Here is a 60,948-nt window from a genome sequence, read left to right as displayed (position 1 = left end):
AACAGCACACATATATATTACTTCTTTTTGGGGGTTCTTTCCCCATATGGGTGATTATAGAATATTGAGCAGGGTTACTTGTGCTTTTGAGCTTTAATTCTTCAGACAGTCTTCAGGAGGGCTTCTGCATGGTTCCTGCTCCCAGAAATGGAGGCCAGGTGCAGCTGATGGCAGTGATGCTGCTAGCCTGCGTACTGGGATGAACTCAAGAAGTGTCTACTTACCCATAATCACCCTGGAATGTCACAAGAAGAAGAAAGAAATTTCCATGTTGACATTTTGATGTGGATAGTTCTTTGTTGTGAAGGTTGTCCTATGTCTTGTAGGATGTTTTGTAGCATCCTTGGCTGCAATTGCAAGATGCCTACAGCACCATCACCTCTCCTATTTGTGGCACACAAAAATGTCTCCATTCTTTGCAAATGTGGGGAAAATTGTCCCCAGTTGAAAATCGCTCATTGTTAGACTGGCTAGTTTAGAAATTGCTGCCTGTACGAGGGACAATGCCTTAATATAACTCATGAATGAGAGCATTCATCTAGGGGTCAGGTAAAGGAAAGTGAGTAAAACAACATGGAGGGCTGGAAGGTGGTGACCATTTTTCTCCTGTGGCAATTGGTAAAACCACTGCTCGTGGTACGGAGCAGACTGAACACGTTCTTACAAAGCCTAAAAGCATAGGGAAAGCGTTTAGTAAGAAGCAGAATGTCCGCATGTTTTGGCTGTTACATGCAGTTTTAAGCAAACAATGAGCACAGTCAGGAAATATTGGACAATCTGCTTGCTGTCTGCAACCTAAATTGGCCAATAGACCAGGAAAGGAGAGGAAGGCCAAGAATATGAGAGCAGAGTTGAAAAAGCAAACTGTCTTAATATCACAAATAGCAAGAGAAAGAATGTCACTCGTAATTTTTCTCAAAATCTCCCATGTGGACTTTTCAGATAAAAATATGGGAAGGTCACAGGCAAATACGTGATTATAGGTATTCCCTCCCCCCATCACTACCTACATTTTTTAGGGGGCCACAAGTTAACCGCGCTTAAAATGAGGAAGAAGGAAATGGATCCAGCAAAGAAGCCAGTGAATTAAAAGCAGAAGTCAAAGGATTAAGAACTATAGCTAGAAGAGATTTTGGGGTAAGGTTCTTTTGACATGAGAGATAGATGGGCTTCTGGGCTGGACAGCTGGAGTTCATCAAATGAAATAAAACTGAAGCTTTGTTCTCACCCAGACACTCTGAGGACAAAGCTAGTGGCAGAAGCTGAGCTCTACTGCAATAAAGAGATAAGATGCCACACCTGGGGTTAAGGAAAACTTCCCTGTTTGCACAAATGCAGGAAGGCTCACTAGGGGTCAAAAAGGGAAGGGGGTGCCATTCCATGATAAATATGGATATACAGCCATAGACCTCTGCAGTGGGATCTGTCTTAGCAAAAAGTTGCTCATGCATTTTTGGGAGAGTCTTAGGACCAGTCAGCTGTGAAAAAAGAAACAATTGGTCAAAGGTAAACAAAAAAATAGAAGGACTGTCCTATGCAAGGGATTTAAATCTCCTTACTGCCCTCCTCCTTCAGGATGCCCACATTCCTCTCCAGGTGTGTATTTCTACCCTGCTTCTGACTTCAACTGTTACTCTGTGTGCTCTCCCAGTCCTGCTGTGTTTCCATTAACAAACTTTGTATCTGTTTTGCAGTTTTTGCCTCCTTGAAACATTTTTGCTTTCAAAGAGGGGTAAGAATCGGAATTTTGCTTCTAGCCTCTAGGCTGGTGGTCTACCTGGTGGACTGGAGGCCAGGTTCAGTTCCTGGAAAGTGAAATAAAATCCTGCTTCAAGACTATTCGTCCTTCCGAGAACACTTTCACAGGGAATTAAATAGATCAGAAACCTTGATTCTTGAGAAAGTTGAAAAATCACTAGGTCTGGTCTTCAAAAGCTTTTAACTGTGTGATTATATAAAGAATTTCTTGGTTTCTTAAACTTCACCAGCAAGGAGGATACTAGGAAAGCTGTACAGTGGCCTAAAGTGGCCAGTTTCCAATATCTGTTTCAAAAGATGTCATGGAAGATTAGAAAACAAAAGAAAATTTCCAGGATAATGAAACCTGGGGCCAAAAATAGATAATGAAGTAACTTCCTTCCAAAGAAGAAAATCAGAGTTTGATCAAGGAAATTCTCCTACTGTCAGGCCAAGGAGTTCTTGAAATTTCTATCCAGCAAGGTTTATTTCATAAACGTAATAAACCAATGAATTTTTTAAATGAAGATTTTTGTTGCACTTATTCCATTTCTTTTCCACTTTTGAATTATCAGGTGGGTATGTATGGAGAGGGGCTTTGGACAGGTAAGAAAACGAAATGACTATACTTTTTAAACTCACCAGACTCTTGGACTTCCCAATGGATCACATAGAAAAGGTTGTGTATCACCCAGGGATACCCAGTTTTGAGTGGAATGCAGTAACTGAATAAGACAGTTGATTGTGCCTCTTGAAGAAGGTATGTTTTCTACACGTAGGAAGGGGGATACATGGATACTCATACATAGATACTTGGGTGGCCAGAGTACCAGTTCATCAGAAACCATTACTTTTACCCCAGTATTTATTCCTATCCCTACTTCCTTTTAGTAACAGAACCTACTTCCTTTCAGTAACAGAATCTACTTCCTTTCAGTAACAGATTTTTAGTAGAATACAAGTTGCTTGACTGGAGAAAATACATTCTCAAGTTTCCCTTGCAGAAAAGGACTTATCACACAACTAACAGCCAAGAGAATAAGTGAAAAAAATATCTTGCAAGTTTTTGGTATTTAAAAGAAATACACTGTCTTGTACTAACTTTCCCTTTGGGCTGCCTATCAGGTAATAAAACTCAGAAGGACAGTTTAGGCAAGTGGAACTCCCTTATTTGGAGGAGCAAGTTTTTTCACAAGATGACCTCATGAAGAAGAGAGCACCTATTCCACCCAGACTTCTAGGCAAGAGAATAACATGCTATAATCTTGCTTCAAATACTGCAATGGTCAGTTTCTTCTATACGTGAGTCTATATCTTAACTCCTTCATATTCCCTAGAGGTACCGTGGCACTGTTAATATTGTCCTTAGAAATAAGGCAAAATTTCAGGTATATTAAGATTTAACTTTAAACTTAATTATTCAGAAAGTTGAATATATAGAATTGATCAGAGGCTATGGGACAAAGGCCATGACAGCTGGGATAAATTACTGTTCATTTTCACTCTTAATTTGTTAGCAGCATTGCCCTGGACTAGCTCTTGGTTCACAGAATTAAGCAAAATATTTTCTAATAAGTATTTTCATTTCTTGTACATTTCTTAGTATTTTATTATTCTATTTTCTAACATGGAAGTGCTTTCACATCTCTACATTTCCCCATAACCAAACTATACATGTGCACTACTTTTCCCCATAACTAAACTATATATATGCACATATTTTTATTTATCTCAAAAACCCAATTTTAAGATTTAACAGTTATCTATTTATTAAATAATACCCACTTTAAAAATAAAGCAATTACTTCTTTGTTTGAAATTGGATTTAATTTTTAGCTCCCATGTATGTGCACTCTTGTATATCTGCACACACAGCTATATTTCCTTCCTCGGGTTTCATTTTTTCCCTTTTAATTTCTCAGGCTTAATATGTATCTTTTAGTTCTCTTTCTTATTTAGTAAAAAATTTCCCCTTAGCAGAGCTTTAATGGTACCCACAAGTTCTTAAATATAATTACTTTTCTCAGTTTATTTGGGCTCTTTCATTGTTTAATATGTTTAAGAATTTGTCAGCTTCTATTCCACCCTTCCTCAGCAACCATTTTTGTCTTGTTTCCATGGGTCAAGTAGTGAAACAATAATAAAGTTGGTCTAAAATAAAGAGAGAGCGCTTCAGCTTATTCAACTCATTTTAATAAGTAACTTACTTTGTATGAATCACAACGGTAAAGTCCAAATGAGAACCTGAAGAGAGTAAGCAAGTGCACGGGATAACTAGAATGAGTGCATTGCTGGGCTGATGTTAAGAGTTTCTGATGGTCGGTCCATACTTTGGTCATATTGCCTGAGTTTTTATTTAAAGGTTCATTTTAACAAAAGTCGAGTTGAGATGTGAAAGTACTAAGTTGACTTAAAGGCTGTGGACAGAAAAGAGTAAGTAGGAAGGGACACTGTCAACTACAGGTTGCTGAGGGCATTCACTCCAGGAAGGACTTTACCCTCCAGAAGCTCTAGACTGGCACCTCCCCCAGTGCTCACGTGACTGACTTTATCTTCAGTGTTCCATTTGGCACAGCAAGTAGCAGTGTCTCCACCTCCTATAATGGTGATACAGCCCTTGGAAGTGGCTTTCACAACTTCATCCATGAGGGCTTTTGTTCCTTTAGCAAAAGCATCCCATTCAAATACCCCTACAGGTCCATTCCACACAATTAACTTGGCTCGCCCCACCACAGCTGCATACTTCTTAATGGTCTCAGGACCACAGTCCAAACCCATCCAGCCGGCAGGTATCCCTGATGCTACAGTGGCTTGGCCAACCTTAGCATTCTCCTCAAACTTGTCAGCAGTGACAAAGTCAACAGGAAAGGTAATGTTCACACCATTCTTTCCAGCTTTGGTCATAATTTCTTTGACAATCTTGGCTCCCTCTTCGTCGAACAAGGAAGCACCAATCTCCATGTTGTTCAAGACCTTAAGGAAGGTGTAAGCCATTCCCCCCCCAATGATCATCTCATTGACTTTGTCCAGCATGTTTTTGATGAGTTGGATCTTGTCTGCCACTTTGGCTCCACCAAGTATAGCCAAAAATGGTCTCTCTGGGTTTTCCAAGGCTTTGGCGAAGTAATCTAGCTCCTTCTTCATCAGGAATCCAGATGCCTTCTGGGGAAGATTCACTCCCACCATGGAACTGTGGGCCCGGTGAGCTGTCCCAAAAGCATCGTTGACATACACATCCCCTAGCTTGGAGAGGGATGCTCGGAAGGCTTCTATTTTATCTGGCTCAGCTTTAAGCTTATTTCCAGAAGGATCTTGGCCCTTGCCTTCTTCTTCCACATGAAAGCGCAGGTTCTCCAGCAAGATGACTGTACCGGTGGCTGGGTTGGCACACGCCTTCTCCACTTCCGGACCCACACAGTCCTTTAGGAACAGAACGTCCTTGCCCAACAAGGATTTGAGTTCAGCAGCAACAGGCTCTAAGGAGTATTTATCAGGCATTGGAACACCATCAGGTCTACCTAAATGACTCATAAGAACTACTGACTTGGCTCCATTGTCCAGACAGTACTTGATGCTTGGGAGAGAGGCCTTGATTCTTTGGTTGTTTGTAATCTGGTTCTTCTTCATGGGGACATTGAAGTCAACTCTCATGACGACTCGCTTCCCTTTCACATCCACTTTGTCCAAAGTTAACTTCTTAGAAAGAGACATCTTGACGATACAAAGGTTAATACATAGATTCCGGTGTTGAAGAGAACCACTTTACTGCTGGTGAGATGTTGGGTGGGTGGTGTTTTCTAACGCCTTTCCCCTTGGCCTGCCCCTTTCTTCCCAGCACTAGCTCTCCCACGAGGCCAGCCATGATTGGACCAGGGAAAGGAAACCGGCTTCGCGATTTGTCAATGGTCCTGTCAGTCTGAATTCAGAGTGTGCTGCGTCGTGCAGATTCTAACTGCCAACGCTGAAGGTGAACCCGGAACTGGCGGCTTGGGGGTGACTGTTGAAGAGGTGAAGAAATTGGAATTATACGCCTCCTGCTGGTTCTTTCCCACATCCCTTTTAACAATTTTAAAAATTCTTTTAAAAGAAAAAAAAAAAAAGCCCTCATTCGGTCAAATCCTGATTATATTGAGGGTAAAAACTTGTGCAGCACCCCATTAAAGGATTTGAAATAATGGGTCTCTGACACCTTGTTTGTTCAAGGCAATATAATATGCTTCTGTTTTATTCCTTATCCTGACAAATAACTCTGCTAAGAGCATGGTTTAGTGTTAGACTTTGGCTTCAGATAAATTCTCGGGTGTGGGGTGGGAATAGCATGTTCTTCCAGTCTCAGACTACTTGCTTCTTCCATTCTCAGACTACTTGCTTCTTCCATTCTCAGACTATTGTGAGGGAATGATGGTGACTTGTTCAAGAGAAGCTCCTAAGATCATAGCAGAGAGAGTGCCAGTAAAGCACTTAAGGTAGTGGTGACATTTCTTTCAGGCTACAAAATTATGATGAAGCTCTTTACCTTTTTCTCTCCTCTCTCTCTGTTTCACTATCAGCATAACTTTAAAATTCATCTGAAAAGAGCATGGTTTCATGAGGATGAAAACATCTATTTGAATTGAAAATGAGTGAGAGTTTTTATTTTGGGGGAAAGTATATGTGGCTTATTGGTTTAGGTATAAAAACTGTGTAACTTTCTGCTCAGTTCAGAGTGAGTTTGAAAATAACTCATCGAGAAGTTCCCTGGTAGTCTAGTGGTTAGTATTCTGGAATTTCACTGCCACAGCCTGGGTTCAGTCCCTGAGATCCCATAAGCTATAACTCAGGCAGTAACATTATCTATAGATTAGCCAATGAATACAATTGTTAAATGTATACATTGTAATAATTGGTTGATTTTGAGAACTCAGCATAAGAAAATGTTGTGGAAGGGTACATATCAACATATGGCCAGACATCTATAACTTCTGTACAAGATGCAGACGTTTGCCATAGATGCTGATTATCTGTCTCTTATCTAGTCCTGGAGATGCCAGTGTGATTAAGCAGATTTCCTTTAGCAGCTACCAACCTACAGAAGGCCTATGGGAACCTAAGATTATTGAGCTCTTGTGTTTCTTAAGGCAAGGGGTGTGGAAAGTGGGGCCAGAAAGGGAGAAAGAAAGGGAGAAGTCCAAAGCCCAAGAAGAGCTATTGGACTACTGTTGAGGATTTTTGTTGCACTGTTTCTCTCCCTTGTGTGCAGTTGTAGCAGGTGTGACCAGGAGAGAATGAACAGAAACAGCAGCAAGAGTGTGCATCTCCTGAGCTTTGATGAGTAAGTTCTGGGTTCCCAACTCAGAAAAAAAACAAAAACAAAAACAAAAACAAACGTCAAGTGAGAAAGAAACAGAAAAAAAGAGAGAAAGAAACCCCACACAAGAAGCATTAAACCAGCGCCTTGGAATTGGTTCTAATTCTCTCTTATTGTAGAAGAATGTGAGGATGGTGCTGGGGTTAGACTAAAGTGAGGAGTCAAGAACAGTTATACTTCAGTTTGGCAGGCTCTCCTTTCAACTGATGATATGAGGATAGAAGTTATTAAAGTGGATGAATTGTAATATTCCCTAGAGAACAGATAATACCCATAGTGGAAATAGGAATGAGGAAAAGGGAATCACTGCAATGTAAGAGCTGTTTTGTTTAATATTTTCTTCCAGTTTCAACACACACATACACACACAAATGAAATTAGCACCTGAGTTTGGTTCACCCTGCTGATGTTAGTAATCAAGGGAAAAAAAGTATTTATAGGGGATAAATTCAATATATCTGAGTGCTCCCACCCTAAAAGAGAAAGGCAATAAACAGCACAATATACTCAGAAGTCAAATTCATGAGAATTAGACACAAGATTAAAATAAATGGGAAAATAATCTTAAAGCAAAAAAGATAATGTAAGTAGGAAGGCTGATGAAGCAGCTAAAAAGCATGAACACTGGAACACATTGGACATAAAAGATGCTGAAACGTATAACTCAAAAGTGATAAGTTGCATAGTAAAATAGATAAAAAAGTAACTAAAGAATGAATTAGTGATCAGACAATTTGTGGAGGAATTGTTACATAATACATTTAAAAAGGACCAAGAGGAAGAGAGTAAGGACAAAGTCAAGGTGTGTGGGAACTAACAATTGTTTATACATCACAGAGATGTCATAAAGGGATAGAGAGAGCATGAAGGTGATAGAACAGTTGTAAAAAGTGATATCCTATAATTGAACAAACATGTTAGGTCTCAGTTTAAAAGAGACCATAACATAGTACAAACAGACTTGAAATAAACACACACTCTGGAAACACCATTTAGGAATATCTATATCAAGAAACAATTTTTTATAGTCCTATTATTTATTTGTATTTATATATAATTGACATCTAACATTATATTTGTTTCAGGTGTACCACATAATGATTCAATATATGGTTATATTGCAAAGTGATTGCCACAATGTCTAGTTAACACCCATCACCACACACTGTTACAAATGCTGTTTTCTTGTGATGAAAACTTTTGTGATTTATTCTCTTAACATCTTTCAAATAGAGAATGGGTAAAGGAGATGTGGTATATATGTACAATGGAATATTATTCAGACAAAAAAAAAGAAGGAAATTCTGTCATTTGCCACTACATGGATGATACCTGGGGGTTTTCATGCTAAGGGAATTAAGTCAGACAGGGAAAGAAAAAAAACATTTTTTGAAGTTTATAGAATGAAAAAGCAGATCACATGCAAGGAAAAAGCTTCAGATTGAGAGTCCACTTATCACAATAAGCAAAAGACATCTTTTTACCAAAACCTTTATATCTAGGCAACATATTTAAGTGAAGTTAAATAAAGTTATTTTAAGTTCTAAAAAATCAGAATGTTAATCTCACTGAGGCTGTCTTTTGTAAAAAAGTAAAGCAACTCAGGACAGTTTCTACCAGAATATTTAAATAAATTTGGGGAACTAAATAGTATTTCAATCTTAGTAAAACTTGTCTGAATAAGTAATGATCACAATTTCTAGAGTTTTTAATGTTATTACAAATGGTAACTTGATTTTTATATTATTCCATAGTTACTGCCAATATTGCAAAACATTGTTTATGTTGATAGGTTGATTTTATATTGGACTTCTTTACTGAAGTTTCTTAGTTTAAAGAGAAAACTCAAAAGAAGCAACAAACAAATGACTTAAGTGATCATTTAATCTCTAAATAATTAAACCAGTTTCTCTTTCGTTTTTGTTTTTAATCATGTCTTAATCAAATTGTTTTGACAGAAACTTTCAGTAATATTTTAAACACTTGTTATAATATCAGGCATATTTCAGATACTCTGCTTTTTTCACAATTTATCTTCTTTGAAATTAGGATGATCCTGGTATTGAAGACATTTCATGGTAATTTTTTTTTCTTTTTCCTCTTTACTGGCTTATACAATAATTATGTATTATGCAATTGATAACATCACCTACTAGATGAAAATACTAAAACACCAACATTTACCCCTAGTTGCCATGCTTTATTAGTCAATATACTGAAAAAAGTTGAATTCCTATTTTAATATTAGCAGAAGAAGTTGACAGTGCATGGCAACAAGTATATACTTTTTAGGGGCTAGCATGATGTTTAATGGGCTTCCCAGGTGGCTCAGTGGGTAAAGATCTGCCTGCAACACAAGAGATGCAAACAGCCAAGATTTCAATCTCTGCGTCAGGAAGATCCCCTGGAGGAAGGGGCAGCCCCCTCCAGTATTCTTGCCAGGAGAATCCAGTAGACAGAAGAGCCTGGTGGGCTACAGTCTGTGGAGTCGCAAAGAGTTGGACATGACTGAAGTGACTGAGTATGCACGCATGCACGCATGATGTTTAGTAGCTGTTGATACGAGAGAAAAGTGTAAACAGAGGAGGCCTCCTTGTCACTTTCACTGCTTTTATTCCCGTCATCTCATGTCTAGGTCAACCTGAAATGTGTGTTTTATTGTAGCAAATATTTACCTATGTTTACATAGGTGTGTAGACAATGCTATATCCTGCTGTTGCTCTGGCCCAGAAGTTTTCAGATTTTGTTTGTTGAGATATCTGATAGCTGCTTCTCCATCATATCTATTTTCCCCCCACAGTTTCTTCTCTCTCTCTTTCTCTCTTTTTTTTTAAATAAAACACTTTATTGGGATATGATTGACATATGGAAAGCTGTACATATTTGATGTATACAACTCGATGAGTTGGGAGATACACTCATGTAACCATCACCACAACGTAACACCATAAGCATGCCCATTATCTTCAAAGGTTTCTTCTACCCTATTCATTTATTATTTTTTATGTGATTAGAACACTTAATAAGGTATATCCTCTTAGAAAATTTTTGAGTACGCAACACAGTATTGTTAACCATAGGAACAATGGTGTATAGCTGGTCTCTAGGACTTATTTGGCATAACTGAAACTTTGTACTCATTGGTTAGTACCTCCCTGTTACCCTCCTCCCCCGGCCGCAGGCATCCTCCTCATAAATCCAGCTGGTCTTTTAGTGGCTCCTCAGCTGTTTTTATTTGTCAGTGGCTGTTCTTATATTTTGTAGATGTTGAAAACAAGACTTTGAAGTAAGTAATCAGATATGGATATAACCTATTATTCTGTTAATAAGTCATTTAACATATTTTGCTCATTTTAGTTTCATTTAACTTTTCTGTTGACAATATATGTGAAGTATACATTTCACTGTGAAACGTACAGAGTTCTGGGTACTGAGGTAAAAATCTGTATGAGTATAAGCTAACTGAATCACTTGTTTTATGACCAATATAGACTAATCTCTCAGTAAATATTAGGCTTACTTTTTATGAAGCAATCAATCTCTCTTTCAGAAATTCTAGTGAATTGCAAAGTTTAAAAGCCTTTTTTTTTTTTTTTTTGCATCCGAAACATTTTTAGTAAGCCCTGGGGACTGTTCTTAAAGACAAAGAAGGGGAAGTTATGTGCTTATAACACGTTAGTCACTGTAGAACTAGTTTCAAAAAGCTAAAAAGTTGTGCAATACATTGCAGTTATATGAGCAATACATACCTTTTAAAGTTTGTATTTTATCTGCCGATTATTTTATTGACTTCCTTATTTATTTGTCCTTTTCTACAACAGATAAACATGTGGCCAAAGTTAAATGGCTGAATTGCCCACGTCACAAACAGATACTCTTGTAGGACTTTTGCATGCAAATTACCAACCTCTGTTATCAGTTATTGATTAAGGGAAGCCCTGCATAAACCTAACCTATGACATAAGTCTTAGATAGGGACTTTAGTTTTACTAAAATGAAGTAAACAAGAATCATTAAAGGGGCTTTCCTGGTGGTTCAGTGGTGAGGAATCTGCCTGCCAGTGCAGGAGACACAAGTTCGATCCCTGAGCTGAGAAGATCCCACATGCTGCAGAGCAACTAATCCCACGTGCCATGACTATCGAACCTGTGCTCTAAAGCCTGGGAGCCGCAACTACTGAACCCGTGTGCCACAGCGACTGAAACCTGCATGTCCTAGAGCTCACGCTCCACAAGAGAAGCCACCGTAATAAGCCCACACACTGCCACTAGAGAGTAGCCCCCCACTCGTTGCAACTAAAGAAAAACCCATGTAGCAATGAAGACCCAGCACAGCCAAAACTAGATTACTTTTTAAGTTAAAAGAATCATTATAAATAAACAAGATAAACCATTTCTATGTCAAGCAAATCCTAGGAGAGGATTGATGTCTTGCTAAGGTTAGGTTGTGTTTTAATTTTTCCAAAGGAACCAAATTGTAGGCAGTCACCTTCTAAAGCAAACAAACAAAAAAAATGTGTTATAAAAACTGTTTGTTTCAAAATAATATTTCTGAAGTGATTCTTGCAGTTAAAATTGTAACCAAATACTGTGTAGAAGCCAGAGGGTCAAGCTCGTGAACAGATTTATTTTTCAAAAGATGCATTTACAACATTTAAGAAATTTTACTCTAAGAGTATTTTCATTGTAAGACTAAGGAATTTGTTAACTAAAAGTTGAAAACAACTCCACAAACCTGTGTAAGTGTCTTACAATTACACGCCATGGGCCAGGGATCCCAGACTCTCAGAGCTATTACGCTATAACATCAATGGCAAGGCAGACAGCTGTGTGGGACTTCAGATTTTTCTTCCATTTGTCAGGAAGTGACAGTTGTTTACAGGGAAGATGCCTTAGGTTATACATGGCATCAACAGGAAGAAGAGAGTGTAGACTGTGCTGGTGGCTAAGAGGACAATACAAGTGGCTTCCACTTGAGTTAGTCAACACACTTCCTGGCTTTATCAGGGAAACACCCTGCTTCCTGCCCACAGTGTAGGCACGTGCAACTGACTGGCTTCATAATAGCATCCTAAATCCCTGGTCAATAGGTGAGTCCATTGGGCAAGTGCCAGATGAAAACTGGGCCGTGAGTTTGTCTCCTGGGCACCTGTAAGGTGAGCATACATGAGCAACTGATGCTGGCATCTGAGGGTGTGTGGCTTTTTATTTTTTGCAGAGTTCACAACTTTAAGTAGGTAATCCAAGAATGTGACTAGGACAACCAACTACTGAGCATTCCTAAAATAAACTTTTTCATCATCCCAGGGCTGATGTTTACTCACAGTTGTGATATAGTCTCATAATAAAAATCATATATAATTTTTAGAATGATATAACATTTTATAATTAATATTTTATAGTTAAATAAGTATATTCAATGTCTTAAGAAATTTTGCAGTATAACATCACATGTGATTTCATATATGATAGCAAAGCAAACACAGAGTTCAGCCTCATTAATTGCAAGGTCAGCCAGTCCAGTTGCTCAGTCGTGTGTGACTGTTTGCAACCCCATGGACTGCAGCACGCCGGGCTTCCCTGTCCATCACCAACTCCTGGAGCTTGCTCAAACTCATGTTCATCGAGTTGGTGATGCCATCCAACCATCTCATCCCCTGTTGTCCACTTCTGCCTTCAATCTTTCCCAGTATCAGGGTCTTTTCCAGTGGGTCAGTCCTTCACATCAGGTGCCTAAAGTATTGGAGCTTCAGTTTCAGCATCAATCATTCCAATGAATATTCAGGACTGCTTTCCTTTAGGATGGACTTGTTTGATCTCCTTACAATTGAAAGGTAAATATTACTGAGTTGGAAGTGATTCCATATATTCATTATAATTTCTATACACACATGAAAACCAGAAATAAAAACATTGTATGCAGTTAATTTACAAATATTTGCCCAGTGCTGACTGTAAACAAAATGTAATTTTAAATGCATATGGTGTATTGTATAAATGCAGTGTGTACAAAGTTATATTAATTGAATGTAGTACTGGCACCAAAACACACACACAGATCAGTTGGACAGAGAGTTGAAAATAATTATGTTTAATTAATCTACAACAAAGGGGGAAAGAATATATAATGGAGAGAAGATGGTCTCTATAGTAAGTGGTTCTGGGATAACTGGACAGCTACATGTCAAAGAATGAAATGAGAACATTTTCTCACACTATATACAAAGTAAATTCAAATTGATTAAAGAATTAAATGGAAGACTGGAAACTATAAAACTCATAGAAGAAAACAGATGGAACACTCCATGACATAAATCATAGCAATATATTTTTGGATCTGCCACCTAAGACAAAGGATATCAAATAAAAAATAAGCAAATAGGACCTAATTAGCCTTAAAAGCTTTTGCACAGCAAAGGAAACCACCAACAAAACTAAAAGATAATCTATAGATATTTGCAAATGACCAATTAGTGGTTAATAGCTAATATACAAATAGCATAAATACACAAAATATACATAGCTCATACAACTCAATATAAAATATAGCTCAATATATGAATATATAACAATATACAAATAGCTCATACAACTCAATATCAAAAACACAAACAACCATATTAAAAGTGGAAAGAAGACCCAGAAAGACATTTTGACAAAGAAGATGTACACACGGCCAACAGGCACAGGAAAAAAATGCTCAACATTGCCAATCATCAGAGAAGCCAAAACCACAAGGAGATATCACCTCACACCTGTCAGAATGGTTATCATCAAAAGAGAACTTAATAACATTTGAGGATCTGGACAAAAGGGAACCCTTGTATCCTGTTAGTAGGAATTGTCAACTGAAAAAAGAATGCACTCACTGAGCTGTGAGTTCAGTTTTATTGGAGGCTTATTGAGAGCTATAGCCTGGGAGACAGCCTCTCAGGTAGCTCTGACAAACTGCTCCAAAGAGATGGTGTGGGGACATGAGTATATATATGTAATTTCGGCACATGTTTCAGTAGAAGATTGTTGTGAGTCTCAAGGAGCATATATAGGTCTTTGATAATGATTTTAAAGCTTTTCTAAATATGAGAAAATGCAAGAATTTGGGTCCATAAATTTTCTCCTGACAATATCTCACTATCTAGAGGCCTGTTCTGCCAGTTTCCCCAGATCACAGAGCGCCTCATTCCTGATCTCCACCCTGAACTCCTTTCAGTGTTGAAGGTCAGCAACTATAGTGGCTAATGACTCAATTCTTGCCAAACCAGATGACAAGCGACATTTTTTAGTTGTCAGAATATAAATTGGTGTAGCCATTGTGGAAAACAGTGTGGAATTTCCTCTAAAAATATAAGTATAATATGATCCAGTAATTCTGGGTGTATATCTGAAGAAAACACAAAAACAATAATTGGAAAGGATACCTGCATCCAAATATTCAAAGCAGAATTATTTACAGTAGCCAAGATATGGAAGCAACCTCAGAGTTCATTAACAGTTGAATGGATAAAAAGATGTAGTATATATGTACAATGGAATACTCAACCATAAAAAGAATAAAAGTTTGCCATTTGCAGCACCATGGATGGACTTGGAGAGTATTATGCTAAGTGAAATAAGGCAGAGAAATACAACTACTGTATGATATCACTTACATATAGAGTCTAAAAAATACAACAAACTAGTGAAGAAAACAAAAAAGAAACAGACTTACAGATATTGAGAATAAACTAATGTTTCCCAGTCAGGAGAGCAATGCGGGGAGGGACAAGATAGAGTAGGGTGTAAGAGGTACAAACTACTATGTGTAAAATAAGCTACAAGGATATATTATACAGCACAGGTAGTATTACTGATATTTTGTAATAACTATAAATGAAATGTAAACTTTTAAAATTGTGATTCACTATGTTGTACACTTGAAACTATTATGATATTGCAAATCAACTGCATTTCAAAAAAAGTTAATAAAAATTAAAAATAAAGGAACCAGTTTGTCAAAAAACAAAAAATTAAAAAATAAAAGCATGTAGTTTTAGCATAAAGACAGATACATAGTACAATGGAAAAGACAGAAAACCCAGAAATAAACCCTTAAAACATATGACAAAATGATTTTCAAGAAGGAGCCTACATCATTCAATGCTATGGAGAAAGACAGTCTTTTCAACAAGTAGTGTTGGACAAACTGAATATTCATATGGTAAAGAGTGAAACTGTACCCTCTTTTTCTACTGTATTAAAAATTAACTCTAAATGGATTGAAGACCTAAACATAAGAGCTAAACTGTAAAACTCTTAAGGGAAAAGCTTCATGGCAGTGGATTTATTATAATTTTTTTTATAGTTTAATGTATTTTAATAGCAAACTTACAGGAACAGCACAGAAGACAGACAACATTAAAAACATGTGCTTGCATGTAGGCCAACTCAGTTAGAAAAGTATAGTGAATGGATGGAATCTATTGCATGATAAAAACGCTACAAACACCATTTACTTGCAGTCAATAAGAAATTTACTTGTTTTAAAAAAATCCAAATGCTGGCATTGTCCAGAAAAATTTAACAAGTTTATTTATAATTGTTATAAAGTTGAACTGCTGAAACTTGTTCACTGAAACATTTTGACTTTCATTAATGCTTTATGTCCCAGCATTTATATTAAAAATTCACACACAAATGAAAATGGAAAAACTGCCGATACCTGATTTCTGTCCCCTATTTTCCACTTGCAATCATATACCAGGTACCTTTTGACCCCATGGAAAAAAAATATCTAACGTTCAGAACTACCAATAACAGGAAGAAGAGAATTTTTTTTTTTTAAAGAATGGAATGTTTCCCATCATGGATTCTTAAGCACGTTCTCCACGTATGCGGCATGCTAGCTGGATGTCTTTTGGCATAATTGTTACACGTTTGGCATGGATAGCACACAGGTTGGTGTCTTCAAAAAGGCCAACCAGATAGGCCTCACTTGCCTCCTGCAAAGCACCAATAGCTGCACTCTGGAAGCACAGATCTGTTTTGAAGTCCTGAGCAATTTCCCGCACCAGACGCTGGAAGGGAAGTTCGCGAATCAGAAGTTCAGTGGACTTCTGATAACGTCTAATTTCACGGAGTGCCACAGTACCAGGCCTGTAATGATGAGGTTTCTTCACCCCTCCAGTAGAGGGTGCACTCTTGCGAGCAGCTTTTGTAGCGAGTTGCTTCCTCAGTGCTTTACCACCAGTCAATTTGCCGGCAGTCTGCTTTGTACGAGCCATGGTATAGAGATCTCCTTACTTACCCCCCTTCTCCTTCGGCTGGAGCTCGGCGAGCTAGAGATGGCAGTGGATTTAACAGTGAATTCCTCTATGAGACCTGAAGCACAGGCAAGACAGGAAAAATAAATAAATTGAAAAGTGAAAAAAGTGAACATGAAGTCACTCAGCCGTATCCAACTCTTTGTGACCCCATGGACTTCAGTCCTCCAGGCTCTTCTGTCCATGGGGATTCTCCAGGCAAGAATACTAGAATGAGTTGCCATTTCCTTCTCCAGGGGATCTTCCTGACCCCAAGGATTGAACCCAGGTCTCCCGCACTGCAGGCAGACTCTTTACCCTGTGCACCATCAGGGAAGCCCCATCAAACCAAAAATTTCTGTGTAAAATGGACATAATAAACAGAGTGGAAAGGCTACTCATGGAATGGAAAACGTTATTTGCAAGGTGTATATCTGATAAGAGCATATAAAGAACTACTACAACACAACAACAAAAATCAAACAACTTGATTAAAAAATGGGCCAAGGATTTGAATACACATTATTCCATGGAATTTATAAAACTGGTCAATAGGCCCATGAAAAGATGCTCACTATCAAACATTAGAAAGATGTGAATCAAAACCTTAATATTTTGCCAGCTCATACTCTTGTAGCCATGCGTTCCGGGAAACAAACTCGCTCAGAAGGACAATGCAGATAGTGGAGTGCAGTTTATTACCCCGGCGGGCCCAAGGCAGAGTCTCCTCTTAGCCAAGGACCCCGACCAGCATTTGTGAAAATCTTTTATACCCCATGTGTACATGTCTGAACCCACCACTCTAAATTCCTTGAGACTTACATAAATCAAGGAAAATACAATCCCAGTTTCCCCGTCTTTCACGTGCTATGTGCTCATGTGCTCAGACAGTCAAACAATTAGCCAATAATCAATAAACCCGAGGTTACACTCCAATAGATACAGAAAAATTTATGGCCTGTCTGGGGGAAGGGGTGATTAGTGTATGTTTTCTCTTAGGTGATGAGTAACCTAGATATGATATGATCTTCAAGGTTCCCCTGTCTGGAGGGGGTCTTATCCTTCTGTTGTTTTCATAGGCACTCAACACAGAGTTTAGAGTCCGTTGGAAAGGTGGCCGAGCATGATCAGCATGAACAGGCCTAAGATGGAGTCCTATGAATTCCTTCTTCAATATCCATAAGAACAGCTACTAAACACACACACACACACACACACACACACACACACACACACACAACTACAGAGTATAACGGATGTTGGGGAGGATATGTTGAAACTGAAATTTTGAGCGACTTCATGTTCACTTTTTTCACTTTTGTGGGTGGTAATGTAAATCATGCAGTTCCGGTGGAAAAGAGTACAGTTGTTTCAAAAATTTTTTTTTTTAATTACCAAGGATCCAGCAAAAAGCAGGAACTCAGAGACATTTGCTCACACATGTTCATAGCGGCATAATCTCAAAGGCCAAAAGGTATAAACAACCCAAATGATCATTGACAACAAGTGTATGAACAAAAGGTGGCATATTACATAATATGGAATTCTTCACTAAAAAGGATTGATATTCTGACATACGCTACAAAATGAATGAGCACATATTTGAATGAATTTGCTTTATGAAATAAGCTAATCACAAAAGACAAATACTGTATGTTTCCACTTATATGGGGAACTTAGGATAATCAGACTGATAAATACAGAAAGTAGAGTATACATTCCAAGAACTGGGGAAAGGGGAAAATGAATAGTTATTGTTTCCTGGGGACAGATGTTACATTTAGGAAGATTAAAATGCTCTGTAGATGAATGATCATGATGGTTGTACAATGATGGGAACTGGCTTTATGCCACTGAACATTAATGCCATATAATGGTAAAAATGGTTTGTTTTATGGGAATCTCTGTACAATAAAGGGGTTGTTGTTTTTGTTTAGTTGCTAAGTCGTGTCCAACTCTTTGACCCCATGAACTGTAGCCCACCAGGCTCCTCTGTCTAGGGGATTTCCCAGCCAAGAATACTAGAGCGGGTTACCATTTCCTTCTCCAGAGAATATTCCCAACTCAGGGATCGAACCTGCATCTTCTGCATTGGCAGGTGGATTCTTTACCACTGAAGCCCCAGGGAAGCCCCAAGTCATATACTGAGGGAACCATATTTCATTGGATTCCAAATTATAAGTCATTTTCAGTTCAGTTCAGTTCAGTCACTCAGTCGTGTCCGACTCTTTGCAACCCCATGAATCACAGCACGCCAGGTCTCCCTGTCCATCACCAACTCCCAGAGGTCACTCAGACTCACGTCCATTGAGTCAGTGATGCCATCCAGCCATCTCATCCTGGGTCGTCCCCTTCTCCTCCTGCCCCCAATCCCTCCCAGCATCAGAGTCTTTTCCAATGAGTCAACTCTTCGCATGAGGTGGCCAAAGTACTGGAGCTTCAGCTTTAGCATCATTCCTTCCAAAGAAATCCCAGGGTTGATCTCCTTCAGAATGGACTGGTTGGATCTCCTTGTAGTCCAAGGGACTCTCAAGAGTCTTCTCCAACACCACAGTTCAAAAGCATCAATCCTTCGGCGCTCAGCTTTCTTCACAGTTCAACTCTCACATCCATACATGACTACTGGAAAAACCATGCCTTGACCAGATGGACCTTTGTTGGCAAAGTAATGTCTCTGCTTTTCAATATGCTATGTAGGTTGGTCATAACTTTTCTTTAGTTATAAGTAATTCAGCAAGTGTAATTTGCAATAAGATGGTAGAATGATTTCAGTTGTTCCCACCTTTTTGTCACATGTGCTTATAGCCACTGAAACAATGTGTATATTTTCCAGTGCACAATTTTCCTGTTTATAATAGTGACTATGTTCTCATCTGATGATGTCCATTCCACCTTCGAAAAATAGATTCATAGCAACAGCCTTCAATTGCATTTGACCATGAAATTCGATCTGTCCATTTCAAATGACTTCCAAAAATATGCTGAAAAGAGGAAATCGGGCTAATTCTACAAAAATTGGGCATATTATTCAAGGATATTTTATTGTTCTTATTTAAAAAATACATCACTGATCTTGTAAATGACATCCTATAAGAGAAAGCAAACTCAGTTGTATCTGTCCTGGCAATATTCTCTCCTGTCATGAATGAATTTGTGGAACTCATGTTTGGAGAGGAGTTGGCACGCAAACTTTGCAATCAGATCAGTATTTTAGTCTGTGCCAATTGCAGGCTGAACTGGATGGAAAAAGTTGAAAGCAAACCAGAGAAGCCTATGAGTTGTAAAAAGTGAAGAAGAACTAAAGAGCCTCTTGATGAAAATGAAAGAGGAGAGTGAAAAAGTTGGCTTAAAGCTCAACATTCAGAAAACAAACATCATGGCATTCAGTCCCATCACTTCATGGCAAATAGATGGGGAAACAGTGGGAACAGTGGAAACAGTGGCAGACTTTATATTTTGGGCTCCAAAATCACTGCAGATGATGACTGCAGCCAAGAAATTAAAAGCCGCTTACTCCTTGGAAGAAAAGTTATGACCAACCTAGATAGCATATTAAAAAGTAGAGACATTACTTTGCCAACAAAGGTCCATCTAGTCAAGGCTATGGTTTTTCCAGTAGTCATGTATGGATGTGAGAGTTGGACTATAAAGAAAGCTGAGCGCCAAAGAATTGATGCTTTTGAACTGTGGTGTTGGAGAAGACTCTTGAGATTCCTTTGGACTGCAAGGAGATCCAACCAGTTCATCCTAAAGGAGATCAGTCCTGAGTGTTCATTGGAAGGACTGATGTTGAAGCTGAAACTCCAATACTTTGGCCACCTGATGGGAAGAACTGACTCATTTGAAAAGACCCTGATGCTGGGAAAGATTGAAGGCAGGAGGAGAAGGGGATGACAGAGGATGAGATGGTTGGATGACTCAATGGACATGAGTGTGGGTAAACTCCAGGAGTTGCTGATGGACAGGGAGGCCTGGTGTGCTGCAGTCCACAGGGTCGTGAAGAGTTGGACACGAATGAGTGAGTGAACTGAACTGAACTGATGAGTTGTAACAAGGCTGGTGCCTTGAAACTAGCCACTTAGAGGTTTTCATCACGCATGCCCTTGATAGAAACATTTGTTCACTTAGCCATCCACTCATGGTGTGGGCTCCTGAGTGAGCATGGTATTCCAGGGTGGTCTGCCTTTCCCTGGGATGAGAAGACCCGCATTGGTAATTCATAGATCTGAGTCCCACACTGTCTCCCTGGTCTACAGTTGTGCAGTTTCAGTCCCCTCCTGCATCTCAAGCTCTCAATGGAGAGTGGCCATAACTGCCAGTTCAGAGCAGTTCATGGTATGTAGCAGTCAAATCTGGGAACTCCACCCAACAATTGTCCCCGCCTTCATCACTACGTCTGTCTCTTCTCTCAAAAATACTCAAACTCTTATTTGAACTCTCCACACCAAGAAAATGAATATAACTTAGAAGAACACAGAAACATGTATACATCCCTTGGCTTTAATACGTTTAAACATCTGCAATGGCCAACTAATGCCATAGAGCTGCTTCTCTACATCAAGCAATGCAAGTCTTCAGCAATCCAGGCCATGTAGATTTCTGCCTCACATCAGGAGAAAATGAATTTGAGTAATTCAGAAGCCTGAGGTGAACACAGTGTGTCACGAGGGATTGTGGAGAGAAGATGAGAAAGAGCATCAGTATTAAGAGTCAGAGGTATTGTTTCCGGCTTTAATTGTTCCTTCCCTGTCCCTGGCAATATGCCTTCTCATAAATGCAACCAGGATTAGGAATTCATTCCAATCATTTATAAGCAGTTTTACCTTGGGCGTGATTTTTGATCTCTTTGTATTTCAGTTTCTGCATCTGTAAATGTGACCCATTTGTTCATACTCAAAGTTTGCTCCAAAGATTTAATGAGATACCCCACGCAATACAATTGTGAAACGGTAAATGTGATACTACACACACAATTAATATAAACGACAATTTGGATGCGAAGCAAGTATAGTGTTAGTATGTCGATTGACATGTGAAAAGTAAACATTAATAGCGAATACAATACACCAGGATCTGTTATGAATCCTGTATATAAACATTTCCCATATTATTTCTTTGCAGCAACTCTACAAGGGAGGTGCTCTTATCTCCATTTCAAAAGAGGAAACTGAGGCTCAGATATGTTATCACTCAGATGTCAGCAACAGCTATTATACAAGATGAAGGAGAACCTCTTTATCAGCAGGTGTGGGGCAGTTTATCTCTCTAACACTTGTTTTCTCATTGTGTACATCCACTTGAAGAACTGTCACTATCAGTTCAGTTCGGTCGCTCAGTCGTATCCAACTCTTTGCGACCCCATGAATCGCAGCATGCCAGACCTCCCTGTCCATCACCAACTCCCAGAGGTCACTCAGATTCACATCCATCGAGTCAGTGATGCCAACCAGCCATCTCATCCTCTGTCGTCCCCTTCTCCTCCTGCCCCCAATCCCTCCCAGCATCAGAGTCTTTTCCAATGAGTCAACTCTTCGCATGAGGTGGCCAAAGTACTGGAGTTTCAGCTTTAGCATCATTCCCTCCAAAGAAATCCCAGGGTTGATCTCCTTCATAATGGACTGGTTGGATCTCCTTGTAGTCCAAGGGACTCTCAAGAGTCTTCTCCAACATCACAGTTCAAAAGCATCAATTCTTCGGCGCTCAGTCTTCTTCACAGTCCAACTCTCACATCCATACATGACTACTGGAAAAACCATAGCTTTGACTAGATGGACCTTAGTCGGCAAAGTAATGTCTCTGCTTTTGAATATGCTATCTAGGTTGGTCATAACTTTTCTTCCAAGGAGTAAGCATCTTTTAATTTCATGGCTGCAATCACAATCTGCAGTGATTTTCGAGCCCCCCAAAATAAAGTCTGTCACTATTTCCACTGTTTCCCCATCTATTTGCCATGAAGTGATGAGACCGGATGCCATGATCTTCGTTTTCTGAATGGTGAGCTTTAAGCCAACTTTTTCACTCTCCTCTTCCACTTTCATCAAGAGGCTTTTTAGTTCCTCTCCATTTTCTGCCATAAGGGTGGTGTCATCTTCATATCTGAGGTTATTGATATTTCTCTTGGCAATCTTGATTCCAGCTTGTGTTTCTTCCAGTCCAGGGTTTCTCATGATGTATCTGCATATAAGTTAAATAATCAGGTTGACAATATACAGCCTTAACGTACTCCTTTTCCTATTTGGAACCAGTCTGTTGTTCCATGTCCAGTTCTAACTGTTGCTTCCTGACCTGCATACAGATTTCTCAAGAGGCAGGTTAGGTGGTCTGGTATTCCCGTCTCTTGAAGAATTTTCCACAGTTTATTGTGATCCACACAGTCAAAGCTTTGGCATAGTCAATAAAGCAGAAATAGATGTTTTCCTAGAACTCTCTTGCTTTTTTGATGATCCAGCGGATGTTGGCAATTTGATCTCTGGTTCCTCTGCCTTTTCTAAAACTAGCTTGAACATCAGGAATTTCACGGTTCACATATTGCTGAAGCCTGGCTTGGAGAATTTTGAGCATTACTTTACTAGCATGTGAGATGAGGGCAACTGTGCAGTAGTTTGAGCATCCTTTGGCATTGCCTTTCTTTGGGATTGGAATGAAAACTGACCTTTTCCAGTCCTGTGGCCACTGCTGAGTTTTCCAAATTTGCTGGCAGATTGAGTGCAGCACTTTCATAGCATTATCTTTCAGGATTTGAAATAGCTCAACTGGAATGCCATCACCTCCACTAGCTTTGTTCATAGTGATGCTTTCTAAGGCCCACTTGACTTCACATTCCAGGATGTCTGGCTCTAGATGAGTGATCACACCATCGTGATTATCCAGGTCATGAAGATCTTTTTTGTGTAGTTCTTCTGTGTATTCTTGCCACCTCTTCTTAATATCTTCTGGTTCTGTTAGGTCCAGACCATTTCTGTCCTTTATTGAGCCCTTCTTTGCATGAAATGTCTCCTTGGTGTCTCTAATTTTCTTGAAGAGATCTCTAGTCTTTCCCATTCTGTTTTTTTCCTCTATTTCTTTGCATTGATCACTGAAGAAGGCTTTCTTATCTCTTCTTGCTATTCTTTGAAACTCTGCATTCAGATGCTTATATCTTTCCTTTTCTCCTTTGCTTTTCACCTCTCTTCTTTTCACAGCTATTTGTAAGGCCTCCCCAGACAGCCATTTTGCTTTTTTGCATTTCTTTTCCATGGGGATGGTCTTGATCCCTGTCTCCTGTACAATGTCACCAACCTCATTCCATAGTTCATCAGGCACTCTATCAGATCTAGGCCCTTAAATTTATTTCTCACTTCCACTGTATAATCATAAGGGATTTGATTTAGGTCATACCTGAATGGTCTAGCGGTTTCCCCTACTTTCTTAAATTTAAGTTTGAATTTCTTTTTTTTTTTTTTTTGAGTTTAAATGTGTTTTATTTTTAGACAACCTACATGACATGTTTTCTCAAAAACAATGCCTCCGCTCCAAATAAATCAACATTCAAAACAAATGAAGAGCTCGAGATGACATCAGTCCCATCTGTCTAAGTCCTGGTGTTGTGTGGATGAAAAGCAGTGGCCAGCCAGTTTTGACGACAGGTGATTGATCCAAAGTAACTGCCAACTTTGTTAACATTTTTCCATCTCTAAACCATCCTTTAAGAAAATTATATATGGGGTTACACCATCCTCATGGTAGTCCAGCAGAGCAACCATGCCATCTGGATTCATGTTTTCACCAATAAAGAACTGATAGTTTTTGAAATTAGCAAGGATGTCCTTGATTTGTTCTGCAGCCCCTGTCATAAAAGGTTTTACTCTTTCTGGTCTCTGTTCTTCAAGTTTCCCTTTGATTGACTTCATGTAATCTTTGATGTACTTCTTGTAGGCTTCTTTTGTGAAGCTGGTTTCCTGCAAGTGATGGTTCATGACAATATCGACACCAGTGATTACTGTGCTTTCGGTACGTTCGCCCTCGGGGCCTTCAGCGGAGGCATTTCCACCAATGAGTGAGTCATCGATGTTACGCTCTGTCCTACTGACCATCTTCCCCTCCACCTCCAGACACAGCCCCTCCGCGACCTCCCGGATCTTGTAGATGTCGGAGAACATCTCGTCATGGCTAATGAGGTCCCGGTAGATGATCATGATGGCGACTGGAGGGAGGCGACAGCGGCGCTGGCTTAGCAGGAGCCCAGAGCTCAGAGTGAGCGCAGTGAGGCCAGAGCGGCACTCAGGGGGAGGGGGGAGCAGGTGGAAAAGCTAAGTTTGAATTTCGTAATAAGGAGTTCGTGATCTGTGCCACAGTCAGCTCCTGGTCTTGTTTTTGTTGACTGTATAGAGCTTCTCCATCTTTGGCTGCAAAGAATAGAATCAATCTGATTTCGGTGTTGACCATCTGGTGATGTGCATGTGTAGAGTCTTCTCTTGTGTTGTTGAAAGAGGGTGTTTGCTATGACCAGTGCATTTTCTTGGCAAAACTCTATTAGTCTTTGCCCTGCTTCATTCCACATTCCAAAGCCAAATTTGCCTGTTGCTCAAGGTGTTTCTTGACTTCTTACTTTTGCATTCCAGTCCCCTATGATGAAAAGGATATATTTTGGGGGTGTTAGTTCTACAAGGTCTTGTAGGTCTTCATAGAACCGTTCAACTTCAGCTTCTTCAGCATTACTGGTTGGGGCATAGACTTGGATAACTGTGATATTGAATGATTTGCCTTGGAGACGAACAGATATCGTTCTGTTGTTTTTGAGATTGCATCCAAGTACTGCATTCTGGACTCTTTTGTTGACCGTGATGGCTACTCCATTTCTTCTGAGGGATTCCTGCCTGCAGTAGTAGATATAATGGTCATCTGAGTTAAATTCACCCATTCCAGTCCATTTTAGTTCACTGATTCCTAGAATGTCGACGTTCACTTTTGCTATCTCTTGTTTGACCACTTCCAATTTGCCTTGATTCATGGACCTGACATTCCAGGTTCCTATGCAATATTGCTCTTTACAGCATCGGACCTTGCTTCTATTACCAGTCACATCCACAGCTGGGTATTGTTTTTGCTTTGGCTCCATATCTGTGTGCAATTACATCACCAACAAAAAATGGACTTTTTTTTTTTTTTAGAATTGTGTGTAAATTATTTAGCTCATCTTTAGAACAACGTTTGGGAGATAAACTAGCTTAGATTTTCAGTTTTCCCTGGCACCCAAAGAAATTTTGTGTATACACTGCCATCTTTTGGTTATTTCCTAGAATTACCGTCATGTTACAGAATTTACTGAGCTATGTAATGAAGTAACTCATTAGCCTGGCCCCAGAGTAAGAATGTGGTTTGCAGGTTTTAATCTAATCATACATGAAAATACCTGATTTTGTCTTGGCTTCACCTGAGTGAATGAATAGATATCACAGAACACACTGCATTTAGGTTATAGGATCACTCAGTTATGGGAATATCATTGTAATCATTAGGAGAGAAATCTTGCCTATTGTGAGCAGGTTACCAAATGAATAGGACTGGAACTTAACTGCCTAACTCACAGATGATTGCTTGAGTGGATACTGTGATGTGCTACCCAGGTTCCTTTCTACAACACAGGATGTACTTCCCCAGTAGCTGGGAGTTACTCACAGACAGCCCTACTGTGTGCCCCTCTCTAAGAATTAGCTTTACCCATGAACAGATTTTCCTCTCAGAGCAGCCCACACATAAGAACTGATAGCTGTGGGAATTGTAACCACCAGGCACCTCTCTCCACTTTGGGACAGCTCTGAAGGGCCATCCCAGTTTTATATTTACCACGGGATTAGCCGAAGACTCTCTTGTGACTGCTTTCCAAGCCAGCTTCTCCAGGTGTATAATCCTGTTTCTCTCCCTATGTCGACAGGGATGTGTAAATCTGGAGATTTTCCCCCAGTAAGTGTCCTGCCAAGGAATCTCCGTTCCACACTCTGCCTACCTACCTGCAACTTGATATACACAGTTTGCAGTTCAGACCTCTTTGAGGGATCTCTCCAGCACATTACCTCTGATTAATATTGGAAAGATATTCCTGTTTTGTGTGGTAAATCTCTGATTAAAATCACAAGAGAATGTTCATTGTATTTGCTCCAAAGATGTGAATTCTGGCTTGAACAAATGATTCTGTTTAATCAGGTTCAGGATTAGAACCTGATTTTTCTTTCTTCTCTATTTTTAGGAGGAGGTGTTTGTGTTTTTGTTCTCACCTCCATTCCTGTTCCTTTAATGTGTTGCTGCTAATTTTATCAATTCCTTCCCATATATGCCCTATGCATTTTTACGGGACAGCTGATCTCCTATATTCCTTTTGACATGTTACGTAGTTTTAAGAATATTTTAATTTTATCATTTTGTTGATCTCTCAGACCTAATGCAAAGAGCTAACTCATTGGAAAAGACCCTGATGTTGGAAAAGATTGAAGGCAGGAGGAGAAGGGGATGACAGAAGACGAGGTATCACCAACTCAATGAATTTGAGCAAACTCTGAGAGATGATGAAGGGCAAGGAAGCCTGGTGTGCTGCAGTTCATGGGATCACAAAAAATCAGACATGACTTAGTAACTGAACAACATACCTTTGCTCCTTGACACTTGGTTTTATAGCACCTAGTTGGCTCCCTAGGAGGTTTATAGTGGAAAGACAAGTTCTCTCTTTATGGGATGCAAGGGAACTGGGAAATAGACTTGCCAACATTTACTTATCTGGTTGCACCAACTGTCTTAGAATCTGGATGTCTTAATTCTCACGGCATCTTAGTCTCTGGGCTACTACCCAATGAAGATAAGTCACGAAATGAATCTTGTTAACCAAAATTAACTTGTTAAACAAAGTTTGATATACGGAGGATATTGACTAGCCTCATATTAGCTGGGAGTGTGGCATTGTGTTCACTCTAGATCTCTCAAATGAGGATCCCAGAGAATGGAGGTTGGGAATGTGTGCTTTACCAAGTTCTTCCATTGATTCTTTATACATTCAAATTTGAGAAGCACTGTCTAATGAAATTAGACTGTCTGTTGGAATTATTGCTCTGTTATTTGCTAACTGTATGATGTGGGAAAAAGTTACTTATGTCCTCTGGATCTCTGTTTCTCCTGAAAGAGCATAGCCTGGTCTGTGAGGACCAGACTTTAGTACAGGCATACCTTGGAGATACTGCAGGTTTGGTTCCAGACCACTGCAATAAAGCAAATATAGCAATATAGTGAGTCATAGGAATTTTTTTGTTTTCTCAGTGCATATAATAGTTATGGTTACACAGTGCTGTAGTTTATTAAGTGTGCAGTATTAGCTTTATGTCTAAACAATGTACTTGTGCGTGCGTGCTCAATCATGTCTGACTCTTAGTGACTGTAGCCCACCATATTCCTCTGTCCATCTGATTTCCCCAGCAAGAATACTGGAGTGGGTGACCATTTACTACACCAGGGGATCTTCCTGACCCAAGGATCAAACTGGCATCTCCTGTGTCTCCTATATCTCCTGTACTAGTAGGCAATTTTTCTTTTTTTAACCTCCGAGCTACATTAAAAATGTACATACCTTAATAAAAAAACATTTTATTGCTAAAAAATGTGACCATCATCTGAGCCTTCAGTGAGTCATAGTAATAATGATACAGATCAGAGTCCTTGGCCTTTCCCCAACCAGTAGAAATTGATAAGTGGCCAGATAAGAAATTCAAGAAAGTGAAAGTGTTAGTTGCTCAGTTGTGTCTGACTGTTTGTGATCCCATGAACTGTTGTTGCCCACCAGGCTCCTCTGTCCATGGAATTCCCCAGGCAAGAATACTGGAGTGGGTTGCCATTCCCTCCTCCAGGGGATTTTCTCAACCCAGGGATCGAACTCAGGTCCCTTGCATTGCAGGCAGATTCTTTACCTTCTGAACCATCAGGGAAATCCAAGAAATTCAGGCATGGCTTTACTGGGGCCCCTGCTGCAGCAGAGGAGTGAGAGCAGACAACAGGTCCCCATGCTTGCTCCATGAGATGGGGCAACTTCATTCCTTATAGCGGGTGAGGGTAGAGGTGTGTCCAGGGGTCAGGCTGGAGGAGCGGCTTAGGCTGCTTGCCCAACCCTTTGGTGTATTCTGTGCAGAGGGCATGTGCAGTACCCTGCTTTGGCTCCTGACACCCTGTTTTTGCTCCGGGCTCTTCAGAAGTGGCAGCTGGTTCTTTTGCTCTTTTTGTATCATGTCATCCGTAATTTTCCCCAGCAGTCCATGAAGAGTTATTTTGAGTCCCTCACAATTTATTTTTTTTTGTTGCTCAAGGAGACGTGTGACTAGGTGCAGTCACCACAGCAAAGCGTCCCAGGTCTCAGACTGTCCCGGCGTGTAGCATTTCCTAGGCCTGGCTGTGTCTGCCGCAGATGTGTTGGTAAGCAGGGTGAGCCCCCAGCAAGGCTGATTCTGAGGCCAGGCCTGAGCTCTGCAGGTCTGGTGGCCAGGTCCAGCCACAAACTGCTGGGGGTGGTACCTTGGTGGGCTGGGCTAGACCCCGCTGGGGCAGGAGCTGCTTTGAGGATCATTCTGGTTCAGTCTAGGGCATCTGCTGAGTGTGGAAAACCAGTCCCAGCCAAGGTTGCCCACTGGGTGTGGCAGGGCGAGAGCTGCTATGGAAGAGGGCTGGCCAGCGGGGTAGGGGGGTGGGTTGAGGGGGGCACATGTGCAGGGGAACACTGGGCAAGGCAGGTGACCCTAGCCTGGTAGATGGCAAATGTCAGAAATGTACCCCCAGAGCCCGACCAGTTAGGCTGAGGGAGAATGAAAGATAAATGGTGCCTGCCAACTCTTGGATCCCTGGAGATAGCTCCAATAGACCCACACTCCTTGGCACTTTCTGTAAAATGAGTCAATGAATTTCCTTCATGTCTGGTGGAGGTGCTTTTCAAACTGCTGCCTCTGTGCAGGGACTTGCAAAGAGTGAGTTTGAGCAGAGGCTCAGTTGTGTATAGCCCTCAGGCCCTTCTGGACATAAGCCCTGTTGGCTTTCAAAGACTGTGTTATGGGGACTCACCTTCCCACTGCAGGGGTGCCTAATGTGGGGTGCATACCCTTCCTCCTCAGGGAGGACCTCTACCCTTGTGATGTCCTCTCCTGCTCATGGGAGTGGGGGTCCTAAGTAGATTCTGTCTCTTCCCCTCTTACCTGTCTCAATGTGGTTTTTCTTTTTATAGAGCTAGTTGTAGAAGTGCTGGCAACCACATTTTCAATATGCATTTGTGATATAAATACTCAGCAAATAGAACAGAAAGAAACCACTTCATCTTAGTAATGGCCGTGTATTCTCTTCATTTCCATGAGAGACCCCAGTTCAGTTCAGTTCAGTCGCTCAGCTGTATCCGACTCTTTGCGACCCCATGGACTGCAGCACGCCAGGCCTCCCTGTCGGTCACCAACTCCCAGAGTTCGCTCAAACTCATGTCCATCAAGTCGGTGATGCCATCCAACCATCTCATCCTCTGTTGTCCACTTCTCCTCCTGTCTTTAATGTTTCCCAGTGTCAGGGTCTTTTCCAATGAGTCAGTTCTTTGCATTAGGTGGCCGAAATATTGGAGCTTCAGCTTTAGCATCAGTCCTTCCAATGAATAATCAGGACTGATTTCCTTTAGGATTGACTGGTTTGATCTTGCAGTCCAAGGGACTCTCAAGAGTCTTATCCAACACCACAGTTCAAAAGCATCAATTCTTTGGCTCTCAGCTCTCTTTATGGTCCAACTCTCACATCCATACATGACTACTGGAAAAACCATAGCTTTGACTAGACGAAATTTTGTTGGCAAAGAAATGTCTTTGCTTTTTAATATGCTGTCTAGGTTGGTCATAGCTTTTCCTCCAAGGAGTAAGCATCTTTTAATTTCATGGCTGCAGTCACCATCTGCAGTGATCTTGGAGGCCAAAAAAATAAAGTCAGCCACTTTTTCCACTGTTTCCCCATCTATTTGCCATGAAGTGATGGGACCAGAAGCCTTGATCTTTGTTTTCTGAATGTTGAGTTTTAAGCCAACTTTTTCACTCTCCTCTTTCACTTCCATCAAGAGGCTCTTTAGTTCTTCTTCGCTTTCTGCCATAAGGGTGGTGTCATCTGCGTATCTGAAGTTATTGATATTTTTCCTGGCAATCTTGATTCCAGCTTGTGCTTCATCCAGTCCGGCATTTTGTATGATGTACTCTGCATATAAGTTAAATAAGTAGGATGACAATATACAGCCTTGATGTACTCCTTTCTGGATTTGGAACCAGTCTGTTGTTCCATGTCTAGTTCTAACTGTTGCTTCTTAACCTGCATACAGATTTCTCAGGAGGCAGGTCAGGTGGTCTGGTATTCCCACCTCCTAAAGGATTTTCCACAGTTTGCTGTGATCCACACAGTCAAAGGCTTTGGTGTAGTCAATAAAGTAAATTAGATGTTTTTCTGGAAGTCTTGCTTTTTCGATGATCCAACATGTTGGCAGTTTGATCTCTGGCTCCTCTGCCTTTTCTAAATGCAGCTTGGACAAAAATTGTGAATGATAAAAATAATAAAAGTTAATACCTAACACAACATGTCAGGATCTGTTAGGAATTCTGTATGTATTTTCCCATACTTTATCCTCACAGCAGCTCTACAAGGGAGGTGCTATTATTATCCCCATTTGAAAATGAGGAAACTGAGATGCAGATATGTTATCAGGTCTATGTCAGCAACAGCTAATCTACAAGGAAGATGAAAGGAAATATCTCTTTATCAATAGGTGTGGGATGAATAACCTAACACTATTAGAGTTATCTTTTTTTGGTACATCCACTTAAAAGAGTGACCTATTGCCCACAAAGTGTGGAGGCTGTTTTATTTTGTTTTCATCATAGTCTTTTTATGAAAACCATTGAGCTACTTTTTAAAGAATAATTTAAAAATAGCATAACAGTTGTTTTTCCTTGGCTTCAAATGTTTAGCGATCATATGTATATGCTGCCATCTTGTGGTCATTTCCTGGAATTAGTCTTTATGTGAATAAACTTTCTAAACTGGGATAAATACAGCCTGGTGCAGAGAAAAAAACATGGTTCTACAGCTTTTAATTATTACACACCACAAGATATATTTCTTTTTTTCCTAGTATGTGTACTTTAGAAAATACATATTTCTATCAAACTGTATATCCAACCAGTCCATTCTGAAGGAGATCAGCCCTGGGATTTCTTTGGAAGGAATGATGCTAAAGCTGTAACTCCAGTACTTTGGCCACCTCATGAGAAGAGTTGACTCATTGGAAAAGACTCTGATGCTGAGAAGGATTGGGGGCAGGAGGAGAAGGGGACGACCAAGGATGAGATGGCTGGATGACATCACCGACTCGATGGACGTGAGTCTGAGTGAACTCGGGGAGATGGTGATGAACAGGGAGGCCTGGCGTGCTGTGATTCATGGGGTTGCAAAGAGTCAGACACAACTGAGCGACTGAACTGAACTGATATGTGCATGAATGAGTTGAATTGACAGAAAATATCCAAACAGGGTATAAGATTTCCTGGCAAAGAGAATACTAATGCCATCAAGAAATCTTGCTGTTATGAACAGGCTGCCAAATGCTTAAAACAATGACCTCCAAAGTAAGCACTTGTCTATCTGCATATCTTGGAGCATTTTAAACACATGCCTCCGTATACATCTGCATAGAAATGAGTTTTTATTATAAAGGCTTTAACATTGAGAATCACGATCTGTTACATTTGCCTGTTGCATTAAGCGAAGACTTTCAGTTTCCTTGTGACCTGAATCCATTTTTGTGCCCATTTGCTCTGCACTACAAACCCAACAATCTAACTAGGTTTTTGCCATCAAGGATGCTCTTTACTATCTTTGCTTTTCAGGGTTTCTGGACATCCATGAGCATATGTGCGTGTGCACACACACACATCTGCTTGTTTTCTTTTTTTAAGTGAAAGCAAGTATATTTAAAGTGATACACATTCCATAAACAGAGTATGGGCTATTTTCACATACATTTGTTTTTAATAGAACAATGTATTTGAGTTCCTGAGTCCAGTCTTGACACTCCTCCTGACATAGACCTTGGGTATACCATGAAATTTCAAGTCCACAGGAAAGAGTGCTACTGTGTCAACCAACACTCCTGATAAGCTGGGGTCATTGGAGTGATGTTGGGAAGTAGTCAAAAAGTTGCGCTTGTGAAAGATTCAACAGAAACCTCAACGGAGACTCAACGAGGGGAGCTTTCATGCCCTGCAGCGGTAGCAGAGCCCATCAAGAAAAAGAAAGCTCCCGCTTCCTTCCTTCAAAGACTCTCCAATAAAGAGCCATGAACTCTGTTTACTATAGTCCTCCCTAGTTCCTTTCCTCCCTGTAAAGGTATCTTCCTTCCTTGCCAAGTGGGGACTTGCATGTGGCTCCCTGTAGCTGCCCACTCCAAATTGCAATTCTCTGCTGATTCTGAATAAACTCATCATTGCTGGAGAAATATCTGGCAGTGTATTTGTTTCAGTTCAGCACACTATATGTTTGCATCACACCTACTTGGAGATATTTCTCAGTATGAAGCTCGTTTGGGGTAACACAAAAAATTTTCAGTGTTGAAGTAAAACCATTTCTACTGCTTCTTTCTTTTACTTGGTATGGGAAATGATAAAAACTTGAGAATTTTCTTTTATATAAGCTTTCAGAAAGAAAGCACATTTACCAAAAAAATACCTGAAATGAAACAAAATACCACATATTGTGTTCTCTGTGTAGCCATACACTTCACTAGGTTTCTTTAATATTGCAGTTCAGTTGGAAATAAGGGAAAGAATATCCTCCATGTATGGATTACCCCTTGCATGTAATCAATGCTGAATATTTATTTTGTTAGATTAAGCACTCACACAGTTTTCTTGCCCTGCTTTACAAATGTGTATAGATATGGGAATGAAACAGTGAGACCTTCAAACCATTTCCCATTAACCAACATTTACCTTTCAAGTAATGAGACTGGACTCTTTGTTTGCTTTGTGGATTATTTTAATGGTTGATTTAAGGTAGAAGTGAAGTTAAGAAGAGATGAGTTATTAGTGTGTGTTAATTGTGCAGGGAAGACAAATACCAGGGAAGCCGGAGACCTGGGAAAGCAGGAGAAGAAGTTAAACAGGGAAGGACCCTTCTTTAGCACAGTTTACTGAATTAGTTATCCAATCCATTGAATCATGTCAACCTGAGAACTAGACATCACATGATTTAAATATGAGGCAGGTGTTGAACTCTTTCATATTTAAATCGTATTTCATTCCATATTTCATAGTTTTATCTCATTTCATCAATCATATTTCATTCCAGGTTTAAGAAAGTTTAAAACAATGTTGCTTCACAATGTATCAGAACAGGAGTGAAGGGCATTGTTGTAAATATACTGATGTCCATATATGATCCATGGGATTGCAGAGAGTCGGACACAACTGAGTGACTGACCTTATATATGATTAGTGAAAATTAGTATCTCAGGTGTAATTAAAACCAATTGAAATGCATCAGAAGCTGCTGGAGCAAAGGAAGGTCAAAGATGATCCAACAGCATGTTACAGTTGCAAATAAAAAAGGCTATTTTATCTCAGTTTGACACATACAACTAGCTTTGCAGAGTCGTTGAACTGACAGGTGGTTGCAGCCAAGACGTTGAGTTTGTGTATTACAGTTATTGTATTCATCGTAGTAGATGCAGGGGTTCGCTGAAAGGAAAAAGCAAGGTTACGTTATATTGACTCAAAAACTCATCTCTCAGCTTATGCATTTGTAAGTGAGTAAAAGGCTTAAGAGAAGTATATTCTGTTATAGAGTCAATAGTATTAAGTAATACTTTTTTTCTCTCTACTCTCATTTTACTTCTATGGCATTTTCCATTCCATTCTAGGCATTGCTTTTGTCTCTTGGATAAAAAAAAAACCCTACCCCATTACTCTGTAGCAAAGATAATTAGTAGATATTTTATCTTTCTCCAGCTACATTTATTTTCAGAAATGAGTTACTGAAAGTGACAGGGTGAAGAAGAAGGAAAAGAAAAAGAATGACAGAAAAATTGATAAAGGAAAAGAGATTGCATTTTTCCTTGCTTTAAAAACAAATGGAATGGAGTGGTCAGGTGAAGGAAAATAAACCTTTTAGTCTTCCAAATCTGCAGATAAAGGATATTTTTTGGTGGGGGGGCGGAGGTTTATTATTTCTCCATAAACTTACTGAAAGTTAAGTTATAAACATATTCCCATGGACTAGTAAATTATGCCTGAAGGAAACTTCAGAAAAAGACACTTTTTGTTACCTAAGGAAATGAACATGGAATTGGAACCCATTTAGTTAATACTACATTTTAGATAAGATTTACTTGAGAAATAAAAAGATGTACAGTAAATAGACAGTATGATCATCAGCTCATGTCTTCCAATGTGTCCGTGGAAACTTAAAAGTATAAGGATCACCCAGTAAAAAATTACCACTTGCTCTGATAAGTGGACAGGCAGGTAGAGGGGTTATGGCCAAAGAGCAACCTGAGAACCCTGGTAACCTGAAAGCAAGATGTCTAACTTCAGGGCTGCAATAACAGAACCAAGAAACTCTTTATATAAAGAGCAGAAAAAAAATTATATTAACATCTTATCCAAGATGCCCTTATTATAGGGTGAGAACTTTAAGTTTTAGGATGGAAAGTTGACTTTAGACCTGGATGTTCTAATTTCCAATCCAATAGATTTAATCATTGGTCTTCTGGGTCACTTTGGGAGTGGGAGAAGGGAATCAGATAATGTTAATTATTCCTTTGGGATGATTGAGGAAAAAGTAATATTATAGAATTTGTAATATTATTAAACACTTGATTTTAATGACCCATAGCTCCTAGATCAACGATCAATATTAAGCACACTGAGACATAAAACTTACTACATAGTTTATCTTCACAGTTATTTGGACAGTCTCCACATGGACTTCCCTTATTATAAGGTACATTCTTCTTGTCAGGATCATTTCCCCTTAAAAAAAACAAAGGAGAAAGCGGTCTAATCAAATTCCTTTTCAAAAAATGCAAATAAAATTTTACTCACTCTTGAAAATCTGTTAAAATAATTTAAAACAAATTATTTTTGAGAGACTAGATGATGTAAGGGAAATGAATTTCTAAAAGTTCTGTGAAACTAAAGCTATATAATACATACTCATGACAATAGTGACAAATGTAGAGATAATGAATTCCTTTATGACATGATGACATGCCACAGCCAATAAGATAAGAAGCGGCCCAAACAACCTGTAAAGATAAGATTATTGCATTAATACTTTGCTATTTTGCTACATGATTCCAATATGAATATTGTTACCCATGATTGAAAATAAACACACATGCTTTTAGGATGCTTTGAGCATGGCTTGTTAGGAGGTCATAGAAACAGAGAGATTCCCATGTGTCTAGATATCATGCATACATATATGCATACTTGGGTGCCATCACTGACCCTGACTTATGTGCTTCTTCTTATCAAATCTGTATGGAAAATATAGTAACATGATGAAGACTGTTTGGTGATTGCATAAAAATTAGAGCATGGCAGCAATCTAGCTTAATCATCAAAAAAGTGGCATGGTAGAGAACAGTGAGTTGGCTCTTGAGAAAAAAGTGAGTCAGGTTCAAAATCCATCTCTGCCACTTCCTGGTGGGATGGCATTTACCAGCTTGTTTTATGTCTTGAAATCTCATTTTATTATTTGTAAAATAAAATATAATAATACTAGCTTCTACATCATAGGTATATGGTGGGGACTGAATAAAAAAAAACTTTCAAGTGTTTGGAAGAAGAAATGTTAAATTACTGCTTCAGAGTAATGGAGCTCATGTTCTTTTGATGGAAATAGTGGGTCTAGTCTATTTTTACCTAAAAGAAAAGGAAAATAGGAGTTTTTGTCTTACATTGTCATATTTTTAGCTCTCTGGGTAATAATTTTATTTTTGTCCTCTGATAGCATAAATTATAAATAAATGGTCTAATGCTATACTATTCTAGGATTCCTGGCACATACCACTTGTGTCCAATGATATCGATCTTAAAATAAGAATGCTGTTGGGATGTCCCTGGTGGTGCAGTGGTTAAGACTGCACTTCCACTGCTCGGGGTGTGGGTTTGATCCCTTGTTGGGGAATTAAGATCCCACATGCCACGTGGCCAGGTAAATAATAATAATAAGGAAAAGGAATTCTACTTGCTAGTCTCTATTTAGAAATGTCTGCTTTGCTTTAGAATAAGTGATTAAGTCTATGTTTCTTAAATGTGATATCTCTGTAAGCTTTTAACATTAATCTGAAGTAGGTTTTATTGTGAGTAGATTTTATTACAGATTTTGTGTCACAGCTGAGTCTTCTGCTTCGGGGATAACGCTGTTTTATCATTTGTATTTCTTGCATATTAAGTATTTAAATCTATCCATTCTGGATGAGTTTTGTTAATTTACATCTTGCTGGAAAATAAATCACCTGATTTAGATATTCAAAGTCATTTTTGTAGAATTAATTTATTATCTACATTGAAGCCCAGTGGTATTTTAAAAATGTGAATCAGATCAAATCATTCTTCTGTTTAATGACTTCTACTACATTCAAAATACAAGGTAACATTATAATAGCTAATATGGCTCCAATGATAAGGCCCTTCCCTCTGTGTTCATCTCCTTCAACTCTTGAAGCTATCATGGTTCAGCCTCCTTCTCCAACCCCTTCTTCAGTTTTTTCTAAACTAAAGAAGTCCTTGAACATACCCAGATCCCAGATAATGGTTTCCAAGTATTATTTCCCACTAAAAGTTAAGAAGTATCTTTGAAGACTGTAAATTTGCAAAAAGTGGGTGAATGATTTCCCATGGTTCTTATTTGCCTATTTTCCACACACCCTTAAAGTCACTTAATCAATAGGTATATTGGCCAGCACACAGTTTACCTGAGTGTAATGGTCAGTTGTCATGTCATCATCTTTCAATGTCCATTCCCCATACTGGAAATATTTAGACTCACTGTACCAGATCCTGATCACATTTGACCATGAGATAGGATAAGATGTCAGATGCATATTTTCTCCACAAAAAGTATCTAAGAGGAGGAAAAAGGACTAGGTTATACTTTACAAAGCTTGGAAACATTTTATAAGGATATTCTCCTGACTATTTTAGAAATGTTTCACTGGTCATCCAAGCAATGTTTGATAAGAGGAGGCCAACTCAGCTGTATTTGGCTAACAGTTTTCTTTCTCACTGATGAATAACTGTGTGGTGCTCAGGCTTGCTGAAAACTGACAGTAGGAAATGATCTGCAAGCTTGGAAATCAGATCAACCAGCATTTCAGTTTCTGCTGTGTCCAAGCTGATGGTGAAAGACGAAACCAATCAGAACAGTCTATGAGTTGTAACCAAGTCCATGCCTCAAAAGCAATCATACCAAGTATTCATCATGCAAAGACCTTGGAATAAACGTTTGCTCATTTGGCCATCCATTCACTTGTGATGTGGGCTCTCAATCAAACATGACGTTTGGTAATAAACTGCCTTCCTCTGGGGCAGGAAAGACTCATATTGCCAATTCACAGCTTAACAGCATTGAGTAAAGATGCCCCAAAATCTTTAAATACAAAGTGTTATTAATGTCTGCTCATGTAGGAGACACTAATGGCTTTTCAGGAAACTATCAGTGTTCTACCTAATATATATGCCATGAGATGGGTTTATTTTTGAGCATCTAAACTTGTTCTTATGGGCAGCTCCATAGAGTTGAATATGACTCACTTCTCAAAGATAGCTCTTTCCAAAGTTAAGTATAGTCCCATGGTAATACTGTGAGTAGCTGAAATAACTATGGGCTTCCCAGGTGGCGCTGGTGGTAAAGAATCTGCCTGTCAGTGTAGGAGATGTTAGAGATGCGGGTTACATCCCTGGGTTGGGAAAATCGCCTGGAGGATGGCATGGAGAGGAACCCACTCCAGTGTTCTTGCCTGGAGAATCCCACAGACAGAGGACCGGTGGGTGTAGTCCATAGAGTTACACAGAGTCGAACATGACTGAAGTGACTTTTAGCATGCATGCACAAAATAACTACATGGAGTGGGAACCTTCTAGCTATACAGCTTTTCATCTGTTATTATTGTATTCAACTATCCTATGATATTGAGAGCTTTGACTCTTTTCTTTTGGTGATTAGAATCAGGAATTTGAAAATTTGAATATCGGAATTTAAAAATTAGCCGTAATGAAACAGTGCAATGAGTCACATTTCACTGCCGTTTATGGGGTAAGTGTAAATACATGCTAGATGACTTAACTTACCCTTACCAAGTTACTGAACAATTCCTGAGGACTTTTGAGCAAAAAGGTGTGTTGTATACCTACTTGTAATTCGCCTCTTGAGTGCATTGCTTTGTACCAATTCACAGTCCTTTGACAACATTCTGGCATTTTGTGCAGCTTCTTCACTCCAATTCTACAAGTGAAACACAAACACATGGCCTTAATAACATTTCTGTGATAAGATTCTAGTTCATTCTTTCTAAAAATCCAAAGCTACCAATATTCTCAATTGTGTAGGCTAACAATTGAATTCTCTTAAATATTTTGGTTCGAAGAGGAAGACAAATCTTTCAGTCCATTGTTTTAACCCTCGAACTTACAAGATCAAAACTTGATGATAACATTCAGATGTAGCTTCTTTCTCTGAAATATTAGCGTTTAAGTAAATGCTTCCATTAAAATAGACAAGTTGGAAATCCATCTCATTATTTATTAATAGTTTTACCTTTGACACATTATTAAATCTCTTTGAATCACAGTTTCTTCATCTGTAAAATATGCCCCATAATTCATACACGATAGTTTGTTCAACATTTTTAAGGTTTTAATTTGGATAATTCATGCAATACAACTATGATATAATAAATCTTATGGTACATGCTCAATAAATAAGTATTTCTGTGATTAGAAACAAATATAGTGTCACATAACTCCATCTAAATTATGAATAATAATAGCAAGTCATAACTAACATACATGCAAGGATCTGTTACCAATTCTTTCTGTGTATGCTCTCATCTTTACTCACAGCAATTCTACAAGGGAATCACTCTTACTTCCCCCATCTGCGAATCAGGAAACCGAGACACAGAGATGCTGCTTAACTTTTCAGGATAATACCATCTACAAGTGGCAGAAAGAAAATTGGAACCCAAGTTCTTCTGGCTCTGGAGCGTGTGCCCCTAACTCTTGATGTGTGTCGATTGTGCTAAGTTGAAGCATTTTGTTGGGGTTTTCTCCAAATAAGATGAAAAGTAGAAAGTCTACATCCCTTGTTATGGGAGTGTGACAAATGTTCTCCTGGACACTCTTTCATTCTCATGTTATGTACGTCCACTTAAAAGATTGTCCCCAAATCTACACAAAAGACATTATTACTGAACGAAAGTTGCAGCATTTCTTGTTTACTATGGGCTTTTATATAAATCATCCAGCTACTCTTGAAAATAATTTTTCAGTGATGCCCTCACTTAGTTTTTCAATATTTTCCCTGCCGTTGAAGAAGTTTATCTCATACGCATAGGCTGCCATCTGTGTTAGTTTTATAGAATTACCCCCCAGGGTGATGAACTGATTAAATTGTGAGGTTAACTAAGTAACTTATTAGCTTAGGGTCAAAGTAAAAATGTGGTTTTGTGGGGTTTGCTTGTTTCATGCAAGAAAAGATGTATTTCCAGAGAGAAGTAAGTCAAAAGAGAAAAACCAATATCATATATTAATGCATATACCTGGAATCGAGAAAAATGGTAACATGAATTTATTTGCAGAGCAGAAATAGAGACCCAGACATAGAAAACAAACATATGGATACCAAGGGGGGAAAGGGGAGTGGAATGAGTTGGGAGATTGGGACAGACATGGATATGTCTATATCCGTATATAGATAGATACACATACTACTATGTATAAATAAAATAGATAACTAATGAGAACTGACTGTAAAACAAGGAATTCTACCCAATACTCTGTGGTGACCTAAATGGGGAGGAAACCCAAAAAAGAGGATATATATGTATCACTGATTCACTTTGTGGTACAGCAGAAACTAACACAGCATTATAACTATACTCCAGTTAAAAAAAAGAAAGAAAGAAAGAAAAAAACTAGCCCTTGAGGAAAGAAAAGGAAAAAAAAAGATGGAAGATATATTTCAATGATGGATACATCTAATTAAAAAAGTAGAGATGACATAAAACATCTCATCAGGGCATAATATCTCCTGGCAGTGGGAATAACATCATTGAACTCACAAATATAAAATCTTGCCTATTCTGACCAGGTTACCAAGTGTTTTGAACTGGAACTTATCTGGCTAATTCATTGCTGACTGTTCGTTGTGCATGCTAAGATGTACCGCCCATACCCAGATCTCTTTCAGAACTGAAGCACTTATTTCCTCTTGAGCTGAGAGTCTTGCCCACAGAAAGCTCTGCTGTCCTTTTGAACACATGTTGTCCTTATTCATGAGCATACTTACTTCCCTAGGGCAGCACATATCTAGCAGCACAAGCACAGGGCTATAGTAACTATAAATGCCACTCAACCTCTCTCCAACTCAGGACAAGGTCTACTGAGCCGTCCTAGTTGTCCAGTTTCCCATGGGATTAATGGAGGCTTCTGTTGTGCCTATACTCACAACCCAACTTCTTTGTACACTCTATGCTGCTTCTTTATCCACATCCACAGATCTCTGTAAATCTGGACATTGTTCCCCAGTAAACATCATACATGCTAATCTCCATCTCAGAGTCTGTTTATCTTCTTGTGTAAAGTACCTGAAACCGTAATTACAAACAGTATGTGGTTCAGACTTCTTTGAGGAAGCTGTTTGGGATATTGCCTCTGAGTAATGTTGGTAAGATACAAATGTTTTTATTATACATCATGAGTTAAATCAAAAGTAAGTATGTATGGTTATTGCAGCAAAATTACAAGTTCTGGCTTTAGTAAATGGTTCTGTTTAAATAAAATTCCAACTTTATGTGCAGAAACTTTTGTTTTTCTTTTCTTGAAAATCTTTGCCTGGCATTTGTGATTGGCCTTTCAGCTCTACTAAAATTCTATCAGTTCCTTTCTCTCCATACCCTATGCATTATTGACGGAAAAACTCAGCTCCCATATTGTCTTTTAAAATGTTACTCAGTTTTACTGGTACACTTAATTTATCATATTATTGATCTCTCATACCTTTACATCTTAACACTTAAATATATTAATTTTATAGAGGATGAGATGGCTGGATGGCATCACTGACTCGATAGACGTGAGTCTGAGTGAACTTCGGAGTTGGTGATGGACAGGGAGGCTGCGATTCATGGGGTCGCAAAGAGTCCGACACGACTGAGCGACTGAACTGAACTGAACTGATATATTCAATGCTGTGCTGTAGTCACTCAGTTGTGTCAGACTCCTTGAACCCCCATGGACTATAGCCTGCCAGGTACCTCTGTCCATGAGGATTCCCCAGGCAAGAATACTGGAGTGGGTTGCCATGCCCTCCACCAGGGGATCTTCCCAACCCATGGATTGAACCCGGGTCTCCCTCATTACAAGCAGATTCTTTACTGTCTGAGCCACCAGGGAAGCCCAAGAATATTGGAATGGGCAGCCTACCCCTTCTCCAGGGGATCTTCTTGACCCAGGAGTTGAACTGGGATCTCCTGCACTGCAGGCAGATTTTTTACCAGCTGAGCTACAAGGGAAGCACATATATTTAACACTATGTTATGATATTTCCTCTGTATTTACCTTGAATACACAATAATAAAGTCTCTGAAATCAGAGACTATTTTCTGTTCACTCTATAACTTCTTCACTACCTCCTAGCTACATTTATTTGCTCATTTGGAAACTGAGGATTTAGAACCCTGTTTGTTCTAAGGAAGGTAAAGTGTTAAGAGCTGGTCCCTGGAGTTGGCCATTCGTATTTGAATCTGTTTTTATCCAGTACTTAAGACTTTGGATGAGATACCTAATTTCTCTGATGTTCAGATTTACCATCTATAAAACAGAGATGATAGTACCATTTACATCACAAGATGATTGAGAAAATGAAATGAAATAATGCAATAATGCTTCAGCAATACATGAACTGTGAACTTCCAGATGTTCAAGCTGGCAGAGGAACCAGAGATCAAATTGCCAATATCCGCTGGATCATCGAAAAAGCAAGAGAGTTCCAGAAAAATATCTATTTCTGCTTTATTGACTATGCCAAAGCCTTTGACTGTGTGGATCACAATACACTGTGGAAAATTCTAAAAGAGATATGAATACCAGGCCACCTGATTTGCCTCTTGAGAAACCTATATGCAGGGCAGGAAGCAACAGTTAGAACTGGACATGAAACAACAGACTGGTTTCAAACAGGAAAAGGAGGACATCAAGGCTGTATATTGTCACCCTGCTTGTTTAACTTATATGCAGAGTACATCATGAGAAACACTGGGCTGGAGGAAGCACGAGCTGGAATCAAGATTGCCAAGAGAAATATCAATAACCTCAGATATGCAGATGACACCACCCTTAAGGCCGAAAGTGAAGAAGAACTAAAGAGCTTCTTGATGAAAGTGAAAGAGGACAGTGAAAAAGTTGGCTTAAAGCTCAACATTCAGAAAACGAAGATCATGGCATCCGGTCCCATAACTTCATGGCAAATAGATGGGGAAACAGTGGAAACAGTGGGAACTGTGGCAGACTATTTTTTCTGGGCTCCAAAATCACTGCAGATGTTGATTGCAGCCGTGAAACTAAAAACCGCTTACTCCTTGGAAGGAATGTTATGACCAACCTAAACAGCATATTAAAAAGCAGAGACATTTCTTTGCCAACAAAGGTCCATCTAGTCAAGGCTATGGTTTTTCCAGTGGTCATGTATGGATGTGAGAGTTGGACTATAAAGAAAGCTGAGCACTGAAGAACTGATGCTTTTGAACTGTGGTGTTGGAGAAGACTCTTGAGAGTCCCTTGGACTGCAAGGAGATCCAGCCAGTCCATTCTAAAGGAGACCAGTCCTGGATGTTCACTGGAAGGACTGATGCTGAAGCTGAAACTCCAATACTCTGGCCACCTGATGTGAAGAGCTGATTCATTTGAAAAGACCCTGATGCTGGGAAAGATTGAGGGCAGGAGGAGAAGGGGACAACAGAGGAAGAGATGGTTGGATGGCATCACCAACTCAATGGACATGGGTTTGGGTGGACTCTGGGAGTTGGTGATGGACAGGGAGGCCTGGCGTGCTGCGGTTCATGGAGTCGCAAAGAGTCGGACTCGACTGAGCGACTGAACTGAACTGAATGCAATAAGATTCTAGAAGAATGCCTTTCAAACTATAATAAGTATAATATGCTGTCAGTTACAATACTCAGAATACAAAAATGCCTATGCTAGCTGTTGGCTTTTATTATTTTGGGTTCTAAGATGACCAAGAGATATATTTCAAGATCATTTTTCCATTTACTCTTTTCCTCCTTTTTTTGTCATTTGCCTGAGAAAACTGTCCCCTAGGCTCAGTTCCCAGTGCCTGTGTTATTTCTAACCCTGGTTATTCTAGGCTAGTCTGGGGCTAAACAACCAAGTTTAGGATCCCCCAAACCTGAGTGATACTTCTGGGATATAATATAGGTGAGGCTAGTCACCTAATACACCTGAACAGTCCCTACATTTGTTTGTTTGATAACACTTTACTCACACCGCAGGTTTACAGAGGGAAGACAATTTCTCTTTTCTTATATGCTAAGTTGCTTTAGTCTTGTCTGACTCTTTGTGACCCTTTGGCCTATAGCCCACCAGGCTTCTCTGTCCATTGTATTTTCCAGGCAAGAATATTAGAGTGGGTTGTCATTTCCTACTCCAGGGGATCTTTTCAACCCAGGGATCGAACTTAGGTCTCTTAAGTCTCCTGCATTAGCAGGAGAATTCTTTACCACTAGTGTTTGAAACAAGGAAACAGATTTGCCAATACTGGCTCATCTAGCTGCACCACCAGGTTAGAACATGGGCATCTTGATTCTCAGAGCATCTTAGTCTCTGGGCTACTGCCCAATGAAGACAGCTATGAAATGCCTCCCCAAATGCATTGTTAAAGCACCTGTAGCATCTGCTATACTGATGATACTGACTGGCAGCATCAGCATTATCTGGGAGCTTGGAATGGTATCCATCTCAGACCTCCTGAATCAGACCTCAGAGAGTGGGCCCCAGGGTCCAGTGCTTCATCAAATTCAAGCATACTAGAGTTTGAGAAACACTGTCCTAGGCTCCATTAAGAATGAAATTACACTTCCTGCGACGGATGTGGCTCTGTCACTTAGTAACTCTGTGAGTTTGGAAAAGCTACTAACTTCCTCTGAGCCTCTGTTTCTTCTGTTGCATGATAGGTTTATTTGTGAAGACCAGACTTTTAGTATATGGAAACCAAATAGAACTTAATTAAATCTCAGTAAACACCATTACTATCATTGGAATCATCATGGTTGCTGTTTAATTAATCTTACCATTTTCAGCATGTTGCTGGCTGGTGGAGATACTCCTCTCCTGAGGATGTTATGTGTAGTAACAATTTCTTCTTGGACAGCCTCCATTTCCGTAAAGAGTGTATCATATGGAACTTTGGATAGTTTTGTCTGTGACCAGAAAATTACTAATTAGTCTCTCTTCTTTTAAGTGGAATTTGTAACACATAGTGTATTACTTGTAGACTTCATGAAATAAATTTACAGTTTATGTTGAATAAACGTGCTCTACAGCACTTTTCACTCGAAGACATCTCAGTAAGCTAGTTTCCATTGCTCCAGTATTAGTTTTGAGGACTTTTTGAATATCAATCTGACATTGCACAAGTCTACAGACTAATGCACTATGAAATCATTGTTTTTCAGATTTATAATTGGTATTTTGGACCATATTGAGGCATTTTTACTGGGCAATACGAACCATAGTGGAAAATGTTTTGATACTATTATACCTTTTACTGCCTGACTTCCCTTCCTTGGTGCATTCTGCACCCTACCTCCTGCAAGTGTTCTCTTTGCATCCCAAATAAACCACTCACACTTGAATATTGTTTAAAGGTATGTGTCTGGGAGAATCTAAATATTCATCACTGAGTACAAAACCTTCAGGATCTTCAACTCAGATTGTGCATCTTTGTCTGATTCATACGAGAAAACATTGATATTTGTATCAGCATATGTACATACAATATAGAATTCAAGTCAACTACAAACTAAAATGTTTCATTTTTTTACCTTTTATCCTGTAGCTCACTAAGAAAAACAATTAATGGCTTTAATATTTTAGGTTAGCATTAATTTGTTTAAAGAACATCTTCTTTTATGTGTGTGTGTGATTCACATGTATTTTATGCTATTTTTTTTTAAAGTGAAAAACTTATGTGGTATAATTTGAGTGGTATCTATGTATTTATCAACTACCACAGGACTATCAACAGTTTCTGAATGGATAAGATTCAGCCATACTTTGCTCAAACATAGTAGTTCTTGTCTTATATTTTATTTAAAAATTTAAGGATATTCGGAGAAGACAAAACTATAAAATCATTACACTTCTCTAGAAACTGTCCCCTGTGGATGTCATTTCTTCAAAAACACACTCATAAGGTGCTATTTTTCTGTCATACTGCAAGTATCCTGGACTAGATTAGAGGGATCAAACTGCCAATATCCGTTGGATGATAGAATATGCAAGAGAATTCCAGAAAAGCATTTACTTCTGCTTCATTGACTACCCTAAAGCCTTTGACTATGTGGATTACAACAAACTGGAAAATTCTTAAAGATATGGAAATACCAGACCACCTTACCTGCCTTCTGAGAAATCTGTATGCAGGTCAAGAAACAATATTAGAACCAGACATGGAACAAAAAACTAGTTCCAAATTGGGAAAGGAGGACGTCAAGGCTGTATATTGTCACCCTGCTTATTTAACTTATATGCAGAGTACATCATGCAAAATGTCAGGCTGGATAAAGCACAAGCTGGGATCAAGATTGCTGGGGAAAATATCAGTAACCTCAGATATGTAGATGACACCACTTTTATGGCAGAAAGCAAGGAGGAACTAAAGAGTCTTGTGGTGAAGGTGAAAGAGGAGAGTGAAAAAGCTGCCTTAAAACTCAACATTCAAAAAACTAAGATCATGGGATCCGATCCCATCACTTCATGGCAAACAGATTAAGAAACAATAGAAACAGTGACAGGCTTTATTTCTTGGGCTCCAAAATCACTGCAGATGATGACTGCAGCTATGAAATTAAAAGACGTTGGCTCCTTGAAAGAAAAATCATGACCAAGATAGACAGCATATTAAAAAGTAGAGACATTACTTTGCCAACAAAGGTCCACCTAGTCAAAGCTATGGTTTTTCCAATAGTCATGTATGAATGTGAGAGTTGGACCATAAAGAAAGCTGAGGGCCGAAAAATTGATGTTTTGAACTGTGGTGTTGGAGAAAACTCTTGAGAGTCTGTTGGACAGCAAGGAGATCAAACTAGTCAGTCCTAAAGGAAATCAATCTTGAATATTCATTGTGAGAGAGTAAACAGGCAGGAAGGTTCAGTTCAGTTCAGTTGCTCAGTCGTGTCTGACTCTTTGTGACCCCATGGACTGTAGCCCACCAGGCTTCCCTGTCTATTACCAACTCCTGGAGCTTACTAAAACTCATGTCCATTGAGTTGGTGATGCCATCCAAACATCTCATCCTCTGTCGTCTCCTTCTCTCGCCTTCAATCTTTCCCAGCATCAGGGTCTTTTCTAGTGAGTCAGTTCTTCGCATCAGTTGGCCAACATGTTGGAGTTTCAGCTTCAGTATCAATCCTTCCAATGAATACTCAGGATTGATCTCCTTTAGGATGGACTGGTTGGATCTCTTTGCTGTCCAAGGGATTCTCAAGAGTCTTCTTCAACAGCACAGTTCAAAAGCATCAACTCTTTGGCCCTCAGCTTTCTTTATAGTCCAACTCTCACATCCATACATGACTATTGGGAAAAGGATAGCTTTGACTAGATGGACCTTTGCTGGCAAAGTAATGTCTCTGCTTTTTAATATGCTGTTTAAGTTGGTCATAGCTTTTCTTCCAAGGAGCAAACATCTTTTAATTTCATGGCTGCAGTCACCATCTGAAGTGATTTTGGAGCCCCCCAAAATAAAGTCTGTCACTGTTTCCATTGCTTCCTCATCTATTTGCCATGAAGTGATGGGACCGGATGTCACAGGACTGATTTCATTTAGGATAGACTGGTTGGATCTCCAAGGCTAAGGGTCTCCAAGTGGAGGAAATAGGCTGCAAGTGTCAGACGTTTTTTCTATCTCTCTTTAAGGGCAGGAGGAAACAAACTACAAGTGTCAGATTTTTTTTTCCCCTTCTCTATACAAAAGTAAAAGAAGGTTTCTCTTAAAATTCTCTGACCCCATGACGACCCCTGGTTCCACGTAAACGTAACTTTTCTCAAACCTTGAGCTAACCAATGCATTTTTCTTATGGAAATGTTTTTCTTAAGCTATGTTGATGAACTACGTATTTACCCTAGACTCTGTCTTCAAATTGGTTCCACCTAAGACTCAGAACCAACTTGACAAACCAGTATGTTTTACTCATACAATTGTTCTCCTAATCTATGTTAATGAAACCAAATATTTGCTTGGAAACTTGCCTTTCTTCAAGAATCATGTCAATCATCTTATAGCCCTGGGGTGACTCACCTTGTGCCAATATGATCTCAAAATGCAAGTTGTGGGTTGGTGCCACTCTGAGTTTTGAGACATTTCCTTTCTCTAATTAGCAGCCTGCTAGTAGCTATATAACATCCTGCTAAAGACTAGCAGGGGGGCACTCTTTCTGCCCCCTTCTGATGTCTCTGTCAGAAACTTTCTCTGTCTCTTTTTTACTTTAATTAAACTTGGTTACACAAAAGCTCTGAGTGATCAAGCCTCGTCACTGGCCCTGGATTGAATTCCTCTCCTCCGGAGGCCAAGACTCCCTGTGTCTTTCACAGTTCAGCAACAACCTTTCAATTGGAAGGACTGAAGCTGAAGCTCCAATATTTTGGGCACCTGATGAGAAGAACTGACTCATTCAAAAAGACCCTGATGCTGGGAAAGATTGAAGGCAGAAGAAGAAGGGGATGACAGAGGATGAGATGGTCGGATGGCATCATTGACTTGATGGGCATGAGTTTGAGCAAGCTCCTGGAGTTGGTGATGGACAGAGAAGCTGGGCAGGCTGCAGTGCATGGGGTCACAAAGAGTTGGACACGACTGAGTGACTGAACTGAACTGAACTGGGAACCCACAAGAATTTCCTTAAGTTCCATATGATAACTCTCCCTGCTCCTCTTAAAATATGCTGCTTCAGTGAATTTCATGTCATTTAGCTCAAGCTTATCCACCTCCAAACATTTACTTTTGTGTAGTGATTTTCCTGTGAATTCCTCTCATTGATAGAAATTGGGTCTCCTGAAATAATTCATCTTGTCTACCCCAAATTCTGCAGTCAACAGGAGTGACATCAGCATTCACAAGGATCACTCAACCATCTCATATCCTGGGCCCTTGAACTTTAATCTCTTAAACTTCTCTTCTGAGGCTTTTTAGTTTTCTACCATAAAGGTTGCAGCCAATATCTGATGATCACTTCAAAATGCAATACTTTTAACTTACCAGAAGATTGTTGGGTATCAGGCAAGAGCTCCATCTAGTTTCCCGTGGGGAAAGAAGTATGAGGGATAAGATCCAAACAAGCACCCCAGTAATCTAATGTATGTAGATTTTCTTTCATTTATTGAATTAAGCAGCTTTCACTTTTTTCCACTTTTGACTTCTATCTAGCATGTGAAAATATAAAAACCACTCATGTTCTATACCAAAACTATTAACCAGTTCATCATAAAAAATATTTTCAGTACATTGCAATGTAATATTTTCCTTATATCATTGAGATTTTTTTACAGGTACATATTATTGGATGACTTGTAAAATACTCAGAATTTATTTCTTCTTATATACCATTAAATGTTCCATTTCTGTTCTGTGAATGTTGAAACTCTTGTTTTTAATAAGTAGTGAGATTCAAGCATCATATATTGACTCCATTGCTAACAGCTCCTCACATTTCTCTCCCTGCTGTTGGCATATTTCATTTTTTATTTTTGGTTGTGAAGTGAGGCTTGTGGGATCTTAATTTCCAGACCAGGAGCAGAACCAAAGCCCCATGCAATGGAAATGTGGACTCCAAACCACTGGACTTTGAGGGAAGTCCTGGCACTTTTCATTTTATATTTAATTTGGATGTGTTAAATTCTTGTCATAGTCATAAATCAGAAAGCTCAGTTGGGATATTGACGAAATACTTACCTTATCTGGAGAAAAACTAAAAAACAATATTTCCCCCACATTTTCATGGAAAAGGCATGGATCAGTTGTAAAGAAGTAATTCCCACCCTACATTTTTAGCTTTTTGAATTATTCAGAGAAGTTTAATGATGTAGGCATGGGCTTGTGAAGTCAAACTGCTTAGATTTACCTTCAGACTCTGCCATTTCCAAGTTATCTGACCTTGGACACATGACTTAACCTCTTATGTTTGGTTTCTTTCTCTGTATTATGAGATTAAGAATAGTGCTTGCCTAATAGAGCTATGGTGAGAACTAGGTGAGTACTGGGCATGTGCCTGTGTGTGCTCAGCTGCTTTAGTCGTGTCCGACTCTTTGTGACCCTGTGGACTTTAGCTGGCCTACTGGGCATAGCATCCTCACAATAGTGCCTGGAACAAAATAAGTTGTAGCACAGAGTTAGCTCTTATCCTTCTCTCAAAAGTAATCACAAAATATACAATCCTCACATACTTTTATAATCAAAACAGGCAGGCAGCCAGCAGCAACGGCCAGAAACAAGAAGCATTTCATTGTCATCCCTGTAAGAAAAGTAACATAACTTTAGACTATTGCCGACTTGTGGGGATAATGTTTTGTCATAAGTCTTTTTGGGAAACACTTTTACATGCATCTGCATTTTTTATTTTTTTGCAAAAAGAGACCTGCAAGATCAGAACAAGGTTTTAATATGCTAGTCATTGGTACCAAGAGAGGAAGAGAGAACTATTATTGGGAGAATAACAGAAGTTAGTGTTAATCCCTGGAGTCTCTGAATATGTTACATTGTGTGACAAAAGAGAATTAAGGTAGCAGATAAAGTCCAAATTGCTTATCAGTTGACTTTAGAGTTGGGATAGTGTCCTGGCTTATCCATGTGAATTCAATGTAATCATGATAATGCTAATTCGCTTCAGTTGTGCCCATCTCTGTGACCCTATGGGCTATTGGCAGCAAGCTCCTCTGTCCATAGGATTCTCTAGACAACAATATGGGAGTGAGTTGCCACACTCTCCTCCAGGGGTCTTCCCGACTCAGGGATGGAACCCATGTCTCTTATGTCCTCCTGCATTAGCAGGTGGGTTCTTTACCACTAGTGCCACCAGGGAAGCATATGTGAAAGACAGAGGCAGCATCAGTGATGGATGATGAGGAAGGCTCAGTTAGCCACGGCTGACTTTGAAGACAGAGGGAAGGACTATGAGCCAAAGAATATGGGCAAGCTGTTGAAAGTAGGCAAAGGCAAGGAAATGAATTCTCCCCTGAAGCTTAGCTCAATGAGACCCATTTGGACTCCTGAGCTCCAGACTATATAAATAGTAAATGTGTACTGTTTTAAGATTCTGAGCTTATAGGAATTTGTTGCAGTAGCAACAAGGAAACTAATATAAATACAGCAAGATTAGATTTGAATTTGCTATTACTGGAGAATCCCAGGGACAGGGGAGCCTGGTGAGCTGCCGTCTATGGGGTTGCACAGAGTTGGACACGACTGAAGCGACTTAGTAGCAGCAGCAGCAGCAGCATAGCATACTTTGGCCACCTGATGCAAAGAGCTGACTCATTGGAACAGACCCTGATGCTGGGGAAGATCGAAGGCAGGAGGAGAAGGGGACGACAGAGAATGAGATGGCTGGATGGCATCACCGACTCAATGGACATAGGTTTGGGTGGACTGGGGGAGCTGGTGATGGACAGGCCTGGTGTGCTGCGGTTCATGGGGTCGCAAAAAGTCAGATACGACTAAGTGACTGAACTGAAATGAACTGATAGCAAGGGGGTGTGATGTTGGTGCACATGATTTACATACATGATTTAGAGATATTCTGTAAAGTCTGTTCACTCTGTCAAGAGCGGTTGTCATTGTGAGTGGAGCAAATCGGAGTGAATTTTATTTCTGTCTGGTACAGGTTGCTGATGCTAGCATATTAATAAATATAGGTTATTAAATTTGGTTGATACCTTCTTTTTACAGTCTGCCAAATTTAGTTCTGAATCAATCCTGCTGAGTGGGAAGCAGAAGGGGCTAACTGTTTGGTTCTCATTTTAAAGAAGACTTTCCAAGAGCAGGTTAGACGATTTGCACAGACTAATACAAACAATACAGTTTGCCATTGCTGTTAAACTTCCCCTACAAACATGTTTGTATGAGAGGAATTTGTAAATCAATTCTTTCAGGGAACATACACACATAAGCAATCTGTCCTTTACTGCATTTTTTTGTATCTTTTTTTTCCCCTTCCTCCTTTTCTGCCTCCAAAATGTTACAAACCCTCAAACCCTAAAATACACAATAACACAGATGAAATATACAACTTATTCTGTTACTTAATTCTCAACAATCCAATAAAGCAACTTTTCCATGAAAAAAATAGAATAAAAATCTTCTCAACTATAGTAGGTTGATATATACACACAAGTTAGCATTTATACCCCTTATGCTATATCTCTATATCTTTTTCTAAGGGAAAATTTGGGGGGAGGGTGATGTGAATGCTCATTATCTTAATTGTTATGATAATATTGCAGATATATACTAGCATGTACCTCAAAAAACTGTCATAAAAAGTTTAAGAAATACCAAAAAAAATTATTTCACACCAATCAAACAACTGGAATTGATAATTCAGATTTTTGTCTTTCAAGTCTTTTTTCTTATGCATAAATTCAATATTCAGATTCATCCATAATATCCATAATACATACAAAAATTGTATCCTATTTCCCCCAGAATTTCTATTATTATATATTCCTTATGATCATTGTTTTGATAATGTGAAATAGCTGTAATTAGCTTTAGATTTTGACTAAGTCTGATTTTAAGCTTTAATATTTTTCTCTACAAGTAGTTATGTTATTATAAATATTTTAAAACAAATAGCCTGCCATTTTTAGGATATTTTTCATAAATTATCATAGGATTTGAGCATCAAAATTTGAAATTGATTGAAATCTTGCACTTTTTTCTTTTGACATGATATAAAACTAATATTAATCTAAATAAACCTGATACATAAGTGCTCAATAAATATTTATTAAATAAATTATATTTTGTATAGTTGAAATAATTGCCTATTTCAGAGCTCCGCACCCCCACAATCTGTTAATTAAATGTGATATAATAAAAGTCATACTGATCCTGGTGTTAAAATACTAATGATTTGTTCTTAGTTTTCTTATTAGCTCTGACACCAATAAATCCACAAATTCTCTGAAAATCAGTTTGTTTTTGCTTAGAATGAAATCCAGCATGTTGGAGATATAGATGGCTTTCAAATTCATAGAAGTACAGGAGACAACCAACTCTTGAGCTGCAATTTGCTCAGTGGGCTTTATAATCCAAACTTGAAAGCCATGCCATATTACACAACGGGGTTATAATTCTGATAGATAGCTTTTGAAGACATACAGTATCCTCCGTATTATTGAAAATAGATAAATAGAACCTGGATATTTTATATACAGATATAGTATCTTCTGTCATAAATAAGTGAAAAATCATTGTTTTATAATGACACAAGGAATTTGATACAATTGATGATTTAATGCTAGCTATTATATCCTGTACAAGAACTGAAAACAACTTATAAAGAAGCTTATCATGACCTCTTGAGACTGTTTAGGGGATAGTCAGTGTCATCTGGGATTATTGTTACCGTAACATGTTGGGCTCCTCCAAAGAACTTTGGTTGATGTTAAGGGCAACTAAGCTAAAGGGACATGCAAATTTTTGAGCCTAAGTTTTGGCTTGGGTCTATGAATAAGTAGAATGTGTGCATTCAACTTAAAGCTCTTCAGAGATCAAGGGTACCAGGAAAATAGGAGGCTACCTTTACTTAAGGTTCAAATTTGGAGAAACAGTCAAGACAGAAAGATAAAGGTTAACACTTGGGAATCAGTGGTATAGTAAGCATTTTAGAATGAAGATTGGATTCAGGTAATTATACGTGTATCCTTATTGGCCTGAAATTTTCTATGAATGTACTGATTTTGGGCTCTGGAGTAGCCCTTAGAGATAGAGTCAGATGCTTGGGTTAAGGGACTATAAAGCAACAGGCATCAGGTGGGGATTTTGGCAAGCAGTGATTCTGGCAAAATGATCAATGTGCAGAAATAAATAGAACTGGAGAGCATGACTCAGAGGTTGAGCAGAGGTTGTAGGGTGGAAAAAATAAGTGGACCCAGGGTAAAAGACTCTGGGGACCCACTGAGACTTATCCACTGGAGAATTAATGCAGAAAAAGTTTCAGGACCAGGGCCAAACTCGAGGATGATCTAAATGATTCTCTATTGACTGGAGGTCTGAAAATCTTCGTATAAAACTTCGTTTTAACTATGAAATTCCATTTCCTGTACTTAGGTAAAGGCAGCTTTTCTGAACAGAAGTATTACAGAAGCAGCTGACATATCACCTCACTAACTTTAGCTTCAGTCCCTACTTAACACAGTTATTTCATAAGCAATAGACAATTTTAAGCCCAAACTCTTAAACTCTCTTCTGATAATATTAGAAACTTGATACACTTTAAAAAATTAATTTTCCCTACATTTCTGTTTCAGATTGTAGGTCTTATTAACAAATAAACAGAACTTGGCTATTTGTAACTTAATTTGGTAGGAGGAAAGATCAAAAATGAAGAAAAACACTAAGGATAACCAAGTCCTGCCCTCTGGCATGCCCTTGGGAATTCATTTTCATATACGGATTAAATTGCTAGACCATGTCCTGCTCAGAAAGTACTTACAAGAACAGTCTCTTCCTTCCTTTAATCAAAGAGTTCATAAGAATGAACTCTACCAAATTAGGTCACCAGCCCTTTTTATCTTCTTTACCTCAGTGAATTTGTGAATTTAAAAATAATAACCACCACCAAAAGTAATATACATATAATAGTTTCAGCACTCAAGAAAGTGCCTAATTCTTTTGAGTAATTCCCAAGAGTAAGAATCATTCCAATTTCCATAATTTAATCAACTTTATAACTTTACGTAGACAGAATATATATTGTTAGCGTATAAACATTTTCACTTAATATTACACCTATGACATTCATCCATGTTGCATGTAAAGAAGTTTATTTTTGCTAATAGCTGGGTAGTATGCAGGAATTAGAATTTATTTATTATTAACATTTGGTTTGTTTTCAGTTTAGAGCTATTACAAATAAAATTTCTATGGACACTTTTCTGTATGCCTCCTGGTACATATTATTATTTACTTTTTGGGGACATAGAAGTGGAATTATTGGGTTATACAATATACATATGTTTTCCTTCATCAAGTACTATAAAATATTTTTCCAAAGGAGTTGTAGAAATATGTACTTTTATGCTTCTACCAGCTTCATATCCTCACCCATACATGGTATTCTTTTTTAAAAAAATACTCATTATGTGTATGTGTCATCATGGTTTTTAATTTGTATTTGTCTACTTACTAATGATATGGAACACATTTTTATATAATTGTCAGCCACTTCCATATTATCTTTTGTGAAGTGTCTGTCAAGTTTTTCACTCTGTTATAATTAGGTTGACTGCATTTTTCTTATCGCTTTGTAAGAATTCTCTACCTATTCTTGATATAAAATAGTTGTCAACTATGTGTACTGTAAAATCTTTTCTCTTAGTCTGGGAAATGAGTTGCCATTTCCTTCTCCAGCAGATCTTCCCAGCCCAGGGACTGAACCTGCATCTCTTTTGTCTTCTGCATCGGCAGGTGGATTCTTTACCACTGAGACAACTGGGAATCCCACTAGTGGCGCCACTCTAGATAAGTGGACCAGTGTAATACAATAGGGTATGTAAACAGGATTGCATACACTGTTAAAGTGTTTTATGTTTTACCTGTTTTAAATCCATGCCTGTTTACTCCTAATGTAAAATCTGAAACTAGCCTGCCTTCAGTTATAAAAGAGCCTGAGGGCCACTGCCTTATGACGGGCTGGTTGCTTTGGAAGCAGTGTCACACAGTTCCTGAAATAAAAGATGCCTACCTTGGCACTTTAAGATGTGTATAACCACATGGTATTTGGCCCTACATGAAAATTAATTTCTTCTTAGTCTTGCTGCAAGAAGTTCTGGAGAATGATCTGAATAAGTAATATTACACTTGTATAGTATGTCTAAGTTTATTAAAAGCATGGAAATAACTAATATTTAATTTTCTTTTCCCCAAAGTGGTTATGCTATATTTTTTAAAACTTTTTAATTGAAGTATAGCTAATTTACAATGTTGTGTTGATTTCTGTGTATACAGCAAAGTGATTCAGTTTTATATATATGTACATTCTTTTTATATTCTTTTCCATTATAGTTTATCACAGGATATTGAATATAGTTCCCTGTGCTAACAATAGGCTCTTGTTTATTCATTCTACAGGTACTAGTTTGTGTCTTTTAACACCAAACTTCGTCTCTATAGCTCCCCCACTCCCCTTCTTCTTTAGCAATCACAAGTCTGTTCTCCAACTAACATTTATATTACAATGAATGGTGTTAAGGCTGCACATAATCTCTTATTTAACATTATGAGGATGCTATTAAGCAGTCTTGTATCATTAATCTCACTTGTCAGATAATTAAACCGACACTTAAAGATATACAGAACTTACCCCAGTTCACACAGTTTGTCAGTGTTATGATGAGAACCAGATATTTGGCTGTACAGTATATTCTTGCCTTTACACAGTACTCCACATGAGAGATTTGCTCTATGAGGAAGTCAGCTCAGTGAAAATGTTTACAAGACAGTCAGAAATTTACAGTAGACAAACGGCATGAACACATAATACTCAGAACTAATCTCGAGCCTGTGAAGACTACAAGTCACAATTGTGGACGTGTTTCTTGTTCGTAATCCAGATAACGTCACCTATGAACCTCACCAGTCTTAAACCGCCACATTTGGAACAAACTGCCGAGATTAGCTGCATGATTTAGTAGGGCCACTATAGATAGCAGGACACGCAAAATGATCCCATGGCCCAGAAAAGAGAAGCAACTTATCGGCTTGCTTGCATGCTTGCATCTTAGTAAATAAATATTTAAGTATTTACTAAGATGTTAATATGTGCCGTGCCTTCCTCTAGACATAAAGAAACCTAGAATAATCAAATACATAAACTGCTGTCAATCTCCTGAAGTTTGCAATCTATCACCTGGTATAAAGTACATACAATGCATTCATGGTAACTGCACTATAAATGCCAGACAATTTGAAATTCTGGGAATGAAAAGAGAGGCAATCAATTTTCCTAAGGAACATCTTGTACAACTGGAAAGCTACCTACAATATGAGAGCATTCTAATAAAATTTTGTCTAATAAAAAATGTCCATGTCATTTGTCAGACATGGCATGGATTAACTGCCTTGAAATGTCTGGAAATATTAAATACTAAAGTACTAAATACTCCATATGAGCTAGATAAGGACAAATACATAAGACTTTCAAAGCAAAGAAGGACATTGCTACACAGACAGAAATTATATGTGAGTGTAGAAAATCACTCTGAAACCAGGTATAATCAGATGCTTTTGTTTTATTGTTCTGAAAACTTGGAAAATGTTTGTTTACTTGAGCATCTTGCCATTTATATTGAAGTCTCTATGTAGTATAATACAAATGGAAGTCTGTCTATATATTATACCCTTCCATTTATATTGGAAGTTTATTATCACTTTCTTCTTTGGAAGAAAAAAAACATTATTGTTTAATAAAAATATATTCTTTAGCTCTTTCCTGAACAAGTTCAGGTGAATATCTACAAGGGAACAAAGTAAGGGAGATAAGGTAGATAGTGTATAGTCTTGAATTATTTTGTGTTATGTGTTGAGGTAGGGGAAATGAAATAAACAAGAACAGGGATATGGAAGGCTCTTGAGACAGCATCCTCTGACTTTGCCAAAGAGTTGATAATGAATGCCTGGAAAACAGTTTGTGAGAAAGGATGACTAAATGTCACTCAAAACTTGCTCACCTCTAGCCATAAGAATTTGTTGTTGTTTCTGGAGATGGATGGTAGTGAGCTGGAAACATGCCAAAGCTTATCTATAATTCTTCTAATATTTTGTAGACAGAGAAATCACATCTCTGAAGTAAAACTCACAAATTATTGAGCAAATTTTTTTTCTTTCACATGGTAAAAAGAAAAGCTGGAAAAAGAATTCTGTTACTTCATCAAACCAGCATGGTTTATAGATTGGAAATGTATGATTTGTCATTTATGTCTTGCTACACTGCTGTTTAGAAGGAAGAGTGTTGATTCAACACCAAGTCAAGTGTTTATGGAAACTTAATTGCTTTGGTTTTATCTGTTGGTCCTGTCAACTCCTGGCATTGCTCTACCCAACACAATGCTGTCTGTATTTTTGTCACTGATGTCTTCATAAAGAGTTGCTATCCAGCTTAAAATATGGTTTTAAAAGAATTTGGGACGTGTTGGAAAGCACAGAATAACTTGATTTGCATATGAGTCCCATGTATGGATGCCAGTTGGCTGCTTCATTCACATCTTTCTTATTTTCATACATTGTCCTTTTTCTGTTTAAGCTTCTTAACATAGCATGAAATAATCTGCCATGACTTTTTTTTTTTCCTAAAACAGAAAATCGAGACACATTGGTCTAACATATGATATAAAAAAATGATAGAACAGAATAGAATTGGATTTATCACAGAAAATCTTTGGGAGATAGATGAAGACTAATATGTTTATAAGCAAGCGCATCATGTTTGTTAAAACATATGCATCTTAAAAAATGTTAAAACATCAATTATTTACTGAATGATTGACTACCAAAATTTCAGAAAACACAATAATTTTAAAACAGATAAATATAATGAAACAAAAATAAAAATGCCATTTCTTCCTGACATATTTTTAGTGAGAGTGATATTTCTAGCTAATTCATAAACGGGTCATCAATACCATACAATGGATTCAATAATAACTTGAACAGACTAGAAAGGCCTTTTGCACAGAGGAATAAATCTGTGATGAAACACTGGACTGAAAAATCTGGAGTGTTGGTACCTCAGGTTAGTACTGCTCAGTTTGTTAGAAGTGCCCACATTCATGAAATACATAATAAATGAACTACAAAACTATATATTTCATGGTTAGAAGAACATAACAAAAAAATTAGACTTGGTGTCCCATGTTTGGATTAGGTTCATGATTGATGTTCTCTGCTCAAGAAACCTCCCTTTCAGTTCCAGTTCTTGGGTAGATAACATTTCCTTTTCTTGGATCATTCCTTTTGGGAAGTTAGTTGCACAGCCGTGTCCAACTCTTTGCGATCCCGTGAACTGTAGCCTACTCAGCTCCTCGGTCTGTGGAATTCTCCAGGCAAGAGTACTGGCATGGGCTGCCATTCCTTTTTTATATTCTTATAACTGTGCTTATATCTGCTCTCACACAAAGCAAGACATGTTCCCTTTTATTAGAGCATTTACTTTAGAAAACTTGCAATTGTAAATTCTTTTTCTCCTCTTGACTGTGAAACCTTCAGAACCCAGGAATCTCTTTCTCAAATACCTTGGAACCATCCTTTGAAATGTAACCATCAAGGAAAATAGAGCCACTGCCTGTGGGTTCCCTGTGGGAGGATAGATGCCCAATTTCAATAAGCAACAATTAGTAAACATATTGTCGTAAATTAGTAATCACATTGACTGACCTACCCCCTCATGTCCTCCAGTACTTTTCCATTAGTTCATGCCGGCATTTAAAATTCTCTGTCTTTTGTTTTAACAGAATCGAGTTCAGTCTTTCTTTTCTCTTGCAATATAGTTTCGACCCTTACTGCAATAGTCTTGAATACAGTTTTCCTTGATATTTTTTAGCAAATGTTAGGTGAAATTTTTCTTTTCCATTACATCTCTTATTATTCTCCATCAGTTCTTCTTCATTGTTTTATACTCCAGGTGACAGTTTGTGAAGTCTTCGTTTTAAGGAGACATCAGAGAATTGAATTAAGGTGAAGTCAAAAATACATGGGGTTAGATTAACATTGAAAATGTCATTATCTTCCTATGACAGCTTTCCTGGTGCTTCCCTGGAGCTTTCCTGGTGGCTCAGACAATAAAGAATCTGCCTTCAATGTAGGAGACCTGGATTCAATCCCTGAGTCAGGAAGATCCCCTGGAGAAGGGAATGGCTACCCACTCCAGTATTCTTACCTGGAGAATTCCATGGGCAGAGGAGCTTGGCAAGCTACAGCCCATGCAATCCCAAAGAGTTAAGAGTTGAGGTGGGAGGGGTGTTCAGGATGGGGAACATGTGTATACCCATGGCGGATTCATGTTAATGTACAGCAAAACCAATACAATATTGTAAAGTAATTAACCTCCAATTAAAATAAATAAATTTTATATTAAAAAAAAGTTGAACACGACTGAGCACCTAACACTTTCACTTTCCTACAGGAGCAAAATTTATCCCTCCCAACTTCAGACCTGACAACAGTCTAGGGAGAGAAAGATTTCTTTTATATTCAGCATTAAGAGGAGGCTTGCACTGGCAGAGTAAAAAAGGAAAAAGAACAAGAGGATACAATTATTTTCAAGGAATATTGGGTAGGAAATACTTAAGACAGCAGAAGAAAGATACAAGTCACTTAGAGAATCATGAAAAAAAGAGAGAGATAGAGAAATTAGAAAATGTTAAATTCAAAAATGCAAAAAAGAAACAAACTCCTTAAGCCTTCAGTAAGTAAATCCCTAAGTTTTGTATATTATTGGTGCACAAAATATTTGAATGCAGAGGTGGGCTCCCCAGCTTCTCAATAGTTAGTAGGAAGATTGATCTTTCTCTCTAGATGTGTAGCCAGAGAAAATAACTCACCAGACTGGAGGTAGCATAACACATAACTCCTATTTACTTCCCCGGTTGCCTCTCTTTCATTAGTCTCCTTTAAACTTGGGAAATGGAGAACTATTCTACATGGGTTATATAGCATTAGTATTCAGTACTTTTAGATCTTAAATTTAGAATATGAATGAAAATATGGCCTCTAACGTCTAGAAGCAAATAATTTGTGACTTATTTTAAGTATTTAGATTCTCTGTTAGGATGAACAGTAG

At 38.7% G+C, this 60,948-nt stretch overlaps 3 protein-coding genes and 1 pseudogene across 4 annotated transcripts; all 4 read right to left on the bottom strand.

The window, feature by feature from the left end:
• PGK2 (phosphoglycerate kinase 2) lies at positions 3,913-5,561 on the bottom strand. Its single transcript, XM_005696402.1, has one exon. It carries the CDS (start codon positions 5,446-5,448, stop codon positions 4,195-4,197), a length of 1,254 nt encoding a protein of 417 aa, XP_005696459.1. The 5' UTR covers positions 5,449-5,561; the 3' UTR covers positions 3,913-4,194.
• Positions 15,918-16,363, bottom strand: LOC108633554 (histone H3.3-like). Its single transcript, XM_018039312.1, has one exon. The coding sequence runs from the start codon at positions 16,341-16,343 to the stop codon at positions 15,933-15,935; it is 411 nt and encodes a 136-aa protein (XP_017894801.1). The 5' UTR covers positions 16,344-16,363; the 3' UTR covers positions 15,918-15,932.
• Positions 23,899-24,632, bottom strand: LOC102168398 (annotated as a pseudogene). Its single transcript, XR_310994.3, has one exon. The product of XR_310994.3 is annotated as a translationally-controlled tumor protein pseudogene (transcript).
• Positions 33,921-50,538, bottom strand: CRISP1 (cysteine rich secretory protein 1). The gene is given in 7 exon segments (NM_001285744.1): positions 33,921-34,111; positions 35,316-35,404; positions 35,588-35,679; positions 37,357-37,505; positions 38,795-38,885; positions 44,968-45,096; positions 50,336-50,538. Coding segments are annotated over 7 exon segments (744 nt in total). The 5' UTR covers positions 50,402-50,538; the 3' UTR covers positions 33,921-33,983.

The sequence above is a fragment of the Capra hircus genome, chromosome 23, assembly GCF_001704415.2.
Source record: "Capra hircus breed San Clemente chromosome 23, ASM170441v1, whole genome shotgun sequence".
Lineage (NCBI taxonomy): Eukaryota > Metazoa > Chordata > Mammalia > Artiodactyla > Bovidae > Capra > Capra hircus.
This window is presented reverse-complemented; position numbering and strand designations above follow the sequence as displayed.

Excerpts from the sequence above, each read along its gene's own strand:
- PGK2 (XM_005696402.1), bottom strand. The coding sequence starts at position 5,448 with ATGTCTCTTTCTAAGAAGTTAACTTTGGACAAAGTGGATGTGAAAGGG.
- LOC108633554 (XM_018039312.1), bottom strand. The coding sequence starts at position 16,343 with ATGGCTCGTACAAAGCAGACTGCCGGCAAATTGACTGGTGGTAAAGCA.